General features: G+C 43.8%; 1 protein-coding gene across 1 annotated transcript; it reads left to right on the top strand.

The window, feature by feature from the left end:
* The first annotated feature begins 29,137 nt into the window (after positions 1-29,137).
* LOC123127196 (probable serine/threonine protein phosphatase 2A regulatory subunit B''delta) lies at positions 29,138-33,938 on the top strand. Its single transcript, XM_044546776.1, has 12 exons — positions 29,138-29,239; positions 29,525-30,115; positions 30,209-30,314; positions 30,614-30,713; positions 30,789-30,894; positions 30,990-31,080; positions 31,172-31,313; positions 31,426-31,573; positions 31,700-31,809; positions 32,604-32,760; positions 32,840-32,965; positions 33,066-33,938. Exons 2-12 carry the CDS (start codon positions 29,729-29,731, stop codon positions 33,204-33,206), a joined length of 1,614 nt encoding a protein of 537 aa, XP_044402711.1. The 5' UTR covers positions 29,138-29,239; positions 29,525-29,728; the 3' UTR covers positions 33,207-33,938.
* The last annotated feature ends 38,151 nt before the right edge of the window (positions 33,939-72,089 follow it).

Consider the following 72,089-nt stretch of genomic DNA (forward strand, 5'->3'; position numbering starts at 1 on the left):
ACCGTGTCTCCCATATGTTGTCTTGTCACACGGTTTGGTGCGGAAATCATGTGTGAAGTTGTAATACCTAACACAAACGATGTGTATAAACAGTGTGCCGTATACAACATATAGTGCCATAAGTAGTTCCCGACCGCTAGCTTATCCCCACAGTTTCCCCATTTCCCCCAAATACCTAAATAGCCTCCAAATTCCCTCGCGTGGTGCTGACATTGAGGGAATGCGGATGAGTGCTGCTGATGGTTTCGGTGCGGCTGCTCCTGCTCGTATCGCTGCTCTTGGCAGCGCCGCCATGACGGCAGTCACTGCCGAGCACTTGGCTAAGGTCATCAGAAGGCAGGTGTACTACGGATCCAAATCATCCTGTCAGGTTCCAATCTATCCCGATCTTTTTTAGCATGTCCAAAGTAGCTCCTTGTTGAATCTGTCCTGAATGAACCCCCCGGAAAGCGACCTGCCGCCGGATCCGGAGCAAGACTCCAGACTCCCGCAACATGAGTTCGACTCTGAGTTTTGCGCTGCCAAGAAGTACCAAAAGCTGAGTTGTGTGCGCGGGCACACCCCACTCGATGTGTATGCACAGAGGGATTCGACATTGGCAGGCGGTTTCTCAGTTGCCCCTTAGAGATTAGTGTTAAGTTCATCATTTTACTTGAGTTAATGCCACCGCTCATCTTGAATACTTTTTAACATTGGCAGGGATATGAGGCTTGTGCCATTGTTAACTGGCTGGATGAAGAATGGCCTGGCAGGGCTCAGAGTGTTATCACCAAGCTCGCAGAAGATAACGTAAAGCTGAAGAAGAAACTGGCTAATCTGGAATGTACAATCAGTACGATGAGGTAAGAAAGAATAAATCACAGGCAACAATGAAAGCAAAAGACAAGAAGGAACTAGCATGTGTAGTTGTGGTTACCGCATTAGCCATGTTCTCTGCGCTGTTTGCAATGATGATTAGGGGTTTTGTTTGATAGTATTGCTAAAGCACATCTAGGTGTGCTCTAAGTAATGCACATCTAGGTCCTATGCCATTGATATTACGCGAAGATTCATGCAGATAGTTTCCTTTGTATTTTTTACTTTTCCTTTGTAGTTTGATTATTAATGGCTTCATCAATAAGAAGAGCTCAATGTATTGCTTGCCAACTATCCTAATCCGTTCGTACTGGTACTGGTGCATAATCCCAAAACTCGTTCCTTGTTTTTGTCCCGAAAAAAATCAGCCAATAGGAGTCTTGCGGCTAGTATGCATTCAATGACTTCAGACTACTTAGCATAACATGCATGCAATGTTCAATTCTCTGCATGCAATGGTATTGATTACCAAATACTCCCTCTGTCTCAAAATAAGTTACTCAACTTTGTACTAAAGTTAGTGCAATGTCGAGTCATTTTTTGGGGATGGAGGGAGTGATCATCAAGTTCTCTCGTTTTCCCCCCACCTAGGTCGCCGGTATGGAGGGAGTAGAAGTACTACGAAAAATGCTTGTTTCATATTTGGACGCTCCAACGCGTGTGCGCATTAATTATCACACTGAGAACTGCGCAACCCCGGGAATTTGGAGCGATTAGGTACAAATAATTGCGGTCGATTATATCAGCGGTTAGATAATACGTCAACCCCCACTTCAATTGGCATTCCTATTCTCTGCATACCCCGTTTAAGTGTCCACCATCTTCGTCGTCCCCGACAGGCCACGCTACACACTTGCACACACTCTACAATCTCGCTTTCTCGTGGTTTTTATATGACCGCGACCATGTCGAGCGACAACGAGGATGACAGTTCATCCAGCAGTCTAGTGCCCGATGACAGGCCAACATCGAAATCATCTCGCTCGTCTTCCATGAGTCTAGCGTCGAGCCCAGACCTCGATTATATCCGGGTCATGGAAGGGACGCCGCCTCTGGAGTAGTAAAACGACAACCAAATGGACGAGGAGCCGTCGGAGGATGAAGAAGAGGACGACGATGATGATGGGGAGGAATGGTCGAACAAGAAGGAGGAGGACGACTACAACGACGATGACAACGACGATGAAAAGCCAACGTTCAGCGGCAAAAAGTGTCATTGCCAAGACGATGTCACGGGGCCATCCAACAACAACAACAAGAAGGACTAAATTAAGCAAACTGTATATATCTCTGTTTCCGCTCGCTCATATTAATTCGTTATCTCTATTTATCCTATCAATCTCATCGCATACGGTTAGTAATATGTATTCGACAGAGATCTTCTACATTATCGCCCACAGGTTGGTTTCTTCAACTATGTGCCCTGATGAGCACACGGTTCACAAAAAAATTGTATGGGTTGTCTATAATGATCGCACACAATTCTGATTACTGACCTGTTTGCCAGGTATCACACACATCTTGTTATGCTGAATCATTTGTGTTCAACTCGATCATCACAAATGGTTCATGGGAACGAACTGTATGTTGTATATCGCACACACCTTGATCTGGCTTCCCATTTCTGTTGTTCTGTCTCATCACAAACATTTCGTATGGATCAATCGTATGCCCCGCATCACACGCGCAACTAAAATCGAAACCGTGTTCGATGTATCCTTCATCGCAAATGTTTTGCATCTTTTTTGACGGTTATCTATATCACCGTTTGCGATTAATGCACCGCACACAGTTTCATCAAAGGGTCTCTCATCGTAGTGTCGCGTTAGCAGCATCCTGCAGTAGTGGCTATTCAATATGCATCTAGAGTACTAAGTTCATAAAGAATGGAGTAATGCCTTAAGAAAGATGACATGATGTAGACAAAGTAAACTAAATCAATATAAATAAATCCCATCATTTTATCCTTAATGGCAACAATGCAAATACGTGCCATGTCCCTTTCTTTCACTGGGATTGAGCACCGCAAGATCGAACCCATCACAAAGCACCTCTCCCATTGCAAGATAAATCAATCTAGTTGGCCAAACCAAACGGATAGATTAAAGAGAAATAAAAAGCTATAATAATCATGCATAAAAGAGTTCACAGAAGACTCAAATAATATTCATGGATAATCTGATCATAAACCCACAATTCATTGGATCCCAACAAACACACTTCAAAAAAGGATTACATCGAATAGGTCTCCAAGAACATCGAGGAGAACATTGTATTGAAGATCAAAGAGAGAAAAGAAGCCATCTAGATACTACCTATGGACTCGTAGGTCTGTGGTAAACTACTCACACATCATCAGACGGGCAGCAAGGTTGATGTAGATGTAGGGTTTCGTAGTAATTTCAAAAAAATTCCTACGCACATGCAAGATCATGTGATGCATAGCAACGAGAGGGGAGAGTGATGTCTATGTACCCACGCAGACCGACTGCGGAAGCATTGACACAACGTAGAGGAAGTAGTCGTACGTCTTCACGATCCAACCGATCAAGCACCGAAACTACGTCACCTCCGAGTTCGAGCACACGTTCAGCTCGATGACGATCCCCAGACTCCCATCGAGCAAAGTGTCGGGGAAGAGTTCCGTCAGCACGACGGCGTGGTGACGATCTTGATGTACTACAGCAGCAGGGCTTCGCCTAAACTCCGCTACAGTATTATCAAGGACTATGGTGGCTGGGGGCACCGCACACGGCTAAGGAATAGATCACGTGGATCAACTTGTGTGTTTCTGGGGTGCCCCTGCCTCCGTATATAAAGGACTAGAGGGGGGAGGCTGGCCGGCCATAGGAGGCGCGCCAGGAGAGTCCTACTCCCTCTGGGAGTAGGATTCCCCCCCCCCCCCAATCCTAGTTGGAATAGGATTCACGGAGGGGGAAAAGAGAGAGGGGGGCCGGCCACCTCTCCTAGTCCTATTAGGGGGGCGCGCAGCCCATCTTGGGCAACCCCTTCTCTTTTCCACTAAGGCCCACTATGGCCCATATAGCTCCCGGGGGGGTTCCGGTAACCTCCCGGTACTCCGGTAAAATCCCGATTTCACCCAGAACACTTCTGATTTCCAAACATAGGCTTCCAATATATCAATCCTTACGTCCCGTCCATTTCGAGACTCCTCGTCATGTCTGTGATCACATCCGGGACTCCGAACAACCTTCGGTACATCAAAATGCATAAACTCATAATATAACTGTCATCGTAACCTTAAGCGTGCGGACCCTACGGGTTCGAGAACAATGTAGACATGACCGAGACACGTCTCCGGTCAATAACCAATAGCGGGACCTGGATGCCCATATTGGCTCCTACATATTCTACGAAGATCTTTATCGGTCAGACCGCATAACAACATACGTTGTTCCCTTTGTCATCGGTATGTTACTTGCCCGAGATTCGATCATCGGTATTCCAATACCTAGTTCAATCTCGTTACCGGCAAGTCTCTTTACTCGTTCTGTAATACATCATCCCACAACTAACTCATTTAGTTGCAATGCTTGCAAGGCTTAAGTGATGTGCATTACCGAGAGGGCCCAGAGATACCTCTCCGACAATCGGAGTGACAAATCCTAATCTCGAAATACGCCAACCCAACATCTACCTTTGGAGACACCTGTAATGCTCCTTTATAATCACCCAGTTACGTTGTGACGTTTGGTAGCACCCAAAGTGTTCCTCCGGCAAACGGGAGTTGCATAATCTCATAGTTATAGGAACATGTATAAGTCATGAAGAAAGCAATAGCAACATACTAAACGATCGGGTGCTAAGCTAATGGAATGGGTCATGTCAATCACATCATTCTCCTAATGATGTGATCCCGTCAATCAAATAACAACTCTTTTGTTTATGGTTAGGAAACATAACCATCTTCGATTAACGAGCTAGTCAAGTAGAGGCATACTAGTGACACTTTGTTTGTCTATGTATTCACACAAGTATTATGTTTCTGGTTAATACAATTCTAGCATGAATAATAAACATTTATCATGATATAAGGAAATAAATAATAACTTTATTATTGCCTCTAGGGCATATTTCCTTCAGTCTCCCACTTGCACTAGAGTCAATAATCTAGTTCACATCGCCATGTGATTTAACAGCAATAGTTCACATCACCATGTGATTAACACCCATAGTTCACATCGATATGTGATCAACACCCAAAGGGTTTTACTAGAGTCAGTAATCTAGGTCACATCGCTTATGTGATTAACACCCGAAGAGTACTAAGGTGTGATCATGTTTTGCTTGTGAGATAATTTTAGTCAACGGGTCTGTCACATTCAGATCCGTAAGTATTTTGCAAATATTTATGTCAACAATGCTCTGCTCGGAGCTACTCTAGCTAATTGCTCCCACTTTCAATATGTATCTAGATCGAGACATAGAGTCATCCAGATCTGTGTCAAAACTTGCATCGACGTAACTTTTTACGACGAACCTTTTTGTTCACCTCCATATACGAGAAACATATCCTTAGTCCTTTTCAGGTATTTCAGGATGTTCTTGACCGCTGTCCAGTGATCCATTCCTGGATTACTTTGGTACCTCCCTGCTAAACTTATAGCAAGGCATACATCAGGTCTGGTACATAGCATTGCATACATGATAGAGCCTATGGCTGAAGCATAGGGAACATCTTTCATTTTATCTCTATCTTCTGCAGTGGTTGGGCATTGAGTCTGACTCAACTTTACACCTTGTAACACAGGCAAGAACCCTTTCTTTGCTTGATCCATTTTGAACTTCTTCAAAATCTTGTCAAGGTATGTGCTTTGTGAAAGTCCAATTAAGCGTCTTGATCTATCTCTATAGATTTTTATGCCTAATATGTAAGCAGCTTCACCGAGGTCTTTCATTGAAAAACTCTTATTCAAGTATCCCTTTATGCTATCCAGAAATTCTATATCATTTCCAATCAGTAATATGTCATCCACATATAATATCAGAAATGCTACAGAGCTCCCACTCACTTTCTTGTAAATACAGGCTTCTCTAAAAGTCTGTATAAAACCAAATGCTTTGATCATACTATCAAAGCGTTTATTCCAACTCCGAGAGGCTTGCACCAGTCCATAAATGGATCGCTGGAGTTTGCACACTTTGTTAGCTCCCTTTGGATCGACAAAACCTTCCGGTTGCATCATATACAACTCTTCTTCCAGAAATCCATTCAGGAATGCAGTTTTGACATCCATATGCCAAATTTCATAATCATAAAATGCGGCTATTGCTAACATGATTCGGACAGACTTAAGCATCGCTACGGGTGAGAAGCTCTCATCGTAGTCAACCCCTTGAACTTGTCGAAAAACTTTTGCGACAAGTCGAGCTTTGTAGACAGTAACATTACCATCAATGTCAGTCTTCTTCTTGAAGATCCATTTATTCTCAATTGCTTGCCGATCATCGGGCAAGTCAACCAAAGTCCATACTTTGTTCTCATACATGGATCCCATCTCAGATTTCATGGCTTCAAGCCATTTCGTGGAATCTGGGCTCATCATCGCTTCCTCATAGTTCGCAAGTTCGTCATGGTCTAGTAACACGACTTCCAGAACAGGATTACCGTACCACTCTGGTGCGGATCTCACTCTGGATTACCTATGAGATTCGGTAGTAACTTGATCTGAAGTTACATGATCATCATCATTAGCTTCCTCACTAATTGGTGTAGTAGTCACAAGAACAGATTTCTGTGATGAACTACTTTCCAATAAGGGAGAAGGTACAATTACCTTATCAAGTTTTCTACTTTCCTCCCACTCACTTCTTTCGAGAGAAACTCCTTCTCTAGAAAGTTTCCAAATTTAGCAACAAAAGTCTTGCCTTCGGATCTGTGATAGAAGGTGTATCCAATAGTTTCCTTTGGATATCCTATGAAGACACATTTCTCCGATTTGGGTTCGAGCTTATCATGTTAAAACTTTTTCACATAAGCATCGCAGTCCCAAACTTTAAGAAACGACAACTTTGGTTTCTTGCCAAACCACAGTTCATAAGGCATCGTCTCAACGGATTTTGATGGTGCCCTATTTAACGTGAATGTGGCCGTCTCTAGAGCGTATCCCCAAAACGATAGCGGTAAATCAGTAAGAGACATCATAGATCGCACCATATCTAGTAAAGTACGATTACGACGTTCGGACACACCATTACGCTGTGGTGTTCAACTATTCCACAATTTTTCAAATGTACACCAAACTCGTAACTCAAATATTCTCCTCCACGATCAGATCGTAGAAACTTTATTTTCTTGTTACGATGATTTTCAACTTCACTCTGAAATTCCTTGAACTTTTCAAATGTTTCAGACTTGTGTTTCATTAAGCAGATATATCCATATCTGCTTAAGTCATCTGTGAAGGTGAGAAAATAACGATATTCGCCACGTGCCTCAATATTCATCGGACCACATACATCTGTATGTATGATTTCCAACAAATCTGTTGCTTGCTCCATTGTTCCGAAGAACGGAGTCTTAGTCATCTTGCCCATGAGGCATGGTTCACAAGCATCAACTGATTCATAATCAAGTGATTCCAAAAGCCCATCAACATGGAGTTTCTTCATGCGCTTTACACCAATATGACCTAAACGGCAGTGCCACAAATAAGTTTGCACTATCATTATTAACTTTGCATCAATATTATGTTTATGTGTATCACTACGATCAAGATCCAACGAACTATTTTCATTGGGTGTGTAACCATATAAGGTTTTATTCATGTAAAGAGAACAACAATTTATTATCTTACTTAAATGAATAACCGTATTACAATCAACATGATCAAATCATATTCATGCTCAACGCAAACACCAAATAACACTTATTTAGGTTCAACACTAATCCCGAAAGTATAGGGAGTGTGCGATGATGATCATATCAATTTTGGAACCACTTCCAACACACATTGTCACTTTACCCTTAACTCGTCTCTGTTTATTCTGCAACTCCCGTTTCGAGTTACTAATCTTAGCAACTGAACTAGTATCAAATACTGAGGGGTTGCTATAAACACTAGTAAAGTACACATCAATAACATGTATATCAAATATACTTATGTTCACTTTGCCATCCTTCTTATCTGCCAATCACTTGGGGTAGTTCCGCTTCCAGTGACCAGTCCCTTTGCAGTAGAAACACTTAGTCTCAGGCTTAGGACCAGACTTGGGCTTCTTCACTTGAGCAGCTACTTGCTTGTTGTTCTTCTTGAAGTTCCCATTCTTCCCTCTGCCCTTTTCTTGAAACTAGTGGTCTTGTCTACCATCAACACTTGATGTTTTTCTCGATTTCTACCTTCGTCAATTTCAGCATTACAAAGAGCTTGGGAATCGTTTCCGTTATCCCTTGCATATCATAGTTCATCACAAAGTTCTACTAACTTGGTGATGGTGACTAGAGAATTCTGTCAATCACTATCTTATCTGGAAGATTAACTCCCACTTGATTCAAGCGATTGTGGTACTCAGACAATCTGGGCACATGCTCACTAGTTGAGCGATTCTCCTCCATCTTTTAGCTATAGAACTTGTTGGAGACTTTCATATCTCTCAACTCGGGTATTTGCTTGAAATATTAACTTCAACTCCTGGAACATCTCATATGCTCCATGACGTTCAAAACGTCTTTGAAGTCCCGATTCTAAGCTGTTAAGCATGGTGCACTAAACTATCAAGTAGTCATCATATTGAGCTAGCCAAACGTTCATAACATCTGCATCTGCTCCTGCAATAGGCCCTTCACCTAGCGGTGCATCAAGGACATAATTCTTCTATGCAGCAATGAGGATAAACCTCACATCACGGATCCAATCCGCATCTTTGCTACTAACATTTTTCAACACAATTTTCTCTAGGAACATATCAAAATAAACATATGAAAGCAACAACGCGAGCTATTGATCCACAACATAGATATGCTAATACTACCAGGACTAAGTTCATGACAAATTAAAGTTCAATTAATCATATTACTTAAGAACTCCCACTTAGATAGACATCCCTCTAATCCTCTAAGTGATTACGTGATCCAAATCAACTAAACCATAACCGATCATCACGTGAGATGGAGTAGTTTTCAATGGTGAACATCGTTATGTTGATCATATCTACTATATGATTCACGCTCGACCTTTCGGTCTCCGTGTTCCGAGGCCATATCTGTATATGCTTGGCTCGTCAAGTATAACCTGAGTATTCTGCGTGTGCAAAACTGGCTTGCACCCGTTGTAGATGGACGTAGAGCTTATCACACCCGATCATCACGTGGTGTCTGGGCACGACGAACTTTGGCAACGGTGCATACTCAGGGAGAACACTTCTTGATAATTTAGTGAGAAATCATCTTATAATGCTACCGTCAATCAAAGCAAGATAAGATGCATAAAAGGATAAACATCACATGCAATCAATATAAGTGATATGATATGGCCATCATCATCTTGTGCTTGTGATCTCCATCTTCGAAGCACCGTCATGAACACCATCGTCACCGGCGCGACACCTTGATCTCCATCGCAGCATCGTTGTCGTCTCGCCAATCTTATGCTTCCACGACTATCACTACCGCTTAGTAATAAAGTAAAGCATTACATCGCGATTTCATTGCATACAATAAAACGACAACCATAAGGCTCCTGCCAGTTGCCGATAACTCGGTTACAAAACATGATCATCTCATACAATAAAATTCAGCATCATGTCTTGACCATATCACATCACAACATGCCCTGCAAAAACAAGTTAGACGTCCTCTACTTTGTTGTTGCAAGTTTTACGTGGCTGCTACGGGCTTAAGCAAGAACCAATCTCACCTACGCATCAAAACCACAACGATAGTTTGTCAAATAGACTCCGTTTTAACCTTCGCAAGGACAGGGCGTAGCCATACTCGGTTCAACTAAAGTTGGAGAGACAGTCGCCCGCAAGCCACCTATGTGCAAAGCACGTCGGGGGAACCGGTCTCGCGTAAGCGTACGCGTAATGTTGGTCCGGGTCGTCTCGTCCAACAATGCCGCCAAACCAAAGTATGACATACTGGTAGGCAGTATGACTTATATCGCCCACAACTCACTTGTGTTCTACTCGTGCATATAACATCAACATAAATAACCTAGGCTCGGATGCCACTGTAGGGTTTCATAGTAATTTCAAAAAAAATCCTACGCACACGCAAGATCATGTGATGCATAGCAACGAGAGGGGAGAGTGCTGTCTACGTACCCACGCAGACCGACTGCGGAAGCGTTGACACAACGTAGAGGAAGTAGTCGTACGTCTTCACGATCCAACCGATCAAGCACCGAAACTACGGCACCTCCGAGTTCGAGCACACGTTCAGCTCGATGATGATCCCCGGACTCCGATCCAGCAAAGTGTCGGGGAAGAGTTCCATCAGCACGACGGTGTGGTGACGATCTTGATGTACTACAGCAGCAGGGCTTCGCCTAAACTCCGCTACAGTATTATCGAGGACTAGGGTGGCTGGGGGCACCGCACACGGCTAAGGAATAGATCACGTGGATCAACTTGTGTGTTTCTGGGGTGCCCCTGCCTCCATATATAAAGGACTAGAGGGGGGAGGCTGGCCGGCCATAGAAGGCGCGCCAGGAGAGTCCTACTCCCTCTGGGAGTAGGATTCCCCCCCCCCCAATCCTAGTTGGAATAGGATTCACGGAGGGGGAAAAGAGAGAGGGGGGCCGGCCACCTCTCCTAGTCCTGTTAGGGGGGCGCGCAGCCCATCTTGGGTAGCCCCTTCTCTTTTGCACTAAGGCCCACTATGGCCCATATAGCTCCCGGGGGGGTTCCGGTAACCTCCCGGTACTCCGGTAAAATCCCGATTTCACCCGGAACACTTCCGATTTCCAAACATAGGCTTCCAATATATCAATCTTTACGTCTCGTCCATTTTGAGACTCCTCGTCATGTCCGTGATCACATCCGGGACTCCGAACAACCTTCGGTACATCAAAATGCATAAACTCATAATATAACTGTCATCGTAACCTTAAGCGTGCGGACCCTACGGGTTCGAGAACAATGTAGACATGACCGAGACACGTCTTCGGTCAATAACCAATAGCGGGACCTGGATGCCCATATTGGCTCCTACATATTCTACGAAGATCTTTATCGGTCAGATCACACAACAACATACGTTGTTCCCTTTGTCATCGGTATGTTACTTGCCCGAGATTCGATCGTCGGTATTCCAATACCTAGTTCAATATCGTTATCGGCAAGTCTCTTTACTCGTTCTGTAATACATCATCCCGCAACTAACTCATTTAGTTGCAATGCTTGCAAGGCTTAAGTAATGTGCATTACCGAGAGGGCCCAGAGATACCTCTCTGACAATCGGAGTGACAAATCCTAATCTCGAAATACGCCAACCCAACATCTACCTTTGGAGACACCTGTAATGCTCCTTTATAATCACCCAGTTACGTTGTGACGTTTGGTAGCACCCAAAGTGTTCCTCCGGCAAACGGGAGTTGCATAATCTCATAGTTATAGGAACATGTATAAGTCATGAAGAAAGCAATAGCAACATACTAAACGATCGGGTGCTAAGCTAATGGAATGGGTCATGTCAATCACATCATTCTCCTAATGATGTGATCCCGTCAATCAAATAACAACTCTTTTGTTTATGGTTAGGAAACATAACCATCTTCGATTAACGAGCTAGTCAAGTAGAGGCATACTAGTGACACTTTGTTTGTCTATGTATTCACACAAGTATTATGTTTCCGGTTAATACAATTCTAGGATGAATAATAAACATTTATCATGATATAAGGAAATAAATAATAACTTTATTATTGCCTCTAGGGCATATTTCCTTCAGTAGAATCCCTCAGTGATCGATCCCCCCTTCGGCAGAGTACTGGAATAGGCCTCCAGATGGGATCTCGTGAGAACAGAAGCTTGTGACAGCAGAAAAAGTGTGTTGGGTGGCTCTCTGTTGGTTTCCTGATTTTAGAGAATTTATAAAGGCGGAATTAGGTCAAGCGAAGCAACGAGGGGCCCTTGAGGCACCAAGGCGCTCCTACCCCCTGGGCGCGCCCTGGTGGCTCGTGGCCACCCCCTTCGTCTTTTGATTTCCTCCCGAAGCTTCTAATGTCTCTTATGTCCAGAAAAAAATGTCAAAAAGTTTCATGGCATTTGGACTTCGTTTGGTATTGATTTCCTGGAAAACTGAAAACAGGCAAATGATAGCAACAGGCACTTGGCACTAAGTTAATAGGTTAGTCCCAAAACACAATATATACTTGCATATAAAACATCCAAGATTGGTACTATAATAGCATGGAACAATAAAAAATTACAGATATGTTGGAGATGTATCATAGCTACCCCACGGGGTAGGCGTACCTCATCGGGGCGCAAAGTCAGAAGGTGGACGCGTCTCATCTCATTCGGTAACTAACGCCGGTCACTGTAGCGTGGTGGTGCACATTTAATGCCTTTGTCAGACAGATTCTCTAGTTTCCTTCGCGGAGAAGGAAATCTTTGCGAGAGGTATTGCTTCTCAGGCGTCGCTCCGAGTAGCACTTGCTGGGTCCCAGAGCCCCGCCAAGCAAGAAATGGTCCTTCACGAAGCAAGCTAGCGCGACGTAACTTATCGGGTGCTACTGTCTTGACCCGGTCTCCATCGGCCCATGGTACAGTGGTTTCCATTGGGCCGACAACCTCTATTGTTTGCAGTGCCAGGAATTGGAGCCCTTATTTAGACCCCCCCCCCATGAGGATGTCTGTATCACGTTGATGAAGAGGAACTGCATGGCGAATCTAGGTCACCTGCGCGCATCGTGCGAGGAAAGGAGACAACACTAAGGCAGCCGTCATGGTTGATCTTATCGGCGTCGAAGTCGATGGCCTCCTTCAACAACATGAGTTTGTCACCCCATGCACCCATCTTGCAATGACTACCATGACCAGGTCGAGTGACTTCCTGTAATTCATGCCAACGGAGTCAGGAGCCCTGGCACGCGACAAAGCATTCGCATGGTCCATCCACGGGCAATGCACGGGCGCTCTCAACGCATCGTGTTGTCATCAGCTGATTTGAACGACGACAACAAAGGAAATAAGACTGGGAAGGAGTTCATCATAGACAAACTGAAAGACTCTATGGTGCAGTCAAGAGGTTTAGGTTCCAATGGAGAGACGGCGAAGGGGCTCATGCATGCGGCTGTTGGGGAACGTTGCATGGATAACAAAAAAATTCTACGCACACGCAAGATCTATCCATGGAGATGCATAACTACGAGAGGTGGAGAGCATCTTCATACCCTTGAAGATCACTAAGCGGAAGCGTTTATCAACGCGTTTGATGTAGTTGTACACCTTCACGGTCCATCCCGATCAAGTACCGAACGTACGTCACCTCCGCGTTCAGCACACGTTTAGCTCGATGACGTTCTCGCCTTCTTGATCCAGCAAGAGGGGCGAAGTAGTAGATGAGTTTTGGCAGCATGTCGGCGTGGTGATGGTGGTGGTGAAGAACAATCTCCATGGGGCTTCGCCAAGCACAACGAAAACTATGACGGAGGATAAACTAGAAGGGGCGGGGTTGCTGGCACACGGCTTGGTGAATCTTGATCTGTTCCGGGTGCTAGCCATGTGTAGGATCGAAAGTATGTCTAGAGGGAGGGTGATTAGACTACTTGACCAAATAAAAACTTAACCTTTTCCCAATTTTAGTTCTTGGCAGATTTTAGCTAATTTAGGACAAGTCAAGCAATCATCACATAATTCAAGCAAGCATGCAAAGAGTATATAGGCAGCGGAAAGTAAAGCATGCAACTTGCAAGAATGTAAACGGAAGGGTTTGGAGAATTCAAACGCTATTGGAGACACGGATGTTTTTCCCGTGGTTCGGATAGGTGGTGCTATCCTACATCCACGTTGCTGGAGACTTCAACCCACGAAGGGTAACGGTTGCGCGAGTCCACACAGGGCTCCACCCAAGGGTAACGGTTGCGCGAGTCCACACAGGGCTCCACCCACGAAGGGTCCACGAAGAAGCAACCACCCACAAAGGGTCCACGAAGAAGCAACCTTGCCTATCCCACCATGGCCAACGCCCACACAGGACTTGCCTCACTAGCGGTAGATCTTCACGAAGTAGGCGATCTCCTTGCCCTTACAAACTCCTTGGTTCAACTCCACAATCTTTTTGGAGGCTCCCAAGTGTCACCTAGCCAATCTAGGAGACACCACTCTCCAAGAAGTAACAAATGGTGTGTAGGTAATGAACTCCTTGCTCTTGTGCTTCAAATGATAGTCTCCCCAACACTCAACTCTCTCTCATAGGATTTGGATTTGGTGGAAAGAGGGTTTGAGTGGAAAGCAACTTGGGAAGGCTAGAGATCAAGATTCATATGGTAGGAATGGAATGTCTTGGTCTCAACACATGAGTAGGTGGTTCTCTCTCAGAACATATGAGTTGGAATGGTGTGTGTGTTCTAATGCCTCTCTCCTTGAATGAGAAGAAGGTGGAGGGGTATATATAGCCTCCACACAAAATCCAACCGTTACACAGTTTTCCAATCTCGGTGGGACCGAATCAATAAGCTCGGTCGGACCGAAAATGTAAACCTAGTGACCGTTAGTGATTTTCGGTGGGACTGATATGCAACTCGGTAGGACCGATACGGTTAGGGTTTGGGCATAACGTAATCTCGGTGAGACCGATTACACAAACTCGGTGAGACCAAATTTGGTAATTAGCTAACCAGAGAGTTGGTCAGGCAAACTCGGTGGGACCGATTTGCTCTTTCGGTGAGACCGAGTGGAACTCGGTGAGACCGAAAAGTTACAAAGGGGAAACACTGAGTTTACATTGCAATCTCGGTGGGACCGATTCGCTCTTTCGGTGGGACCGAAAAGTTACGAAAGGGAAACAGAGAGTTTGCAACCCCATCTCGGTGAGACCGAGATCCCTATCGGTAGGACCGAATTGCTAGGGTTTGGCAGTGGCTAATGACAAGTGAAACTCGGTGGCGCCGGATAGGAAGAATCGGTAGGACCGAGTTTGGCTTAGGGTTTAGGTCATATGTGGATATGGGAAAGTAGTTGAGGGTTTTGGAGCATATCACTAAGCACATGAAGCAAGAGGCTCATTAAGCAACACCTCATCCCTCCTTGATAGTATTGGCTTTTCCTAAAGACTCAATGTGATCTTGGATCACTAAAATATAAAATGAAGAGTCTTGAGCTTTTGAGCTTGAGCCAATCCTTTGTCCTTAGCATTTTGAGGGTTCCACTTTCACATCCATGCCATGCCAATCATTGAGCTTTCCTGAAATAATCATCTTGGAATAGTATTAGCTCAATGAGCTATATGTTGTTATGAATTACCAAAACCACCTAGGGATAGTTGCACTTTCAATCTCCCCCTTTTTGGTAATTGATGACAACATATAGATCAAAGCTTCGACAAATGATAATAAGCATGAAATATATCGTCGCTTTGAGAAGTATGTGATAAGTAAGAGCTCCCCCTAAATTTGTGCATATTTAAAATTTGCTTTGGACTGCAAATGCACAAAGAGTTAGAGTCATGGGTTACTCTTCCATGTCACATACATCTTGGTGGAGCGCTTAAAATGATAAGAATGAAATACATGCACTCATCACCAAGAAAAGTGAATGATCACACAAGATAGATAAGATGATAATATTAAGCAAACATTAAGTGTAGCTTATGATCAAACACATGATCATCAATGTCTCAAAAATAATGACGTAGTATCTCAGGCACTCAAAAGCAAACAAGTTCGAAAAAAACACCAAATAAAGCAAGAGAGAAAAGCAACACTCTCTCTCTCGAAGCCTATGATCTATACATCTTCTCCCCCTTTGGCAACAAGTTACCAAAAAGTTCCTAGAAAATGCATAGCACTAGATCGACGCTCAGGCTTGATCTTCAGGTGGTGGTGGAGTCCGGATCACTCCAAGGACGAAGGCTTCTGTAGATGCTGAAGTAGTCGCTGGAGTTGGAGCTGAAGTAGATGCTGGAGCTGGTGCTGAGGTGGTGGTTCTTGTGTCAGCAACTGGCACGGCAGATGACCTCGGGCCTCGTGGCACTCTGGCAAAGGTATGAGTGGTAGTCCTGCCTCTCCTCTCCTGCATGTCCTCCTGGAGCTGCTCCACTGCAGACTGAACTTCCGTTACCTTGACATCCAGGTCATAGAACTTCTGTTCCATGATTCTCTCTAGGCTCTGCTGATTCTGAGTGAGGGTGGCCAGACTTTGCTCAATCCTCAACGTGGATGCAATCAAGTAACCAAGCTGCTCTTGTTTGGTCTTCAAGAAGTATTCAGATGCCTCCTCTTGGGTAGGCATCTTGGCAGCTTTCTCCTTCCTCGCCTTCTCCTTCTTTGCAAATGCTTGGGCAGATGATGGCTCGTTCTCAGTCATGACAACTTGATTGTCCTCGAAATCTGGACGGATGGGCAGGTGTTCCTTGTCCAACAGATATATGCCCGTGCCCATCTTGGAGTTGATGAGCTCCTGAATTTGAGGGGCATATCCGCAGCTCCTCTTCTGATCTGCTGCAGTCCTCTTATTGTTTCCACTATGAGGCTCATCACCTTGAACTTCTGAGGCACATCAAACACATGTAGCAAGTTGATAGCATGACCTCTGATCATCTTGTGATCTCCAGACTTAGGCAATAAGGTGTGCCTTAGTATCCAATTGATCGTCGGGAGCCCTGACAGAAGGTAATGCACAGAGCCAAACTTGAAGGTGTCAAGAGCTTCATTGGGAATTTCCTTGTACATATTGGACATGGAGTTATGGTCCATCTTCTTCTTGGCATAGATATCCAAGTCATCATCTTGCTCCTCTGGGGCATTAATGATCTGTGCCCACTCAGCCACTGTGGATTGGTACCTTGTACCCTCAGACATCCATGTGATCCTCCCATCTGGATAAAAGTGTGCCGTGGAGTAGAACTGCATGATAAGTTCCTCATTCCACTTTGTGAGCTTCTGCCCAACAAAGTCAGCTACTCCACAAGCATGAAAGCTGTCATATACTCCTGGGTAGTGTTCCTCCTTCTCCCTCATGTAGGTCCAGTCAACCCATCTCATGTCACAGACAATTGGCTTCTTATCTAGCAAAACAGTCTCATAGAAATCCTGCTGCTCCTTGGTGTGAAACCTGTAGTCCACGGCAGTCCTTCTCCTTGAAGCATACGGGTCTGCTTCTCTCCATTTCCTCAGCCCTGAATCTCTCCTGAGCTTCATATCCTCAGCCACAGGATGAGCATCGTTGTGGTCTGGGATCTTGGGCTTTAGCTTTCTCAGGACATTCTCCTCCTCATCCTCAGCAACAGTCTCAGGCACTGGGGCCTTGTTCTTCTCAGCTGCAGGAATGCTCCTTGTATTTCTCTTAGGTTTTGGCTTGGAGGCAGCTTTGGGCTTAGATGCAGTAGCCCCTGACCTTATGGCATCACCCATCAGCTTGGGTGCCTTGGGTGCTGGTGCAGCTACCTCTTCTTCCTCTTCTTCTTCCATGATGGAAGCTTTTCCAAGCACTCTAGCCACAGTCTTCTTCACCCTCTCCTTCCTTTTCTTGCCCTCAGCTGCAACTGGCTCTTGGGGAGTGGGCTTCTCAGTTGAGGCTCTTGCCTTTGACATGGGCTGCCTGCCTGCTGGCCTTTTGATTTTCAGACCTGGCTTAGTGCCTTGAGCTGGCTCAATTCTCTTGGAAGTGGCCTCTTCCTCTGCCACATAGTCCTCATCTTCGGAATCTGAAGTCCTCTTCTTCCTTTGTCTCGTGGCAGCCTTTGGCAAATTGCTAGGAGTGCTCCTGCTGCCTTCATCAGATGAACTGGAGGGACTAGTGCCCTCACTCATCACCACTTGCTGCTCTGACATATTTTGGCTATCACTTTGATCAGACATGCTGCAAACTGACTGCTGACCCTGTGAATAGATTATAGATGAGATAGAAAAGATGAGCATCACAAAATGCAGAGTATTTTTGCAAAAGAATGATCCAAAAACTTAGTTTTAGTTTCCCACTGAAATCATCTCGGATCTACCGATTTTCAAACTCGGTGATACCGAAGCAGTTTTGGAACCTAAACTAGTGAACTCGGTAGGACCGAGTCACAGTTCGGTGGCACCGAGACTGCTAGGGTTTCACTGAGTTCAAAAATCGGTCACACCGATAAGTAATTCTCGGTCAGACCGAGTCTCACTTGTGCAATGGCATAAGCCAAATCGGTGGGACCGAGTTTTTAAACTCGGTGGGTCCGAGATGGTTTCGGCGGAAACCTAAACCTAGAATTTTCGAATCAAACCTAATCTACGGGCGTTTTGACTGGATAGAAGTTTCTCAAACGTGGCAAGAATCAATATGATCACAATGTGCTAGGAATCAGATTGAGGAATAGCACAAAGATCAAGTCCATACCCTAGTTCGGCGGGGACTTGCTACGGCGGCAACGGCGGGGCAGAATTCCCGTTGACGGCGACGGAGACCAGCGACTGGAGGCTGCTGGCGGCGAGAAGACGATCCGGAGACCACGAGGGCAGAGCAGGCTATCGCGCGGGCGAAGGGGTTCGGAGAAATTTCCAAATTTTGCCCGTGACTATATATAGCCCGACCCTGTCGGTGTGACCGAGTGGAACAACTCGGTGGCACCGAGATTCATAACTGCTGTGCAGTTACTGAAACTCGGTGTGACCGAAAGGTTCAAATCGGTTGCACCGAGATCGAAAACCTAGATCAACTTAATGATCTCGGTAGGACCGAAAGTGGAGTATCGGTCAGACCGAGAATCATAAAGAGGTTTTGGAAGTTTAAGTCTATGACGAATCGGGGACTCCGAGCGCTCCTCACACAGAGTGGTTCGAATCTGACTTGATCAAATTTTGTGATGCAGCATGAATAGAGTTTGAGACGAGAAAAGCATAGATAGCTAGAGGAGGTTCTTAGGCATTCTTGTCCATCCACTTGGCAAAAGAAGATAAAACCAAACAATCAAAACAACAAGTGGATGTCCTCGAATGAGTAAAATGTGCAACCAGCATGCTCACACAATAAGATGGCAAATGAAATATGTGACAAGGCATGCACAACCAATTCTAGCATCTATCAAGCAATTTGCGATGACTAGGTCATCTATATATGAGTATATTGACTTAGGAGTCAAGTGAGAGCACTTGATCATAGGTCATACTCATCGTTTAAGCTCAAGTGGGGTTACCACTTTTACATAAAGCATTGTTTTGTTCACATCTTTAGAGTTGCTTTAGCTCAAGTCTTAGAGTAAAGCTCCCCCTAGATGTGATATCCCCCCTAAGAGGGATGAACTAACCTTGGGTTTTGTCGATGATGACTTCATGTAGATATTGAAGATGTGGATGCTCAATGTTGATGTAGATCTCTTGGAGCTATCCATTTGAGTGAATTGCACTTTCAATACCTACATGGGTTAGTCCCACAAGGAACAAGCAAGGATATCCATAGACATAGAGTGATGCACACAAAAGATGATGTCCATGAAAACTTTTAGGTCACCTTGTCCCTTGTCTTACCAACAAGAGGGTTTGTGACTCCTTGAACTAGTGCAAGATGTGGAAGTTGATTGCACTTGTTCTTGCCAAAATGATAAGAGTGAAGTATGTTGGCGGAGTCACCCTCAAGAACTCTCTAGTTCTTCTTCTTTTGGATCCACACCATCTTGATGGGAATCCTTGGAGTTGTAGTCGTACTTGATGAAGTGGAACTTGAAGTAGTCTTGGGAATCCACTTGACTAAGGTCTTTGGAGCTTCTTCAAATGCATCGATTTCCTCTTGAAGCTTGTCCTTGCCTTTTTGCTTGTAGTCTTGTGGTGGAAGATCATCTTGAGCTTGTGTCCCCTTGAAAGAAGTATACTTCTCTTGTTGAGGGACAAACTTTGTCTTGGGGTATTGATCTTCTTCCCACTCAACTCCATTGGCATTGAACTTTCGTTCAAAACCAACACCTTGATTCTTCCGGTGCATTCCTTGCTTGCGCACAATTTCCTCGAATTGCTTACTCCCGGCAAGGCTTTTGTACACTCCTTTCTCTATAATTCCCTTCAATAAGCTATTTTCTTGCTCAAGTGTAACTTGGCTAAGAGAATCATTAGTGGAATCAAGAGAACTACTAGAAGCAACAATATTGGATTTAGCATGATCATTCTTACTGCTAGAGGAAGAATCTTTCTTGTTAGACTTGACTTGAGGCATGTAAGTGGATAAGAGTAAACGCTTGGCAATGTAAGAAGAACTTTTCTTGCGGAGATCATCATTGATTGCTTTTAAGAACTCATGCTCTTGCTCAAGATTGAGCTTTTCAAAGCGTAATTTCTCATGAGCTCTTCAAAGTTCTCGATGATCTTCGAAGATAGTGTCATGAGCTAACTTAAGAGTTTTTAGTTCTTTAGTTAGAGCCTCAATCTTCTCCTTATCATTGTCATTCGTTTTATCTTGATTAGCATGATTAATTTGTCTTTCATCATAGTATTCATCACTAGAGTTGTCAACAAGCAAATCATCACCTAACAAGTCATCTTCATCACTATTGAAATCAACATACTCGGGGTGTGTTACCTTAGGACCTTTGGCCATGAAGCATCTTCCAATTCCCTCATTTGGTGAGTCAAATATGTCGTAGGAGTTGGTTGACACAAGTGCTAGACCGGCAACACCTTCATCTTGAGTATCTTCGGAGCCGGAGTAATAACTTCTCTCGGAGTGGCTGTCGGAGTCGGAGCCGGATACCCATTCACCAACATGAGCTTGATGTCTTCGTCTTGTGTAGCTCCTTGATGATTTTTCCTTCCTTTCCGAATCCTTGCTTCTCCGTGAGTATCTTCGTTCATAACGATCATCTCTACTCCTTCTCTCTCTTGGTGGTGATTCTTTGCTTCTTCTTTTTGGAGAATCTTCTCTTCTCTTGTAGGGAGCCGTACACTCATTGGAATAGTGTCCGGGTCTTCCACAATTGTAGCAGTTTCGCTCTCGACTAGAAGATCTTTTGTCATTGTAGGACCTTGACTTGAAGCTTCTATCTTTGCTTCTACTCTTGTAGAACTTGTTGAAGTTCTTCACCATTAAGCTCAATTCTTCATTGAAGTCTTGTTTCTCACTTGATGATGTAGGGGCTTCACATGAGGCTTTATAGGCACCACTTGATTTGTTGTGAAGTTCCTCTTTATCCTTAAGTGACATCTCATGAGCAACAATTCTTCCAATCACTTCCGTTGGCTTGAGATCTTTGTAATTGGGCATCATTTGGATCAATGTGCACACGGTATCATATTTTCCATCCAAGGCTCTTAGAATCTTCTTGATGATGAATCTATCGGTCATCTCTTCACTTCCTAAGCCGGCAATCTCATTTGTGATGAGAGCAAGCCTAGAGTACATTTCGGCGACACCTTCACCATCCTTCATCTTGAACTTGTCAAGTTGGCTTTGAAGCACATCCAACTTGGATTCCTTGACGGAGTCGGTACCTTCGTGCATATCAATCAAAGTGTCCCAAATTTCCTTTGCATTCTCAAGGCGGCTGATTTTGTTGAATTCTTCGGGGCACAATCCGTTGAAGAGAATATCACAAGCTTGAGCATTGTATTGCAACATCTTCAACTCATCCGCGGTAGCTTCACGGTTCGGTTCTCTCCCATCAAAGAAGTCACCTTGCAAACCAACACACACAATAGCCCAAACGGCAGGGTTATGTCCAAGAATATGCATTTTCATTTTATGCTTCCAACTAGCAAAATTAGTACCATCAAAGTAAGGACCTCTACGGTGATAATTTCCCTCGCTAGACGCCATACTCTCCTAGGTTGTGAAACCAAGGCTATGACCACCAAAAGCTATGGAGATCAAGCAAATGGAGACCAAAGCTCTGATACCACTTGTAGGATCGAAAGTATGTCTAGAGGGGGGGTGATTAGACTACTTGACCAAATAAAAACTTAACCTTTTCCCAATTTTAGTTCTTGGCAGATTTTAGCTAATTTAGGACAAGTCAAGCAATCATCACATAATTCAAGCAAGCATGCAAAGAGTATATAGGCAGCGGAAAGTAAAGCATGCAACTTGCAAGAATGTAAAGGGAAGGGTTTGGAGAATTCAAACGCTATTGGAGACACGGATGTTTTTCCCGTGGTTCGGATAGGTGGTGCTATCCTACATCCACGTTGATGGAGACTTCAACCCACGAAGGGTAACGGTTGCGCGAGTCCACACAGGGCTCCACCCAAGGGTAACGGTTGCGCGAGTCCACACAGGGCTCCACCCACGAAGGGTCCACGAAGAAGCAACCACCCACAAAGGGTCCACGAAGAAGCAACCTTGTCTATCCCACCATGGCCAACGCCCACACAGGACTTGCCTCACTAGCGGTAGATCTTCACGAAGTAGGCGATCTCCTTGCCCTTACAAACTCCTTGGTTCAACTCCACAATCTTGTCGGAGGCTCCCAAGTGACACCTAGCCAATCTAGGAGACACCACTCTCCAAGAAGTAACAAATGGTGTGTAGGTAATGAACTCCTTGCTCTTGTGCTTCAAATGATAGTCTCCCCAACACTCAACTCTCTCTCATAGGATTTGGATTTGGTGGAAAGAGGGTTTGAGTGGAAAGCAACTTGGGAAGGCTAGAGATCAAGATTCATATGGTAGGAATGGAATGTCTTGGTCTCAACACATGAGTAGGTGGTTCTCTCTCAGAACATATGAGTTGGAATGGTGTGTGTGTTCTGATGGCTCTCTCCTCGAATGAGAAGAAGGTGGAGGGGTATATATAGCCTCCACACAAAATCCAACCGTTACACAGTTTTCCAATCTCGGTGGGACCGAATCAATAAGCTCGGTCGGACCGAAAATGTAAACCTAGTGACCGTTAGTGATTTTCGGTGGGACTGATATGCAACTCGGTAGGACCGATACGGTTAGGGTTTGGGCATAACGTAATCTCGGTGAGACCGATTACACAAACTCGGTGAGACCGAATTTGGTAATTAGCTAACCAGAGAGTTGGTCAGGCAAACTCGGTGGGACCGATTTGCTCTTTCGGTGAGACCGAGTGGAACTCGGTGAGACCGAAAAGTTACAAAGGGGAAACACTGAGTTTACATTGCAATCTCGGTGGGACCGATTCGCTCTTTCGGTGGGACCGAAAAGTTACGAAAGGGAAACAGAGAGTTTGCAACCCCATCTCGGTGAGACCGAGATCCCTATCGGTAGGACCGAATTGCTAGGGTTTGGCAGTGGCTAATGATAGGTGAAACTCGGTGGCGCCGGATAGGAAGAATCGGTAGGACCGAGTTTGGCTTAGGGATTAGGTCATATGTGGATATGGGAAAGTAGTTGAGGGTTTTGGAGCATATCACTAAGCACATGAAGCAAGAGGCTCATTAAGCAACACCTCATCCCTCCTTGATAGTATTGGCTTTTCCTAAAGACTCAATGTGATCTTGGATCACTAAAATATAAAATGAAGAGTCTTGAGCTTTTGAGCTTGAGCCAATCCTTTGTCCTTAGCATTTTGAGGGTTCCACTTTCACATCCATGCCATGCCAATCATTGAGCTTTCCTAAAATAATCATCTTGGAATAGTATTAGCTCAATGAGCTATATGTTGTTATGAATTACCAAAACCACCTAGGGATAGTTGCACTTTCACCATGCCGCTCTATTTATATGTTGAGCCCTGGGGTCGTTTCTTGGAGAAAGAGCATCCTCAAAGTCAGTTTAGCCCGCAAGGCAAGAGTCCTTCTCAGACTCCAGGACTTAGATGCCAGGGTTCTTGGCGTCTAGCCCCAAACGCTAGGGTCCCTGGCCTCCACAAAACTTCATTTTGCACCTTCCTAAAGCCCCGTGGCTTTACCCCTTGGCCCAAATAAAGTGTTCTCGCACCAAAACATTTTGAAAAACATCTGAAACCCTTTCCGGTGAATTTCAGAACCCTTCCGGAGACCAAACACTATTATCCCATATATCAATCTTTACCTCCGGACTATTCTGGAGCTCCTCGTCATGTCCCTGATCTCATCCGGGACTCTGAACAACCATTCGGTTACCAACATACATAACTCATATAATACTATATCGCCAACGACCGTTAAGCGTGCGGACCCTACGGGTTCTAGAATGATGTAGACATGACCGAGATGCTTCTTCGGTCAATAACCAATAGCGGGACCAGGATGCTCATATTGGTTCCTACATATTCTACGAAGATCTTTATCGGTCGAACCTTTATGACAACATACATAGTTCCCTTTGTCTGTCAGTATGTTACTTGCCCAAGATTCGATTGTCGGTATCTTCATACCTAGTTCAGTCTCGTTACCGGCAAGTCTCTTTACTCGTTTCGTAATACATCATCTCGTAACTAACTCCTTAGTCACTTTGCTTGCAAGCTTCTTGTGATGTGTATTACCGAGAGGGCCCAGAGATACCTCCCCGTCATACGGAGTGACAAATTCCAGTCTCGATCCATGCCAACTCAACAGACACTTTCGAAGATACCTGTAGAGCACCTTTATGATCACCCAGTGTGACGCCCCCGATTCAATTGTACACTAATCATACATGCAAACGTGTACGATCAAGATCAGGAACTCACGGGAAGATATCACAACACAACTCTATAAATAAAATAAGTCATACAAGCATCATATTACAAGCCAGGGGCCTTGAAGGCTCGAATACAAGAGCTCGATCATAGATGAGTCAGCGGAAGCAACAATATCTGAGTACAGACATAAGTTAAACAAGTTTGCCTTAAGAAGGCTAGCACAAACTGGGATACAGATCGAAAGAGGCGCAGGCCTCCTGCCTGGGATCCTCCTAAACTACTCCTGGTCGTCGTCAGCGGGCTGCACGTAGTAGTAGGCACCTCCCGAGTAGTAGTAGTCGTCATCGACAGTGGCGTCCGACTCCTGGGCTCCATCGTCTGGTCGCAGCAATCGGGTATAGGAAGGGGGAAAAGGGGGAGCAAAGCAATCGTGAGTACTCATCCAAAGTACTCGCAAGCAAGGAGCTACACTACATATGTATGCATTGGTATCAAATGGAATAAGGGTATCATATGTGGACTGAACTGCAGAATGCCGGAATAAGAGGGGGATAGCTAGTCCTGTCGAAGACTACGCTTCTGGTAACCTCCATCTTGCAGCAGAAGAAGGGAGTAGATGGTAAGTTCACCAAGTAGCATCGCATAGCATAAACCTAACCGATGATCCTTCCCTCGTAGCCCTGTGAGAGAGCGACCAGCGATTGTATCTGGCACTTGGAAGGGTGTGTTTTATTAAGTATCCGGTTATAGTTGTCATAAGGTCAAGGTACAACTCCAAGTCGTCTTGTTACCGAAGATCACGGCTATTCGAATAGATTAACTTCCCTGCAGGGGTGCACCACATTTCCCAACACACTCGATCCCCTTTGTTTGGACACACTTTCCTGGGTCATGCCCGGCCTCGGAAGATCAACACGTCGCAACCCTACCTAGGCACAACAGAGAGGTCAGCATGCCGGTCTAAATCCTATGGTGCAGGGGTCTGGGCCCATCGCCCTTTGCACACCTGCACGTTGCGAATGCGACCGGAAGCAGAACTAGCCCCCTTAATACAAGAGCAGGATTGCGGTCCAATCCGGCGCGCGCCGCTCAGTCGCTGACGTCACGAAGGCTTCAGCTGATACCATGACGTTGAGTGCCCATAACTGTTCCCGCGTAGTTGGTTAGTGCGTATAGGCCAGTAGCCAGACTTAGATCAAATACCAAGATCTCGTTAAGCGTGTTAAGTATCCGCGAATGCCGACTAGGGCCAGGCCCACCTCTCTCCTATGTGGACTCAATCTGCCCTGTCGCTCCGCCACAAAGTAACAGTCGGGGGCCGTCAGGAACCCAGGCCCACCTCTACCGGGATGGAGCCACCCGCCCCTTCAGCCGCCATCTCCGAACAGTATCATAAGTAATGTAACAGTATAAAGTATATATCATATGCCCGTGATCACCTCCCGAAGTGATCACGGCCCAGTAGTATAGCATGGTAGACGGACAAGAGTGTAGGGCCACTGATGAAACACTAGCATCCTATACTAAGCATTTAGAATTGCAGGTAAAGGTAACAACTTTAGTAGCAAGGACAGGCTATGCATCAGGATAGGATAACGAAAAACAGTAACATGCTACACTACTCTAATACAAGCAGTAGAGAGAAGAATAGGCGACATCTGGTGATCAAAGGGGGGGCTTGCCTAGTTGCTCTGGCAAGAAGGAGGGGTTGTCGGTGACGTAGTCGTACTGGGTAGCAGCGGCGTCGGTCTCGTAGTCTATCGGAGAGAAGAGGGGGAAGAAACAATAAATATTAAGCAAACAGCTGCATAGAGATGCATGACATGACAAGTATCGGTGCTAGGGGTGCCCCAACGCGGTATGAGGTGGTACCGGTGAAGGGGGAAACATCCGGGAAAATATCCCCGGGGTTTCGCGTTTTCGGACAAATAAACCGGAGGAGGAAAGTTGCGTGTTCGCTATGCTAGGGATGCGTGGCGGATGAACGGGCTGCGTATTTGGATTCGTCTCGTCGTTCTGAGCAACTTTCATGTACAAAGTTTTTTCATCCGAGTTATGGTTTATTTTATATTAATTTTCTAAGTTTTAATCATTTTCTGAAATTACAGTTATATTAATAAATCAAAAATATTTAAACAGAAAAGGCTGGGTGCACCCAGCAGTGCTCAAAGGGACTGACTGGTGGGGCCAGTCCACTGCATAGTCAGCAATTGACTGGTCCATGTTGACTGGTCAACTGTCAGGAGGGGTCCCGCATGTCAGTGTCACATGTATATTAAAGAGTTATTTGTATTAAACTAATTAGTGGTGGGGGTCCAATGTCAGCAGGTAATTAGTCTAGTTAATTAACCAATTAACTAATCACTAATTATTTCGTTAATTATTTCTATTCCTTTTTTTGACTATCAAAACAAGGGGGGTCCCACATGTTAGTGGCCCTGGCCGGCCCCACGGGTGGCTGGGCGAGTGACCGCGCAGGGACGAGACTTGCCTGCTCCCCTCTCGTGTGCCCATCCGTGCTCCCGCATACGTGGCTTGATTTGATTAAAACAAAATAAGACCCGGCCCCACTTCCTTAAAATCAGGGAGGGAGATGATTAGATTAGAAATGAAAAAGGAAAAAAGACAGCCATTGGATGAGGTGGGAGCACGGATGGGAGCATGGAAAGGGAGCAGGCAAGCCGGCGGCCTCGGCCAGGCGCCGCGGGGCCTCGGCGGCCGCAGGCAGTTGAAGGAGGATCGGGCGGGGGCGGTGAGCGCGACGGTGTGGTCGGGGAGGCCGGGGAGTTGTGCTGGTGTAGATCGATGGTGATGATGGCGAGGCAGTGTTGGTCGAGTAGGGGGAGACGGCGATGGCGACGCAGCGGCGGCCTCCCAGCTCCGGTCTGGTGGTGTGGCCGAAGAAGAAGAACCCTCCGGGGCTCCTGGACATACTTCGGTGGCGCGGGGAGCACGGTGGCCGCGGGATCGAGCATGGCCACGGCGATGGTGCTACGGGTGTGTGCTCGGGGAAGAGAAGTGGCGCGATGGAGAAGAGAGGAAGAGGAACTAGGGTTTGTTGCGGGGGCCTGGGGTTCGATCTTATCTTCTCCAAAGCTTGGATGGATGCCCGACGCGTGTGCATCGCCGGCCATGGCGCTGGGGGATGAACGCCACGGCCCCTGCCTTCTGTAGCAGGAGGTGGATGAAAGTGGTGTTGGGCTGGGCCAGTGCATTGTTCTATGGGCCGGTTAAGTGCACATTACATATTTTCGCTTTTTCTGTCAAACCTTTTGTCACAATTTTCTATTTATTTTAGGCACTAAATGATATTAGTTCTACAAGATAGTGCACATATAATTCAAATACAATGTTTTGGGGGCTACACACAAGGTTCCATTTTATTTGGGAAAGTTTATACACTTGTTTACTTTGAAAAGGCCATTATATTTTCTGTTAGACCACTTATTAGTTTTCCTAGGAATTATTTGTGAGTCCAATAAAGTTGGTTTCAACAATAAGATGATCAGGGGAATTTATAGAGTTATTCGAACATTTTTTTTACCATTTGAAGAGATAATTATTCTGATTTTATTTTAAATTTGAATTTTGAATCGGCTTTGAATAAATGCGAGTTTAAAAGAAGTAATCGGGGTGACATGGCATCATTAGCAGGAATTACTGCAGCTTAATTATCCGGGCGTCACACCCAGTTACGTTGTGATGTTTGATGGCACACAAGACATTCCTCCGGAGTCCGGGAGTTGCATGATCTCATGGCCGAAGAACATGTATTTGACATTAAGAAAGCAGTAGCAATAAACTAAACGATCATATGCTATGCTAACGGTTGGGTCTTGTCCATCACATCATTCTCCTAATGATGTGATCCCGCTATCAAATGACAACTCATGTCTATGGTTAGGAAACATTAACCATCTTTGATCAACGAGCTAGTCTAGTAAAGGCTCACAAGGGACACGATATTTGTTTATGTATCCACATGTGTATTTAAGTTTCCGGTTAATACAATTCTAGCATGAATAAAAAACCTTTATCATGATTAAGGAAATATAATAATAACCATTTTATTATTGCCTCTAGGGCATATTTCCATCAACGACATGGCAAGCTGAGCAGGTGGCGCCAACACAGGGTGGTGGTAGGTGAGGCACTAGTTCTCCATTGAAACGATGGATCGATCGACGACTGCTACCAAAGAGAGATCGGTCGAACGTGACTGTGTGATTGTCTGCGGGCGGGTGCACTGCAAACGGCAGGGGCTTATAATTGGCGCTGGCAATGACAGGCCACCTATCGTAATGCACATATGCTATTATTGAAATTTCATGACTTAAGATCATTAGATTTTTTTATGATAAAAATAACATTTCATACAAAAACACAATGCATGAACCAGGATGTGAGTTTGTGTTGAACTCCTACAAGCAAGTTAATTGCCATCCTAGTTCCAAACATGCATGTACCAAAGTAGCATGCATGCATGGTGCGAGTTTATTGGTGGTCTGAGAGGCCTACTTCCCCTCTCGTCCTTTCCCTCCCATCCATCCTCCTCTCCCTCACATCCGGCGCTATTTATGGTTAGGTTCTTGCCATTCTCCACTTCTCCTTTTTTCTCTCACTAGACAGAAATATAGTCACCATTAGGAGATCCCATCCGGTTGGTTGCATCTTTTTTTTCATTCCACAAGTGAGCAATTGTTGCATCCGACCTGGTTTTCAAGTCGAGACGGTATGTCAATCATGTTGTACATTGGTCAAGAATTCTGTATTATGTTTTAGGAACATTGAAAACATGATTTACTCCTTCCTCTGTGGGATAGGTTGTTCATTTGCCAAAGTATTTATTTGTTTTCACATCAGTTCTCTACGAATTTGCACAAATGTGTTGTGTTTGTATGAAATTTGTACGAATATGTCGAACTGTTTAGAGCTGGAGGCATGTGCATCTGTTGCAGATCGCCCGGCATCCATCTATTACGCAAAAAACGTTGACTGGCACCATGTGGCTGTGCAGGGACGCGGCCGATCTATGAGATGGACGGCCAGGATGGCGCCCAGACTGGCGTGAGGCGAGCCGTTAGCTAACCGGTCTTCCCCACCGCCGCCGCCCCACGTCGCGCCACGCGCCTGATTCCCACTCGAACCTGCCGGACGATCGACCTGCTCCGATCGGATCGGCTCGGCGAGCGGCGGCGAGCGATCGAGGCCGGGATTGAGAATGGAGGCGGCGCCGGATCTGAGCGCCGTGTCGGCGCTGGCGCTGCAGGTGGACCTCCTGCAGCTGCCGCCGGAGATCCCCGCGCCGGGGGCGCCCGCGCTGCGCGGTGTCCTCGACCACCTCTTCGCGCACTGGCTCTCCCTCCCCGACACCGTCGCCCTGGTCAGCTGCCTGGCCCAGAAGGCCAAGGCCAACGGCATGGGCGGCTTCACCGGGGGCGCCATGTTGCCGTCCATGATGATGCAGGGGGGCGCCAACGTGCCGCCGCTCTCGCCGAGGTCGCCCCGCCTCTCCAGGAAGCCCAGCGGGGTCGGGGGACACCCCAACCGTTGCGCGTCCCCGCTCCGGCCGGCCACCGCGCGCGCCGTCAAGGAGGTCATTCCACAGGTACACATACGCATGCTCGCCGTCGATCCATCAACCTGCCAGCACCATTCTTTTTCCAGCAAGCTAATCGTAATCGTCCATGTCGCTTGACAGTTCTATTTCCGAGATGGACGCCCGCTGCCATACGAGCAGAAGAGGCAGTGCATATCTATAGTCGAGCAGCTCTTCGCCGGGCACTCCAATGGTCTTCGGATTCAAGGTGCGTAAATGTGAAGTGTCTTCAGGATTATTTTGCCAAATATGAAATGAATGAATCTTTTGGATGCAATTTTAATTATAAATCACTGGTGTAAAGACGAGTGGTTTCATTTGGACCTTGTGGTTTTCATCTGATCAAATCGGTGCTCAAGTTTGAAGTTTGTCATCTGGATTAGCTTTATAAGCATAACCAGCTTAAATTGTCAATTATCATGATCATATCAGATTGTGCGTGAGCATATCAACTAACCATCTATGTTCTGTGCTTTTATTTATTTTTGTCTGTTTTTGCCACAATAGAATTTCGGATGGTTACCAGGGAGCTCTGCAAACTACCGTCGTTCTTTACCACTGTTCTTTTTGGAAAGATTGATAAGGATAACACTGAATTTGTCACAAGGTAGTTGATCACTTGATCACTTGGGATTCACGGAACCCACAAATGTTGAATCTTACATTATGGTGTTTCTTCCAGGGATGCCTTTATGGATTTCTGGGTGAATAGCAATATGATGACTATGGACAGTGCAACCCAAGTATTTACGATTTTGAAGCAACCAGATCATGATTATCTCACAAAGGTATGTGTGCTTTACAGAACAAAAGCATGCAGTTAAAGACTCCATAAATGGATGCTGATTCTGTTTCATGATTGATGCCATTGGAAATAATCTAGGAAGATTTCAAACCAGTTCTTCGAGACCTTTTGGACAACCATCCTGGCCTGGAATTCTTAAAGAGCACGCCGGAATTTCAGGAAAGATATGGTAAGCCTATATATACCCTTCTGTGACCATTTTAATCAAATATTGAATGTCATACGGTATTTTCTTCTACTTATACAACATTGTTTGTCAGCTGAGACTGTCGTATATAGGATATTTTATTGCTTGAATCGAATTGGAAATGGCCTTCTCAGTCTGAGGGAGCTGAAACGTGGAAATCTGCTTGATTCGCTGCAGCATGCTGATGATGAAGAGGATATCAATAAAGTTTTAAGGTGGCACATTTAAACACAAAATTTTACACCGCTTTTTGCTTCTGTCTCTTTGTACGAAAAAAATATTTCCTCTACAACTTGTGAGACACCAATCATTTCTCGTTTTCTGTAGGTATTTCTCGTACGAGCATTTCTATGTGATATACTGCAAGTTCTGGGAACTCGATACGGACCACGATTTCTTTATTGACAAAGAAAATCTTATTAAGTATGGAAACCATGCATTGACATATAGGATTGTAGATAGAATTTTCTCGGAGGTTGGTATTTGTTTCGTTCTACCATTTTCAGATCATTCAAGTTTCTGCACTTATACTTTATCTATTACATGCAGCGATTCTTTACAATTACGTTCATACTGACAGTTTTTAATTGATACACAATAGGTTCCCAGGAAATTTACCAGCAAGATTCCAGGGAAAATGTGTTACGAAGATTTTGTTCATTTTATTTTGTCTGAAGAGGATAAATCATCAGAACCAAGCCAAGATTATTGGTAGGTCCAGCTTTTGTTTTTTCTGACACTTGCTTTATTCTTCAGTTAAGCAATGCTCCAATTATTTTGAGCAGCACTGTAATGTTTCATATTGTCACGTAAATTATTGTGCATTACCTAAAATCTAAGCCTATGCGAGCTTACCAATCACCAATAATGTGATCCCCATGTCTATGCCTCTTCTATAAACAAGTTTCTCTACAGCACTATTAGATCTTTCTTTCAGAGATTAGACTTTTGCAAAGCCGATAAACCGTGGATCAGAGGATGTTTTATTACAGTAGGTCTTTGTAGCTTTGTTCTAAAAAAAAGACCAAAGGGGGAAGGGCCCCTCAGCTTTTTCTCTAAGAACCGAGGAACTCGGATGCATATTTGCCCTTGTGGGTTTCTCCCTTGTATCTAAACCCTTGGTCTGACACTGACTGGTTTCATTCTCAATGTAAGCTAAGCAGAATTCTTTACTTGCTCAGTCTGTCAAATGATTTGTTGGCTACAAATCACACAAGGGATTGAAAAATGATTATGTGGTTTGTGAGACGTTCATTGAAATTTTCTTTAACATGGGTATTCGGAAAAGCAAATCTACTCCTGAGATCATAGGAAGTCTGCCTCAGGAGAAAAATCCTGACTAGGAGATCTTCAAGCGGATTTCTTGCAATAGCCCTCATCATTTGTTTTTTACACACCCTTCATCATGCTAGATTACTTTAAATGGTTGTGTGATCTAATTTGAGATGTTTTCTTGTTGCATATTCTAGAAACTCATATTTATGCTTCCATTATCCTCTTGTCAGGTTTAAATGTATAGATTTGGATGGCAATGGCATACTCACACACATTGAACTACAATACTTTTTTGAGGAGCAACTTCATCGCATGGAATGCATGGCCCAGGAACCTGTACTGTTTGAGGACATATTGTGTCAACTAGTTGATATGATAGGACCAGAGGTCTGCATACCTTTCCTATTTTTGTGCAGTTCATAAGATCCTGTACATTTTTAAGCTGATATGTGTGTTGCTTTTTCAGGATGATACCTTTTTTACCATAAAAGACTTCCGGAGGTGCAAATTGTCCGGGCATTTCTTCAATGTTCTCTTCAACCTCAACAAGTTCATGGCTTTTGAATCTAGAGACCCATTCCTCATTCGCCAAGTGAGTCCAGTTTTCACAAGTATTCTACATCCAACGAGCGCTGATATTTTTGGTCTTCCATGGTGCTAACATTATGTGCTTTCTTCTAATGTAACTGCAGATGCGTGAAGAGCCATCCTTGACCGACTGGGATCGTTTTGCTCGGAGAGAATATATAAGATTGGCAATGGAAGAAGATGGTGAAGATGCTTCCAATGCAAGTGGAGATGTTTGGGACGAGTCACTTGAATCTCCGTTCTAAATTGAAGGCGTGAAGGAACGGTGGCAACACACATCAGAGCATTAACTTACAGCCCTAATAATATCAAAATGAATGTGTTATGGTGTGAAGTATTGTGCAAAAGTTTGATATATTATCTCTAGAGAAACTACAGCTGAGGCAGTTGTTCAATCGTTGGCATTATCTAAAGTTTGACATAGTTTCTAGCAGAGTGCCAACCGAATTCTAAAGACAGATACTTCCATCCAATTTGTCGCAGAGTGCCAGCTTTGATTAGTGACAGTGAGTTTCAGGGGCAACTGCTTTCATGATTAAATGGATTTGGCCAAGTTATTCATGGCAGCGAGCGGTCGCAGGGCACCTTGTGGTTATTCTGAAGCCCCAACCTGTGATCAGGTAGCAAGCAAGGAAGTGCCATATGTTCGAATTGTGCATTGACTCTGGCTGGAACCACAACGTACTTTTATCATAGTGTTGGTCAGACATATGTTCGTCTTTTTTCAATAAGGTCACCCTCATCAAGAACAGTCATGCTCGTGTATTCTGTATCTATGTTTAGTTTGTAGTTACATGAACAAATGAGTTGTATTGCACAGTTTTTTTTTCTTGAAGCAAATATTGCACAGGATTGCTATTTGTTATTCTAATACAGAAGTGCTTAAGAGCTGGCACTTGCCAGACCAGTACTGTACAACTACCAGCTCTGGATCTTTGAGAGGAAATATACAATCAAGGGATAATTTGAACCGGTTTTGTGCTGAATTGCTGTGCATTTATGCAGAAAGATAGGCCAGGAGGCAAACCTATGCTGAATTGATGTGCAGTAAAGATAGGCCAGGAGGCAAATATTTTCTATGGTCTTGGCAAAAGCAGTGTCACCCAGCAGTGGGCAAATCAACAGATGCTTTGACCATTTTTATTTTTTTTGCAGATGAGGGGATTAGCATGAAAGGCTGCTTAACTAGCACCTTCATCTTTTGCTTTAATTGATTAATAGGTTAAGAAAAGCTTTTGCACCAGGCAATCTGCATGTAAAGATATTTGCATCAGTGGTGCATTTTGAAGGAGAGGGACAGAGGAGACAAGGACACTGGCCCTGAGTGGCTGAGCTGCTGAGCTTACCTTGGGTATATGTATGATCATGCCTTTCCTCTCCTTGATGCACCAATTATTGACTCCAGAAAGAAAAACAAAAGGCTGTGCTGTGCTTTGCTCCTGGCCATCTTTTGAAGCAAAACAAAAGAGCAGAAAGAAGCAATCAAGCATTCAATCATCTTTCCTACAACGGTGGAGAGTATTGTAAGCAGCGATGTCATACAAAATCTTGAACAGCAACACACCAGCTAAAGAAAATGAACATAAAGGCTGAGGATTATATCTGTATTACGTGCTTTACAAAAATAATGTGCTAATTAATTGCTTCTTTAGCTGCAATTATCATAATTAAGGATCACGATTACATTCGACTTTGATGGTGCATCACGAGATCATATATAATTAAGCACGTTCATGCAAAGAGAAAACTAACATCAAAACACCGGCTAGAAAAATGGACATAAAGACTGAGGATTAAATATTTATTGTGTGCTTCGATGGTCCATCATTTTATTGACTTCGGTGGTGCGTCACGATCTATTTTTTTGAAAGACTGATCCATCACAATCTTATCAGCGGTTGAGGGCCTCTTTGGTTCAAAGGATTTCCAAAGAAAATTTGGAGGATTTCATTCCTTAGGCATTTTTCCTATAGAGCATGCTTGATTGGTAGGATTGGAGACCATATTTTTTCTCTATGGCCTACTTTGTATGCAATCCCGTAAAGAAATTTCTATGGGTGGTTTTTTTTCGACATTTGTTTCTGTGACAACCACGGCATGTACCTAATTGGTTAATCTTGTAGGAAAATTCATGCATTACTCCCTGGTGCAAGCAAACAATTTCTATTACTTCCTCCGATTCATATTACTAAAGTTGTACTAAATGTGCGTCAATTAATATGGATCGGAAGGAGTACAAATTTATCACTTGTTTTCAATTCCTTTAGAATTCAGTATGCCCAGACATCCTAGTCACATGTTTTTACTGTTCTTATGGTTTTCGGAATCCTACAAACCAAACAACTCTGATTGTTCATTCCATACCCATGGGTTTAAAACGACCCGCTTTCGGCCGATGCATCTATATGCAAGGCCTTACTGTTTTAACAGGAGAAAAAAGGTTTATTCCACCGTTGCTTAGAATCCATAGCGCAACTTGAAATAGGCTTTATAAAACACAACACACATTACAATCCATAAAACCATGCGTTACACAAGGCCATTCTTATCTGCACACCGCAGAACCGCGGCAGAAAGCTTTCTTCTTCGTTGGGACTCTTCCTTGGCGCCACACATCACTTGTTGTTGCCCAAACGTGTTAAATACTACTCAACTTGCAATTGTAGCAAAGGTACAGAGAGATAGGTTCATGTAAAGTCCAAACCACTACTACCTATTATTGTGATTAATCAAAAGGCACTTAGCACACAAATCACATCTCTATCCTCTATTAATCAATTGTATATAGCTAAATGATTGTTCTGATTGCGCGGTAGCATAGACACTGGCGTCATCAAAACAAAAGAAAGCACCTTTCCTCAAGCTTTTATGCCAAAGTTTGCTAATTAATGGTCTCTAGTTTCCTCACGCAAGATACTTAGCCGTGTAGGGGAAGGAGATGTGAACGTGCCGACTAGGACCTGGCCAACGCAAAGGGGTAATTCAGAAGTGCAAGCAGAGGCACGTAAAGAAAATAAGTTTGGGACCTAATATTTTTCGAAAAACACTCTAAATATGTATATGTTCAAGTCCTTTGTATGCTTGTAAATCTGGAGAATGTAATTTGTTTTATTGCCATGCGTGTGTAAGAAAAAACTAATTTAGCGCTCTAAAAACACTCTTCTATTGACTTTATTTTTTGTCGGGGGCGCAAAAGTGATCGTTCTTATATGAACCATATGAATATGAACATACATTCTTTTTTATAATTTTATGATATCTTGTAAGTATATTTAAACAAAAAACTGTTCATGACCGTTGTACTTACACCTAAGAAACATTTACCTATTCTATTCTAGCCGACAAGGCAAGCAAGCAAGTATTGCAGCGTGAGTGAAACCTCCCACTTCCCTTTTCAAGGTGAGCATGCCAAGAATGGATTTGGAACACGCATCGGCCTCCTCACTGATTGAGATCGAGTGACATGCTCAGGAACACAGAAATGCGCTGAGATTGGGAGACACAGTTTGTTTAGTACTCCGGGAAGCGAATTTGTAGCACCCGTGTGCTTCACATCCCTATACGAACATTAAATACAAAAAAGTACCGGGAAATTTGGAAAAATATATGAGATTTTGAGATATCAAACCTGGATTCCCGATCTACTTCCTTGTGAAATTTAGTGAAAAAATACCAGGAAACATATTCGTGGCAAAAAAGACAAAAAATTTCTATATATAGAAAAAAATTGTTTGGATGGATTTTTGTTCGGACGGTATTTCCTTTGCCACGGAAACGTTTCTTGGTATTTTTTACGAAATTTCATGCAGGAGTAGATTGAGAACCCAGGTTTGATATCCCCAAAATTCAGATTTTTTGAAGTTTTTGGTATTTTCTATGTTTAATATTCGTATAGGGGTGTGGAGCACCTAGGAGCTCTTGTGTATTTTTCTAGTACAGTATTGGTCATTACCAGGTATTGCTCTGTGATTTTTTAGCCCATCAATCACGTTTATCCCATGCATGCATGCTTTTCTCATAGCTTGCATGTTTCACCCATATTTTTTCATTTGACTTTCAATGTCGAACCTGCTATATTTTTTGAATTGAAAGTCCAATTTATGTTATGGTTGCATATTTGTGTTCCTTACTACAAGGACTTTCAAAGAAGGCCATCCTTGAATACATTTTGATAAGTTTTTAGACTTTCAAAGTATCCGAAAGTATTTATGTATCTGAGAGTGGTCTTGTTTCAAAGTCCTCATCGCAAGAAACACAAGCATGCACACAAAACATAAATTAGACTTTCAGTTCAAAAGATATAATAGACTCAAAATTGAAAGTCAAATGAAAAGTCATGAAAGAGTAAAACTAGCATGGCATGGCGCAATGGGTGGAGCACATGCATGGGATAAAGGTGGGCTATCGCAGAGAATGCGGCCCTCACGGGCCCGTTCTCTGAGGAGGAGGTCTGGACTACCATCAAGGGCATGAATCCGATGTTCGCGCCGGGCCCTGACGACCTCCTGGTCAAGTTCTTCCATACCTTCTGGAACGTCATTAGGCATGAAGTGATGGCCCTCTTTAAGGAGTTCTATTTTTTTGAAATAAACATGTATTTTATTAATTAGAAATAATAGTTACATCGTCAATAAGTAAATGAACAATATCTCTCATAGGCTCCTCAAACCAGTCTGTAGTGGCTGAAAATTTTGCTAGCCTGGCAATTTCATGAGCCACCTTATTTGCTTCCCCATTAAAATGTTCAAATCTAACAAGCAAAAATCACAAGATATGAAATAGCAATCATCGAATACTACTGCCGCCGCTCCCGCCGAATGTCCTCCATTTTTCATTACTTCAATCACCTCCATATTATCAGAATTAACAAGAAGACGATTGCATCCCGCCTTTTGTGCAAGGGATAGGCCGAATCTTAGAGCCAAAGCTTTTGATGTTAATACGTCAGCACACCAATCAATCCTCCAGTTTCCACCAACAATGAATCTTCCATTATCATCTCTGAGAACAGCCCCAGCCGTGCCCCTAAGTAAATCATGGTCATAAGAGGCGTCGACATTAAGCTTAATAAGACCCATAGGAGGTCTTCTCCATCCTCCTGATTTACTAGTTGCCTTAGGGGAGTGTGCATTAACATAGTTAGCTGTTATAGCCCGTGCACTCATGGAAATTTGGTTTGCATCTTGAAACTTTCCTTCATGAACCAGTTTCGTCTATCCCACCATAAGTACCAGGCTGTAATAGCGATCAGTTCACGTGCTTTTTGAGAACCCACTATCACTAATTCATGTTCTGGCATAAGTAGTAAGAATTCCAAGACCGCCTCTCCCGCACGATCAGTAGCACATGCTTTATTGATCACCTCATGTAGTCCTAACTTGCCCCATACCTTCTTTGCCTTTTGACACATGAATAAAATATGTTTTGTATCTTCTGCCCCCTTCGAGCATGATGGGAAATTGGGTGAAACTTTCATGTGTCTATTAGCAAGTATAACCCAACATGGGAGGGTTGCATGCAAGGTACGCCAGATGAAAATTTTAACCTTTGCCGGACAAGATAATTTCCAAACCTTACCCCAGATAGGATTAGCATTGATTCTTTCCATACCATCAGCATGTTGCAATTTTGTTCCATGTTGCTTGTTCCATTCCTCCAAATAAGCTGATCGTACAGTGAAAACATCATTTTTTGTATAACTCCAAGCAATGAAATCCGACATATTATGCATCGGGAGGGGAATTGCGAGCACCCTTTGAGCATCAATTGGCCACAATGCTTGTCTCACCAAATCTTCATCCCAAGAATTCGTGACTGGATCAATGAGATCAGAAACCCTCGACAAAAGGTGCCCCCTTCTCGGAGTAATGACCCTCCTATTCGCACAATTTGGGATCCATGCATCTCCCCAAATATCAATGTTTTGTCCATTTCCAACCCGCCAGATATAACAATTTCTTAACGAGTTTACTCCCGCCATAACACTTTGCCAAGTAAAGGAGGAGGCTTTTCTTAGGTTTGCATTCATTAAATCCCCATCCGGGAAATATTTAGCTCTTAAGATCGATGCACATAAGGACTCCGGATTATCAACCAGGCGCCATGCCTGTTTGGCTAACAAAGCCAGATTGAAACAATGTATATCTCTAAAACCCATACCTCCTTGATTTTTTGGTACACACATCTTCCACCATGCCATCCAATGCATTTTCTTCTTGTTGTCCTCGTCACCCCACCAAAATTGCGACATCGCGTTGATAATTCCTTTACAATTTTTTTAGAAATTTTAAAGACGGACACGGCATAAGCTGGGATAGCTTGTACAACAGATTTGAGCAATATTTCCTTTCCTCCAGCGGATAACAATTTTTCTTTCCATCCACTTATTTTCATGATAATTCGATCGATCAGGAATTGGAAACAATCACTTTTGTCCATACCCACATTTGCAGGCAATCCCAAATATTTATCATTTAGTGCTTCAGTCATAATATTCAGAATTGTACAAATTTGCGCCTTATCTTCCACCTTTGTATTGGGACTAAAGAAAATACTAGACTTTTCAACACTTACCATTTGCCCCGAGGAGGCACAATATAAATCCAAAACTGATTTCAAAACCTCCACATTCATAGCATTTGCTTTCATAAGGATCAGAGAATCATCTGTAAAGAGAAGGTTTGAAACTGATGGTGCATCTCTACTGACCTTTATTTCAGAAATATTTCCATTCTCCTCTGCATTTGCTAAGAGGGCAGTTAGTCCCTCCGTACATAGTAATAATAAGTATGGAGAGAGAGGATCTCCTTGCCTCAATCCTCTAGTGGGTTTAAAACTCTCAGTTTCTTCCGTATTGAAACAAACACGATATTCCCCAGAGGATACACATTGCATAATAAGATTTACCCAATTCTCTTGAAAACCTAGTTTGAGCATAATTTTTTCCAGAAAAGACCACTCTACTCGGTCATACGCTTTGTGCATGTCCAATTTGATAGTGCATAGGCCCTCTTTACCATTCTTTTTTTCTTAATTGTATGAAAGCACTCATATGCCACTAGAATATTATCAGTAATCATACGTTCGGGCACAAATGCACTCTGGGTCATGCTAATAATTTCTGAAAGGATTATCTTCAAGCGTGCCGCAATCATTTTTTAGATAACTTTATAAACCACATTGCACAGACTTATAGGTCTGAATTGAGTTACCTTTTCTGGAGAATTAACCTTTGGAATCATTACTATTGCAGTATCATTCCAGCCCTCAGGTATAGAACTAGTGTTTACCGCCTAGAGTACCTCTTTTGTTAGGTCATCCCCCAACATAGACCAAAATATTTTATAAAAAATAGCTGAAAGGATCGATATAGTTAACTAGAAGGGGGGTGAATAGGCAACTAACAATTTTTAGCTTTTCTTTACCAATTTAAACTTTGCATCAAAGTAGGTTGTCTAGATATGCAACTAGGTGAGCAACCTATATGATGCAACAACAATAAGTAAACAAGCAAGCAAGGGAAGTAACACAAGATAAGCTTGCATGAGTAAAGGGATGAGATAACCAAGAGTGGAGTCGGTGAAGACGAGGATGTGTTACCGAAGTTCCTTCCCTTTGAGAGGACGTACGTCTCCATTTGAGCGGTGTGGAGGCACAATGATCCCCAAGAAGCCACTAGGGCCACCGTATTCTCTTCACACCCTCACACAATGCGAGATGTCGTGATTCCACTATTGGTGGCCTTGAAGGCGGCGACCGAACCTTTACAAACAAGGTTGGGGCAATCTCCACAACTTAATTGGAGGCTCCCAACAACACCACGAAGCTTCGCCACAATGGAGTATGGCTCCGCGATGACCTCAACCGTCTAGGGTGCTCAAACACCTTAGAGTAACAAGATCCGCGAGGGATTAGTGGGGGAAATCAAATATCTCTTGGTGGATGTGTAGATCTAGGCCTTCTCAACCAATCCTAGGAGGTCAACAAGTTTGATCAGCTAGGGAGAGAGATCGGGCGAAAATGGAGCTTAGAGCAACAATGGAGCTTGGAGGTGGAAGAGGTAGTCAACTCGGAGAAGAAGACACCCCTTATATAGTGAAAGAACAAATCCAACCATTATCCACTTAACCAGCCCGCGACCTGCGGTACTACCGCACCAAACAAGCGGTACTACCGCAAGGGCTCACGGCACTACCGCAGCGAACCGCGGTACTACCACTGCCACGGCAGGGCCTAAGACCAGTCCTGAAGCGCTAAGGCAAGGAGCGGTAGAACCGCTGGTGTGGTACTACCACGCCCTCTTGCGGTACTACCGCAAGGCAGGAATGGACTAGGCCAAGAAGGCACTGACATATAAAAATACATCCATGACTACTTCCGCTGAGTTTTGATCCATGCAAAAATCCGACACGGTACTACCGCAGACCTGGAGCGGTACTACCGCGTAGGGCGCGGATGTAAAAAATTACATCCGCCCCTACTACCGCTCATGCTACTGAGCCTGGCTGGAGCGCATGGTACTACCACGCCCATGGAGCGGTACTACCGCGTACGACGCGGATGTAAAAAATTACATCCGCCCCTACTACCGCACTAGCAACAGCGCCTGGCCTGAGGCCACGGTACTACCGCTCCTGAGGTGTGGTACTACCATGAGCACTTGCGGTACTACCGTGCCACAGGCCGGTACTACCGCAAGGTCCTGCGGTACTACCTCTCCGAGGAGCAGTACTACCGCATGCCCCAGTTCAGCAACACTAGGAGACCTTCATTTTGCATAGACAAGGAGAGATGGATGATGCTCCAAAGAGCCAAAGGAAAGGTGGTGCAAAAGGAGTAGACGTGTACATGATGATTCCACCCAAACCTTTCCAAAGCGGACCCCCTCTTAATAGTATGGCTTTCCTACGACTCAAATCCACCGAAAAGAAACGTAGAGAAACGCCGTCTTCAATAGTCTTCGAGGGGCACCAAATCGTCTTGTGCCTAGTCATGGTATGTCTAAAATACTCCATGCACACGATTAGTCCGCAAAAGCATTATCATCAATCACCAAAACAACTAAGGGGTAAATATGCCCTTACAATCTCCCCCTTTTTGGTAGTTTGATATCAATACGGGATTTGCACAAAGGGAGATAAAAAAGAACATGGGCAAACCCCACATCTATAAAATATAGACGGGCTCCCCCTAGATGTGTTCTAACTAGAGAAGTGCTTTGGACTGCACAGTACACATACTAGGATCAACACTCCCCCTATATTTTATAGACAAGGCAAATCTTGTAATGATCAAGCTAACACTAAGCAAGATAATAACTATGAGCATAAAGTAAAGGGCACAAGATAGCATAGGCTCAATAAGGTACGCAAGAGTGCATATGTCTTACACCGTATGATAGAAAGGTCTCACAAGCACAAACCAAACCAAAGCAAACGAGGTTCAACGAAACGAAAGCAAAGTGACAAGGCGAAACATGACACACGACTCGCAAATCCTACACTCTCTCCCCCTTTGGCATCGAGACACCAAAAAGGCAGAGAGGACACCTACGACATGATACGTCTCCAACGTATCTATAATTTATGAAGTATTCATGCTATTATATTATCTGTTTTGGATGTTTATGGGCTTTACTAAACACTTTTATATTATTTTTGGGACTAACCTATTAACCGGAGGCCCAACCCAAATTGTTGTTTTATTGCCTATATCAGTGTTTCGAAGAAAAGGAATATCAAACGGAGTCCAAACGGAATGAACCCTTCAAGAGAGTTATTTTTGGAACGGAAGCAATCCAGGAGACTTGGAGTAGACGTCAGGGAAGCTATGAGGAAGCCACGAGGTAGGGAGGCGCGCCCCACCCTCGTGGGTGTTGGGTTACGTAGTAATTTCAAAAAAATTCCTACGCACACGCAAGATCATGGTGATGCATAGCAACGAGAGGGGAGAGTGTGATGTACGTACCCTTGTAGATCGACAACGAAAGCGTTAGCACAACATGGTTGATGTAGTCGTACGTCTTCACGGCCCGACCGATCAAGCACCGAAACTATGGCACCTCCGAGTTCTAGCACACGTTCAGCTCGATGATGATCCCCGGACTCTGATCCAGCAAAGTGTCGGGGAAGAGTTCCGTCAGCACGACGGCGTGGTGACGATCTTGATGTACTACCGTCGCAGGGCTTCGCCTAAGCACCGCTACAATATTATCGAGGACTATGGTGGAAGGGGGCACCGCACACGGCTAAGAATATGATCACGTGGATCAACTTGTGTCTCTAGGGGTGCCCCCTGCCTCCGTATATAAAGGATCAAAGGGGGGGGGGAGCAGCCGGCCAGGAGAGGGCGCGCCAGGAGGAGTCCTACTCCCTCCGGGAGTAGGATTCCCCCCTTTCCTAGTTGGAATAGGATTCGGGAGGGGGGAAAGAGGAGAGAGAGAAGGAAGGGGGGGGGGGCGCCGCTTCTTCATAGTTCGTAGGTTCATAGTCAATTGCTTGCCGATCATTGGGCAAGTCAACCAAAGCATACTTTGTTCTCATACATGGATCCCATCTCAGATTTCATGGCTTCAAGCCATTTTGCGGAATCTGGGCTCACCATCGCTTCTTCATAGTTCGTAGGTTCATCATGATCTAGTAGCATGACTTCCAGAACAGGATTACCGTACCACTCTGGCGCGGACCTCACTCTGGTTGATCTACGAGGTTCAGTAGTATCTTGTTCTGAAGTTTCATGATCATTATCATTAGCTTCCTCACTAATTGGTGTAGGTGTCACAGAAACAGATTTCTGTGATGTACTACTTTCCAATAAGGGAGTAGGTATAGTTACCTCGTCAAGTTCTACTTTCCTCCCACTCACTTCTTTCGAGAGAAACTCCTTCTCCAAAAAGTTTCCGAATTTAGCAACAAAAGTCTTGCCTTCGGATCTGTGATAGAAGGTGTATCCAATAGTTTCCTTTGGATATCCTATGAAGACACATTTTTCCGATTTGGGTTCGAGCTTATCAAGTTGAAGCTTTTTCACATAAGCATCGCAGCCCCAAACTTTCAGACGACAACTTTGGTTTCTTGCCAAACCACAGTTCATAAGGCATCGTCTCAACAGATTTTGATGGTGCCCTATTTAACGTGAATGCGGCCGTCTCTAGAGCGTATCCCCAAAACAATAGCGGTAAATCAGTAAGAGACATCATAGATCGTACCATATCTAGTAAAGTACGATTACGACGTTCGGACACACCATTACGCTGTGGTGTTTCGGGTGGCGTGAGTTGCGAAACTATTCCACATTGTTTCAAATGTACACCAAACTCGTAACTCAAATATTCTCCTCCACGATCAGATCGTAGGAATTTTATTTTCTTGTTACGATGATTTTCAACTTCACTCTGAAATTCTTTGAACTTTTCAAACGTTTCAGACTTGTGTTTCATTAAGTAGATATACCCATATCTGCTTAAGTCATCTGTGAAGGTGAGAAAATATCGATATCCACCACGAGCCTCAACATTCATCGGACCACATACATCTGTATGTATGATTTCTAACAAATCTGTTGCTCTCTCCATAGTACCGGAGAACAGTGTTTTTGTCATCTTACCCATAAGGCACGGTTCACAAGTACCAAGTGATTCATAATCAAGTGGTTCCAGAAGCCCATCAGTATGGAGTTTCTTCATGCGCTTTATACCAATATGACCTAAATGGCAGTGCCACAAATAAGTTGCACTACCATTATCAACTTTGCATCTTTTGGTTTCAACACTATGAATATGTGTGTCACTACTATCGAGATTTAATAAGAATAGACCACTCTTTAAGGGTGCATGACCATAAAAGATATTACTCATGTAAATAGAACAACCATTATTCTCTGATTTAAATGAATAACCGTCTCGCATCAAACAAGATCCAGATATAATATTCATGTTTAACGCTGGCACCAAATAACAATTATTTAGGTCTAATATTAATCCCGAAGGTAGATGTAGAGGTAGCATGCCGACTGCGATCACATCGACTTTGGAACCATTTCCCACGCGCATCGTCACCTCGTCCTTAGCCAATCTTCGCTTAATCCGTAGTCCCTGTTTCGAGTTGCAAATATTAGCAACAGAACCAGTATCAAATACCCAGGTGCTACTGCGAGCATTAGTAAGGTACACATCAATAACATGTATATCACATATACCTTTGTTCACCTTGCCATCCTTCTTATCCGCCAAATACTTGAGGCAGTTCCGCTTCCAGTGACCAGTCTGCTTGCAGTAGAAGCACTCAGTTTCAGGCTTAGGTCCAGGTTTGGGTTTCTTCTCTTGAGCAGCAACTTGCTTGCTGTTCTTTTTGAAGTTCCCCTTCTTCTTCCCTTTGCCCTTTTTCTTGAAACTAGTGGTCTTGTTGACCATCAACACTTGATGCTCCTTCTTGATTTCTACCTCCGCAGCTTTCAGCATTGCGAAGAGCTCGGGAATAGTCTTATTCATCCCTTGCATATTATAGTTCATCACGAAGCTCTTGTAGCTTGGTGGCAGTGATTGGAGAATTCTGTCAATGACGCAATCATCTAGAAGATTAACTCCCAATTGAATCAAGTGATTATTATACCCAGACATTTTGAGTATATGCTCACTGACAGAACTGTTCTCCTCCATCTTGCAGCTATAGAACTTATTGGAGACTTCATATCTCTCAATCCGGGCATTTGCTTGAAATATTAACTTCAACTCCTGGAACATCTCATATGCTCCATGATGTTCAAAATGTCGTTGAAGTCCCGATTCTAAGCCGTAAAGCATGGCACACTGAACTATCAAGTAGTCATCAGCTTTGCTCTGCCAGACATTCATAACATCTGGTGTTGCTCCAGCAGCAAGCCTGGCACCCAGCGATGCTTCCAGGACGTAATTCTTCTATGCAGCAATGAGGATAATCCTCAAGTTAAGGACCCAGTCCGTGTAATTGCTACCATCATCTTTCAACTTTACTTTCTCAAGGAACACATTAAAATTCAACGGAACAACAGCACGGGCCATCTATCTACAATCAAACATGAGTAAGCAAGATACTATCAGGTACTAAGTTCATGATAAATTTAGGTTCAATTAATCATATTACTTAAAGAACTCCCACTTAGATAGACATCCCTCTAATCCTCTAAGTGATTACGTGATCCAAATCAACTAAACCATGTCCGATCATCACGTGAGATGGAGTAGCTTCATTGGTGAACATCACTATGTTGATCATATCTACTATATGATTCACGCTCGACCTTTCGGTCTCCGTGTTCCGAGGCCATATCTGTATATGCTTGGCTCGTCAAGTATAACCTGAGTATTCCGCGTGTGCAACTGTTTTGCACCCGTTGTATTTGAACATAGAGCCTATCACACCCGATCATCACGTGGTGTCTCAGCACGAAGAACTTTCGCAACGGTGCATACTCAGGGAGAACACTTCTTGATAATTAGTGAGAGATCATCTTATAATGCTACCGTCAATCAAAGCAAGATAAGATGCATAAAAGATAAACATCACATGCAATCAATATAAGTGATATGATATGGCCATCATCATCTTGTGATTGTGATATCCATCTTCGAAGCACCGTCATGATCACCATCGTCACCGGCGTGACACCTTGATCTCCATCGTAGCATCGTTGTCGTCTCGCCAATCTTATGCTTCCACGACTATCGCTACCGCTTAGTGATAAAGTAAAGCATTACAGCGCGACTGCATTGCATACAATAAAGCGACAACCATATGGCTCCTGCCAGTTGCCGATAACTCGGTTACAAAACATGATCATCTCATACAATAAAATTTAGCATCATGTCTTGACCATATCACATCACAACATGCCCTGCAAAAACAAGTTAGACGTCCTCTACTTTGTTGTTGCAAGTTTTACGTGGCTGCTACGGGCTTAAGCAAGAACCAATCTTACCTACGCATCAAAACCACAACTATAGTTTGTCAAGTTGGTGTTGTTTTAACCTTCGCAAGGATCGGGCGTAGCCACACTCGGTTCAACTAAAGTTGGAGAAACTGTCACCCGCTAGCCACCTTTGTGCAAAGCACGTCGGGAGAACCGGTCTCGCGTAAGCATACGCGTAATGTCGGTCCGGGCCGCTTCGTCCAATAATACCGCCGAACCAAAGTATGACATGCTGGTAAGCAGTATGACTTATATCGCCCACAACTCCCTTGTGTTCTACTCGTGCAAATAACATCAACACATAAAACCTAGGCTCGGATGCCACTGTTGGGTTACGTAGTAATTTCAAAAAATTTCCTACACACACGCAATATCATGGTGATGCATAGCAATGAGAGGGGAGAGTGTGATCTACGTACCCTTGTAGATCGACAACGGAAGTGTTAGCACAACGTGGTTGATGTAGTCGTACGTCTTCATGGCCCGACTGATCGAGCACCGAAACTACGGCACCTCCGTGTTCTAGCACACGTTCAGCTCGATGACGATCCTTGGACTCTGATCCAGCAAAGTGTTGGGGAAGAGTTCCGTCAGCACGACGGCGTGGTGACGATCTTGATGTACTACCGTCTCAGGGCTTCGCCTAAGCACCGCTACAATATTATTGAGGACTATGGTGGAAGGGGGCACCGCACACGGCTAAGAATATGATCACGTGGATCAACTTGTGTCTCTAGGGGTGCCCCCTGCCTCCGTATATAAAGGATCAAAGGGGGGGGTGCGGCCGGCCAGGAGAGGGCGCGCCAGGAGGAGTCCTACTCCCTCCGGGAGTAGGATTCCCCCCCCTTTCCTAGTTGGAATAGGATTCGGGAGGGGGGAAAGAGGAGAGAGAGAAGGAAGGGGGGGCGCCGCCCCCTCTCCTTGTCCTATTCGGACTAGGGGGGAGGGGCGCGCGGCCCAGCCCTGGCCACCTCTCCTCTCTTCCACTAAGGCCCACTAAGGCCCATATACCTCCCGGGGGGTTCCGGTAACCTCCCGGTACTCCGGTAAAATCCCGATTTCACCCGGAACACTTCCGATATCCAAATATAGGCTTCCAATATATCAATCTTTATGTCTCGACCATTTCGAGACTCCTCGTCATGTCCCTGATCCCATCCGGGACTCCGAACTCCTTCGGTACATCAAAACTCATAAACTCATAATATAACTGTCATCGAAACCTTAAGCGTGCGGACCCTACGGGTTCGAGAACAATGTAGACATGACCGAGACACGTCTCCGGTCAATAACCAATAGCGGAACCTGGATGCTCATATTGGCTCCTACATATTCTACGAAGATCTTTATCGGTCAGACCGCATAACAACATACGTTGTTCCCTTTGTCATCGGTATGTTACTTGCCCGAGATTCGATCGTCGGTATCTTAATACCTAGTTCAATCTCATTACCGGCAAGTCTCTTTACTCGTTCCGTAATACATCATCTCACAACTAACTCATTAGTTGCAATGCTTGCAAGGCTTATGTGATCTGTATTACCGAGAGGGCCCAGAGATACCTCTCCGACAATCGGAGTGACAAATCCTAATCTCGAAATACGCCAACCCAACATGTACCTTTGGAGACACCTGTAGAGCACCTTTATAATCACCCAGTTACGTTGTGACGTTTGGTAGCACACAAAGTGTTCCTCCGGTAAACGGGAGTTGCATAATCTCGTAGTCATAGGAACATGTATAAGTCATGAAGAAAGCAATAGCAACATACTAAACGATCGGGTGCTAAGCTAATGGAATGGGTCATGTCAATCAGATCATTCACCTAATGATGTGATCCCGTTAATCAAATAACAACTCTTTGTCCATGGTTAGGAAACATAACCATCTTTGATTAACGAGCTAGTCTAGTAGAGGCATACTAGTGACACTCTGTTTGTCTATGTATTCACACATGTATTATGTTTCCGGTTAATACAATTCTAGCATGAATAATAAACATTTATCATGATATAAGGAAATAAATAATAACTTTATTATTGCCTCTAGGGCATATTTCCTTCAGTCTCCCACTTGCACTAGAGTCAATAATCTAGATTATACAGTAATGATTCTAACACCCATGGAGCCTTGGTGCTGATCATGTTTTGCTCGTGGAAGAGGCTTAGTCAACGGGTCTGCTACATTCAGATCCGTATGTATCTTGCAAATCTCTATGTCTCCCACCTGGACTAGATCCCGGATGGAATTGAAGCGTCTCTTGATGTGCTTGGTTCTCTTGTGAAATCTGGATTCCTTTGCCAAGGCAATTGCACCAGTATTGTCACAAAAGATTTTCATTGGACCCGATGCACTAGGTATGACACCTAGATCGGATATGAACTCCTTCATCCAGACTCCTTCATTTGCTGCTTCCGAAGCAGCTATGTATTCTGCTTCACACGTAGATCCCGCCACGACGCTTTGTTTAGAACTGCACCAACTGACAGCTCCACCGTTTAATGTAAATACGTATCCAGTTTGCGATTTAGAATCGTCCGGATCAGTGTCAAAGCTCGCATCGACGTAACCATTTACGATTAGCTCTTTGTCACCTCCATAAACGAGAAACATATCCTTAGTCCTTTTCAGGTATTTCAGGATGTTCTTGACCGCTGTCCAGTGATCCACTCCTGGATTACTTTGGTACCTCCCTGCTAGACTTATAGCAAGGCACACATCAGGTCTGGTACACAGCATTGCATACATGATAGAGCCTATGGCTGAAGCATAGGGAACATCTTTCATTTTCTCTCTATCTTCTGCAGTGGTCGGGCATTGAGTCTGACTCAACTTCACACCTTGTAACACAGGCAAGAACCCTTTCTTTGCTTGATCCATTTTGAACTTCTTCAAAACTTTGTCAAGGTATGTGCTTTGTGAAAGTCCAATTAAGCGTCTTGATCTATCTCTATAGATCTTAATGCCTAATATGTAAGCAGCTTCACCGAGGTCTTTCATTGAAAAACTCTTATTCAAGTATCCCTTTATGCTATCCAGAAATTCTATATCATTTCCAATTAGTAATATGTCATCCACATATAATATCAGAAATGCTACAGAGCTCCCACTCACTTTCTTGTAAATACAGGCTTCTCCAAAAGTCTGTATAAAACCAAATGCTTTGATCACACTATCAAAGCGTTTATTCCAACTCCGAGAGGCTTGCACCAGTCCATAAATGGATCGCTGGAGCTTGCACACTTTGTTAGCTCCCTTTGGATCGACAAAACCTTCTGGTTGCATCATATACAACTCTTCTTCCAGAAATCCATTCAGGAATGCAGTTTTGACATCCATCTGCCAAATTTCATAATCATAAAATGCGGCAATTGCTAACATGATTCGGACAGACTTAAGCATCGCTACGGGTGAGAAGGTCTCATCGTAGTCAATCCCTTGAACTTGCCGAAAACCTTTTGCGACAAGTCGAGCTTTGTAGACAGTAATATTACCGTCAGCGTCCGTCTTCTTCTTGAAGATCCATTTATTCTCAATTGCTTGCCGATCATTGGGCAAGTCAACCAAAGTCCATACTTTGTTCTCATACATGGATCCCATCTCAGATTTCATGGCTTCAAGCCATTTTGCGGAATCTGGGCTCACCATCGCTTCTTCATAGTTCGTAGGTTCATCATGATCTAGTAGCATGACTTCCAGAACAGGATTACCGTACCACTCTGGCGCGGATCTCACTCTGGTTGATCTACGAGGTTCAGTAGTATCTTGTTCTGAAGTTTCATGATCATTATCATTAGCTTCCTCACTAATTGGTGTAGGTGTCACAGAAACAGGTTTCTGTGATGTACTACTTTCCAATAAGGGAGTAGGTACAGTTACCTCGTCAAGTTCTACTTTCCTCCCACTCACTTCTTTCGAGAGAAACTCCTTCTCCAGAAAGTTTCCGAATTTAGCAACAAAAGTCTTGCCTTCGGATCTGTGATAGAAGGTGTATCCAATAGTTTCCTTTGGATATCCTATGAAGACACATTTTTCCGATTTGGGTTCGAGCTTATCAGGTTGAAGCTTTTTCACATAAGCATCGCAGCCCCAAACTTTCAGAAACGACAACTTTGGTTTCTTGCCAAACCACAGTTCATAAGGCGTCGTCTCAACGGATTTTGATGGTGCCCTATTTAACGTGAATGCGGCCGTCTCTAGAGCGTATCCCCAAAACAATAGCGGTAAATCAGTAAGAGACATCATAGATCGTACCATATCTAGTAAAGTACGATTACGACGTTCGGACACACCATTACGCTGTGGTGTTCCGGGTGGCGTGAGTTGCGAAACTATTCCACATTGTTTCAAATGTACACCAAACTCGTAACTCAAATATTCTCCTCCACGATCAGATCGTAGGAATTTTATTTTCTTGTTACGATGATTTTCAACTTCACTCTGAAATTCTTTGAACTTTTCAAACGTTTCAGACTTGTGTTTCATTAAGTAGATATACCCATATCTGCTTAAGTCATCTGTGAAGGTGAGAAAATAACGATATCCGCCACGAGCCTCAACATTCATCGGACCACATACATCTGTATGTATGATTTCTAACAAATCTGTTGCTCTCTCCATAGTACCGGAGAACGGTGTTTTTGTCATCTTACCCATAAGGCACGGTTCGCAAGTACCAAGTGATTCATAATCAAGTGGTTCCAAAAGCCCATCAGTATGGAGTTTCTTCATGCGCTTTATACCGATATGACCTAAACGGCAGTGCCACAAATAAGTTGCACTATCATTATCAACTCTGCATCTTTTGGTTTCAACACTATGAATATGTGTGTCACTACTATCGAGATTTAATAAGAATAGACCACTCTTTAAGGGTGCATGACCATAAAAGATATTACTCATGTAAATAGAACAACCATTATTCTCTGATTTAAATGAATAACCGTCTCGCATCAAACAAGATCCAGATATAATGTTCATGCTTAACGCTGGCACCAAATAACAATTATTTAGGTCTAATATTAATCCCGAAGGTAGATGTAGAGGTAGCGTGCCGACTGCGATCACATCGACTTTGGAACCATTTCCCACGCGCATCGTCACCTCGTCCTTAGCCAATCTTCGCTTAATCCGTAGTCCCTGTTTCGAGTTGCAAATATTAGCAACAGAACCAGTATCAAATACCCAGGTGCTACTGCGAGCATTAGTAAGGTACACATCAATAACATGTATATCACATATACCTTTGTTCACCTTGCCATCCTTCTTATCCGCCAAATACTTGAGGCAGTTCCGCTTCCAGTGACCAGTCTGCTTGCAGTAGAAGCACTCAGTTTCAGGCTTAGGTCCAGGTTTGGGTTTCTTCTCTTGAGCAGCAACTTGCTTGCTGTTCTTTTTGAAGTTCCCCTTCTTCTTCCCTTTGCCCTTTTTCTTGAAACTAGTGGTCTTGTTGACCATCAACACTTGATGCTCCTTCTTGATTTCTACCTCCGCAGCTTTCAGCATTGCGAAGAGCTCGGGAATAGTCTTATTCATCCCTTGCATATTATAGTTCATCACGAAGCTCTTGTAGCTTGGTGGCAGTGATTGGAGAATTCTGTCAATGACGCAATCATCTGGAAGATTAACTCCCAATTGAATCAAGTGATTATTATACCCAGACATTTTGAGTATATGCTCACTGACAGAACTGTTCTCCTCCATCTTGCAGCTATAGAACTTATTGGAGACTTCATATCTCTCAATCCGGGCATTTGCTTGAAATATTAACTTCAACTCCTGGAACATCTCATATGCTCCATGACGTTCAAAACGTCGTTGAAGTCCCGATTCTAAGCCGTAAAGCATGGCACACTGAACTATCGAGTAGTCATCAGCTTTGCTCTGCCAGACGTTCATAACATCTGGTGTTGCTCCAGCAGCAGGCCTGGCACCCAGCGGTGCTTCCAGGACGTAATTCTTCTGTGCAGCAATGAGGATAATCCTCAAGTTACGGACCCAGTCCGTGTAATTGCTACCATCATCTTTCAACTTTGCTTTCTCAAGGAACGCATTAAAATTCAACGGAACAACAGCACGGGCCATCTATCTACAATCAAACATGAATAAGCAAGATACTATCAGGTACTAAGTTCATGATAAATTTAGGTTCAATTAATCATATTACTTAAAGAACTCCCACTTAGATAGACATCCCTCTAATCCTCTAAGTGATTACGTGATCCAAATCAACTAAACCATGTCCGATCATCACGTGAGATGGAGTAGCTTCATTGGTGAACATCACTATGTTGATCATATCTACTATATGATTCACGCTCGACCTTTCGGTCTCCGTGTTCCGAGGCCATATCTGTATATGCTTGGCTCGTCAAGTATAACCTGAGTATTCCGCGTGTGCAACTGTTTTGCACCCGTTGTATTTGAACGTAGAGCCTATCACACCCGATCATCACGTGGTGTCTCAGCACGAAGAACTTTCGCAACGGTGCATACTCAGGGAGAACACTTCTTGATAATTAGTGAGAGATCATCTTATAATGCTACCGTCAATCAAAGCAAGATAAGATGCATAAAAGATAAACATCACATGCAATCAATATAAGTGATATGATATGGCCATCATCATCTTGTGCTTGTGATCTCCATCTTCGAAGCACCGTCATGATCACCATCGTCACCGGCGCGACACCTTGATCTCCATCGTAGCATCGTTGTCGTCTCGCCAATCTTATGCTTCCACGACTATCGCTACCGCTTAGTGATAAAGTAAAGCATTACAGCGCGATTGCATTGCATACAATAAAGCGACAACCATATGGCTCCTGCCAGTTGCCGATAACTCGGTTACAAAACATGATCATCTCATACAATAAAATTTAGCATCATGTCTTGACCATATCACATCACAACATGCCCTGCAAAAACAAGTTAGACGTCCTCTACTTTGTTGTTGCAAGTTTTACGTGGCTGCTACGGGCTTAAGCAAGAACCAATCTTACCTACGCATCAAAACCACAACGATAGTTTGTCAAGTTGGTGTTGTTTTAACCTTCGCAAGGACCGGGCGTAGCCACACTCGGTTCAACTAAAGTTGGAGAAACTGTCACCCGCTAGCCACCTTTGTGCAAAGCACGTCGGGAGAACCGGTCTCGCGTAAGCATACGCGTAATGTCGGTCCGGGCCGCTTCGTCCAACAATACCGCCGAACCAAAGTATGACATGCTGGTAAGCAGTATGACTTATATCGCCCACAACTCACTTGTGTTCTACTCGTGCAAATAACATCAACACATAAAACCTAGGCTCGGATGCCACTGTTGGGTTACGTAGTAATTTCAAAAAATTTCCTACGCACACGCAAGATCATGGTGATGCATAGCAACGAGAGGGGAGAGTGTGATCTACGTACCCTTGTAGATCGACAACGGAAGTGTTAGCACAACGTGGTTGATGTAGTCGTACGTCTTCATGGCCCGACTGATCGAGCACCGAAACTACGGCACCTCCGTGTTCTAGCACACGTTCAGCTCGATGACGATCCTTGGACTCTGATCCAGCAAAGTGTTGGGGAAGAGTTCCGTCAGCACGACGGCGTGGTGACGATCTTGATGTACTACCGTCTCAGGGCTTCGCCTAAGCACCGCTACAATATTATTGAGGACTATGGTGGAAGGGGGCACCGCACACGGCTAAGAATATGATCACGTGGATCAACTTGTGTCTCTAGGGGTGCCCCCTGCCTCCGTATATAAAGGATCAAAGGGGGGGGGGTGCGGCCGGCCAGGAGAGGGCGCGCCAGGAGGAGTCCTACTCCCTCCGGGAGTAGGATTCCCCCCCCCTTTCCTAGTTGGAATAGGATTCGGGAGGGGGGGAAAGAGGAGAGAGAGAAGGAAGGGGGGGCGCCGCCCCCTCTCCTTGTCCTATTCAGACTAGGGGGGAGGGGCGCGCGGCCCAGCCCTGGCCACCTCTCCTCTCTTCCACTAAGGCCCACTAAGGCCCATATACCTCCCGGGGGGTTCCGGTAACCTCCCGGTACTCCGGTAAAATCCCGATTTCACCCGGAACACTTCCGATATCCAAATATAGGCTTCCAATATATCAATCTTTATGTCTCGACCATTTAGAGATTCCTCGTCATGTCCCTGATCCCATCCGGGACTCCGAACTCCTTCGGTACATCAAAACTCATAAACTCATAATATAACTGTCATCGAAACCTTAAGCGTGCGGACCCTACGGGTTCGAGAACAATGTAGACATGACCGAGACACGTCTCCGGTCAATAACCAATAGCGGAACCTGGATGCTCATATTGGCTCCTACATATTCTACGAAGATCTTTATCGGTCAGACCGCATAACAACATACGTTGTTCCCTTTGTCATCGGTATGTTACTTGCCCGAGATTCGATCGTCGGTATCTTAATACCTAGTTCAATCTCGTTACCGGCAAGTCTCTTTACTCGTTCCGTAATACATCATCTCACAACTAACTCATTAGTTGCAATGCTTGCAAGGCTTATGTGATGTGTATTACCGAGAGGGCCCAGAGATACCTCTCCGACAATCGGAGTGACAAATCCTAATCTCGAAATACGCCAACCCAACATGTACCTTTGGAGACACCTGTAGAGCACCTTTATAATCACCCAGTTACGTTGTGACGTTTGGTAGCACACAAAGTGTTCCTCCGGTAAACGGGAGTTGCATAATCTCATAGTCATAGGAACATGTATAAGTCATGAAGAAAGCAATAGCAACATACTAAACGATCGGGTGCTAAGCTAATGGAATGGGTCATGTCAATCAGATCATTCACCTAATGATGTGATCCCGTTAATCAAATAACAACTCTTTGTCCATGGTTAGGAAACATAACCATCTTTGATTAACAAGCTAGTCTAGTAGAGGCATACTAGTGACACTCTGTTTGTCTATGTATTCACACATGTATTATGTTTCCGGTTAATACAATTCTAGCATGAATAATAAACATTTATCATGATATAAGGAAATAAATAATAACTTTATTATTGCCTCCAGGGCATATTTCCTTCAGTGGGCCCCTCGTGGCTCCCCTGACCTACTTCTTTCGCCTATATATATCCATATACCCTAAAACCATTGGAGAGCAGAATAGATCGGGAGTTCCGCCGCCAGAAGCCTCCGTAGCCACCGAAAACCAATCTATACCCGTTCCGGCACCCTGCCGGAGGGGGGACCCCTCTATGGTGGCCATCTTCATCATCCCAACGCTCTCCATGACGAGGAGGGAGTAGTTCACCCTCGGGGCTGAGGGTATGTACCAGTAGCTATGTGTTTGATCTCTCTCTCTCTCTCTCGTGTTCTTGAGTTGGCACGATCTTGATGTATCGCGAGTTTTGCTATTATAGTTGGATCTTATGATGTTTCTCCCCCTCTACTCTCTTGTAATGGATTGAGTTTTCCCTTTGAAGTTATCTTCTCGGATTGAGTCTTTAAGGATTTGAGAACACTTGATGTATGTCTTGCACGTGCTTATCTGTGGTGACAATGGGATATCATGTGATCCACTTGATGTATGTTTTGGTGATCAACTTGCGAGTACCGTGACCTTGTGAACTTATGCATAGGGGTTGGCACACATTTTCGTTTTGACTCTCCGGTAGAAACTTTGGGGCACTCTTTGAAGTTCTTTGTGTTGGTTGAATAGATGAATATGAGATTGTGTGGTGCATATCGTATAATCATACCCATGGATACTTGAGGTGACATTGGAGTATCTAGGTGACATTAGGGTTTTGGTTGATTTGTGTCTTAAGGTGTTATTCTAGTATGGACTCTTGAATAGATCGATCCGAAAGAATAACTTTGAGGTGGTTTCGTACCCTATAATAATCTCTTCGTTTGTTTTCCGCTATTAGTGACTTTAGAGTGACTCTTTGTTGCATGTCGAGGGATAGTTATATGATCCAATTATGTTATTATTGTTGAGAGAACTTGCACTAGTGAAAGTATGAACCCTAGGCCTTGTTTCAACGCATTGCAATACCGTTTGTGCTCACTTTTATCATTAGTTACCTTGCTGTTTTTATATTTTCAGATTACAAAAACCTTTATCTACTATCCATATTGCACTTGTATCACCATCTCTTCGCCGAACTAGTGCACCTATACAATTTACCATTGTATTGGGTGTGTTGGGGACACAAGAGACTCTTTGTTATTTGGTTGCAGGGTTGCTTGAGAGAGACCATCTTCATCCTACGCCTCCCACAGATTGATAAACCTTAGGTCATCCACTTGAGGGAAATTTGCTACTGTCCTACAAACCTCTGCACCTGGAGGCCCAACAACGTCTACAAGAAGAAGGTTGTGTAGTAGACATCAAGCTCTTTTTTGGCACCGTTGCCGGGGAGGTTAGTGCTTGAAGGTATATATTTAGATCTTGCAATCGAATATTTTAGTTTCTTGTTTTATCACTACTTTAGTCTATAAAAGAAAACTACAAAAAATGGAATTAAGGGTACCTCATATGCTTCATCTTTTCAATATCTTTCATGAAAAGAAGGATTCCGATAATTGTGCCTAAATGCTAGAAGAAGAATGTATTAAAATGTTTGGCACTAAATCTTTGTATGATGAGCATGATTTCAATGTTTTTAGTATGAATTCTTTGAATATCCATGATGCTAATGATATGCAAAGCCACAAGCTTGGGGATGCTATGTTTGATGAAGATGATATTTTTTGTCTCCCAAGTTTTGATGAGCAAATTATTATGATGATAGCATGCCTCCTATTTATGATGATTATATTTATGAAAATGGATTTGGAGAGGTCATGACTTTATTTAGTGATGAATCCACTATTTTGGAAGAGGTTCCAAATGATTATGAGAACAAAGTTGCTATCTATGATGATTATTGTGATGACATGTCTGCTATAAATATTAATGATAACCATGAAACTTGTCATCATGATTTTAATTTTCAATTGGATTATGCCTCACATGATAGTTATTTTGTTGAGTTTTCTCCCACTATTCTGAATGAGAAGAATTTTGCTTATGTGGAGAGTAGTAAAATTTATATGCTTGTGCATCATGAGAATAATGTTTTATGTGATGTTTATATTGTTGAATTCATTCATGATGCTACTGAAAATTATTATGAGGGAGTAATATATGCTTGTAGGAATTGCAATAATATCAAGTTTCCTCTCTATGTGCTTAAAGTTTTAAAGTTATGCTTGTTTTGCCTTCATATGCTAGTTGATTATTGTTCGCATAAGTTGTTTAATCACAAAATCCCTATGCATAGAAAGAGGGTTAGACTTAAATGTACTAGTCATATTCTTCATGATGCTCTCTTTATGTTTCAATTCTTATCTTTTATGTGAGCATCATTGAAATCATCATGCCTAGCTAGGGGCGTTAAACGTTAGCGCTTGTTGGGAGGCAACCCAATTTTATTTTTGTTCCTTGCTTTTTGCTCCTGTTTAGAAATAAATAATCTATCTAGCCTCTTGTTAGATGTGGTTTTATGTTTTAATTAGTGTTTGTGCCAAGTAGAACCTTTGAAAAGACTTGGGTGAAGTCTTTGCGATCTTGCTGTAAAAACAGAAACTTTAGCGCTCACGAGATTTGCTGCCATTTTTCACTGGAGAGTGCTATTTAGTTAATTATTTTTGAAGATGATTAATAGACAAATTCCTCACGTCCATAAATTTATTTTAGAATTTTTTGGTTTCCATAAGTATTCTAAACCTACAGATTACTACAGACTGTTCTGTTTTTGACAGATTCTGTTTTTCGTGTGTTGTTTGCTTATTTTGATGAATCTATGGCTAGTAATAGAGTTTATGAACCATAGAAAAGTTGGAATACAGTAGGTTTAACACTAATATAAATTAAGAATGAGTTCATTACAGTACCTTGAAGTGGTGGTTTGTTTTATTTTACTAACGGAGCTCACGAGTTTTCTGCTAAGTTTTGTGTTGTGGAGTTTTCAAGTTTTGGGTAAAGATTCGATGGACTATGGAATAAGGAGTGGCAAGAGCCTAATCTTGGGGATTCCCAAGGCACCCCAAGGTAATATTCAAGGACAAACAAGAGCCTAAGCTTGGGGATGCCCCGGAAGGCATCCCCTCTTTCGTCTACGTTCATCGGTAACTTTACTTGGAGCTATATTTTTATTCACCACATGATATGTGTTTTGCTTGGAGCATCAATTTATTTTGTTAGTATTTGCTTGATGTTATTTATAACAATGTTTTTCATCTTTTATTTTAATAAAAGTGGCATTGATAGCCTTTACTATGCCTATTTTACAAGCCTGCATGTTGCTGTTTGAAAACAGAAAGTTTACCACTGTTGCAAAAATTCCCTAGAAAATTCAGAATGCGATAAAATGTTGAAACCTTTTGCATAATAAGATCTGACAAATTTAATACAGTGGGAATTTTCTTTCATAATTTTTGGAGCTAAGTAAGTATGGTTCTTGGTGCATTCTTTACAGACTGTCCTGTTTAGGCAGATTGCTGATATGTTTGCATTGTTTGCATATGTTTGCTTATTTAATGATTCTATTTGAGGATAGGACTATTAAATATGCAGAGGCATTTAGTATGCAATGTTTAATAATAATTTTAGTGATTTGCTACAGTATAGTATGATAAGGTTTTTGCATTGGTTTATACTAACTTATCTCACGAGTCCTTGTTGAGTTTTGTGTGGATGAAGCTTTTGAGATTTACGGAGACCGTGATATGAGAGGAATTAAGGAGACACAAAAGCTCAAGCTTGGGGGTGCCCAAGGCATCCCAAGATAATATTTCAAGAAGTCTCAAGCGTCTAAGCTTAGGGATGCCCCGGTTGGCATCCCACCTTTCTTCTTCAACAACTATCGGTTAGTATCAGTTGATCCTAAGTTTTTGCTTCTTCACATGATGTTTTCTATTCTTAGTTGTCATTTTTTTGCTTGCTGTTTGAATTAAGTATCAAGATCTGAAATTATTAAATGGGAGAGTCTTCACATAGCTAAATAATTATTTAACTACTCATTGATCTTTACTTATATCTTTCGGAGTAATTTGTTATTCATTCATGTGCTTCACATATATCCTGTGAGTAAATGGTTGAATGAATTGAATATAATAAATCTGAAATTATATATGTTTCATATGCTTATCCCATGGAGAGTAATGACTTCAGATATAAGAAGTAGAGGTGGTAAATTAATTGAAGGTTAGCAAACATTGTATTGGTCACTTGAACAATTCATGAAAGAATATTGAGGGAAAAGAGATTTCACATATAAATATACTATCTGGGACATCTTTTGTAATTGTGAGCACTCAATAAAATATGACATGTTAAAAGGTTGGTGTTGGACAAGGAAGACAATGTAATGGGTTATGTTTTCTTATATCTGAAATAAAGTATATTGTCATGGATCATTCAACATGTTGAGCTTGCCTTTCCCCCTCATGCTAGCCAAATTCTTTGCACCAATTAGAGATACTACTTGTGCTTCCAAACATCCCTTAAACCAGTACTGCCATGAGAGTCCACTATACCTACCTATGGATTGAGTAAGATCCTTCAAGTAAGTTGTCATTGGTGCATGCAATAAAAATTGCTCTCTAAATATGTATGATCTATTAGTGTGGAGAAAATAAGCTTTATACGATCTTGTGATGTGGAAGCAATAAAAGCGACAGACTGCATAATAAAGGTCCCTATCACAAGTGGCAATATAAAGTGACGTTCTTTCGTATTAAGATTTTGTGCATCCAACTATAAAAGCGCATGACAACCTCTGCTTCCCTCTGCGAAGGGCCTATCTTTTATTCTTGTCTTATATCTTATGCAAGAGTCATGGTGATCTTCACCTTTCCTTTTTACATTTTATCCTTTGGCAAGCACATTGTGTTGGAAAGATCATGTGATATATATATATATATATATATATATATATATATATATATATATATATATATATATACAGACGGTCTATTCTGCTAATATTAGCAGAATAACTATTCTGCACACCACTTCGGCACTGCACGCTCAACAGAAGCGCACTGCATCATTTTGACGACGAGCACTGCAATAGAGACTAGTGAACTTCTCGTCGGAAAAAACTGCACGCGTTATTTTTTCGGTACTGTTTTCGCTCTAATTTTTTAACCGTTTATCGGAATGAGGCGTGTAATATACCATTGAAAAGCTATGGATTAGGCGCAACTTCGACATGTTGAACACTTTTCGAGATTCCACACGGTTTAAGAGCAGTTTTGAAAATAGTGCGGCGGATGACGAGTGGCAGCGAGCGTTTTTTCGTGTTTTTTTCTAAACCGCTTGTTGGAATGAAGCAAATACGCCGTTGGATAGATATCGTCGAGGCGCATCTTTTTCATATATAAATCTTTCTCTAATTCATTACGGTTTAAGAGCAGTTTCAAATTTACTAAATCGCGGAACTCTGTTTTTCAATTTTTTTGAAATTTTCGGTACTGTTTTTGCTCCAGTTTTCTAACCATTTGTCGAAACGAGACATATGATACGCCGTTGGAAAGCTATGGACAAGGCGCAACTTTCATATGTTGAAATGGTTTTGAGATTCCTTACGGATTTTAGTTAATTTTGAAAATCGTGCGGCTGACTTCGAGAGGCAGCGGCTGTTTTTTCACGAAATTTTTACGAACGGCTGGTCAGAATAATTCAAATCATATGCTGCTGGAAAGATATCGACGAGACGCAACTTTTTCGTGTAGAACACTCTCTGTAATTCTTTACGGTTTAAGAGGAATTTCGAATTTACCGAAATGCGGACACTCTGTTTTTCGCGACACCCAAATCGACGTGGGTACTTCATCCGACTGAAAACCGCACTACATCGGACGAAAAACCACACTGCATCAGACGTGATAGAGAACTGCATGGTTTATTTTATTCAAACATACTTTTTCCAAGGATGAGAAAGTAGAGTGCACTTCACATCAGGTGTAAATGAACCACAACACTATCAAGAAGTGAACCGCATTACTTTTTTGTGGTATGTAAATCTCCTAAGCGAGGTGGAGTGCACTTCATGTCAAGTGTTGGTGAACCGCAAGACTATGAAAAGTGAATCTCGAGACTACCGTAAACGGGCCGTACTGCATCAGACAGAAAACCGCACTTATTTAGACTAAAAACCGCACTTCATTGGACAGACAAGTGCACTACATGATTTCTTTTTTGTGGGACGTAATTTTTCCCAAACGAGGTGGAGTGCACTTATTTAGACTAAAACCGCACTTCATCGGACTGACAAGTGCACTACATGATTTGTTTTTTGTGGTACGTAAATTTTCTCAAGCGAGGTGGAGTGCACTTCATGTCGAGCGTTAGTGAAACGCAATACTATGAAAAGTGAACCACATTCTTTTTCTTTTATCGTCTCCGTAACTTTTTTTATAAATGAGTATGCACTACAGGGACGAGGTGAGTGTACTGAATCAATTTTTCTTTACCGATTTTCTTTTTACTGCACACAACAATAGAGTGAGCTACGTTCAAAAAAACTGAGTGAGCTACATTAAAAAAACCAACTTCTTCCAATATGAATATGTCAAAAAAGTGATTGTTGGGCGTGAGTGAACAACATCACCGATGAAAGCGAACGACTTTACTTTTTTTGTTGTTTCTCTACCTTTTTTTCATTTAACACGTCTTTGCACTGCATTTCCTTCTTTCTATTATCTATTTGGAGTTTTGGGTTTCCCCATGGCGAATTGTATACGTTCAAAGAAGCAAACTGCATGATCAAGGAAAATGAGCCGCAACACAATTTCAAAATGTTCTTTTATAAACAAAATCTTTTATATACACGGCTGAAAAAGAGCACAATCATATTCTTTCGCACACATTCATGTTTTCTTTACATAGCCATGGCATCTTTTTGTCTCACACATGAATGGCTAAACCCATCCCCACAAGCTGCGCACAAGAGCACTGCATAGTCAATGGCGTGGGCCGTCGAACTCCTCGTGCACTGCACATCAACACAAGAATGTCGCTATAGTTTTTGCTAACTGAACTGCACAGTGCAGTGTACTTAACATCTTGCCGAAAACAAAAAGGCGAATGCCGCAAAATCAATTAGGGGCGGTAAGAACTGTAGATGGGAAGTCAGCCAACTACATCACCACGCCCACGCCGTGCTGCACTGCATCAACGCCAGAGCCGAACTGCACTCCTAAGAAGATCCACACGGCCGGATCTCGCCCGCCGGCGGCTCGTGCTGGCAGATGGTTGGGAGAGGGGGGCTCATCGGTGAGGGGAGGTGTACAGATTGAGGTGGAGGGGACTAGGGTCACCGAATTGGTGGGTGCACCTTTTTTGCCTTGCTGGTACGCCATGGGAAGACAACCGATGGAGGTTGAGGTGAGCTTGACGGAGGAGGAGGAGGGCGGGGTTGCTGGCTATCTGCAGATTGGGGAGGAGAGAGCTGCGGGGGTTGCTGTGGCGAACTGCATCGTGTTGCAGGGAAGCTAAAGCAGAGGAGAGGGTGCTGGAGCAGCAGCAGGCATCCAACCCCCAACCACCGCAGGTCACCACAGCCATACCTCCGCCACCAAGCCACGCGCAAAGTCTCGCTGCAGTTCCTGCCGTCGCACAAGCTCCCTGCTCACGGGAGCCTTGACCAGAAACGACACCAGATCCGATGATCAAGCGGTGGTGGTCGTGATTTGCCAGATCCGAGCGGGGGGTGGGGGAAGGGAGGTGGTGATCGTGATCTACCGGATCCGAGCAGGGGGGAGGCAGGTGGTGAGGGGGCGGGAAGGTGGTTCTCCTGGGAGGGAGAAAATAGCACCGCTGGAAGGTGGTCAAGGGGCGGGGCGGGGCGGCAGGTGCCTAGGGTGGGGCCACCGGGGCCTGGGGTCACGGGATCTACCAGATAGAGGGGGTTTGAGCTGCGCCGATCACCGAGAGCACATCCTTGATCCAACGGAGAGAGCGTCTTTGTGGATCTTGACGACGAGGAAGGAAGAAGTGGAGGGGGGTGCAGCGCAGGGTAGGAGGTGGTGGGGCGGCGGCTCGGGTGGTGGTTGCACTAGCCGGCGCCGGAGGTAGGTGGCGGGGCACCGGGTGGTGGGTGGTGGCAGGGCACTGGCTAGGGTGGTGCTTGCGTTGGCCGACGCTGGAGGGAGGTGGCTCGGCGTGGTGGGGCGCGGGAGGTGGGTGGTGGCGGGGCGTGCTGGTGCGCCGGATGGGGTGGGTGGTGGTGGGCGCGCTGTAGGTGGGGGATGCGGGCACCGCTGCGAGTGGGAGGTTGGGGGTGGGGTGGGGGAGGCTTTTTTCTTCCGTGTGTGTTCCTTCGAATCTGTGTCGCGGGTTTTGCTTCGGGTGTTATCAGAATAAGCGAGGTGTTAGCAGAATAAGGTCTTAAGGGGTGTTATTAGAATAGACCCACCCTATATATATAGTGATACTATTCATCACCCAGAGTGCAGAATAAGTTATTCTTCACCCGAGGTAATCTTACGATCATTTCATAATTAAATTACGTTTGGAATTCAAATAGTTACATTCCTATTGATTCATTACGTAAAATTTCGCATAAAAAAATAAAAATATAGATCATAAGATAAGAAAATTTGCAGTTTCTGTGTATTTTACACTATGTTTTTATGTTTGTAATTTTACATAACATAAATTTTTTTACGACGATTATATATTTTCTTACAGTCTCTTTTTACGTCAGAAATAAGACATAACTTACGGAACATAAAATTATGGTGCATTGATGTCAAAATAGAGAGGGGGTGAAGAATAACTATTCCTCACATAGGGTGACGAATAGTGCGACCCTATATATATCCAATTGGATGTAAGGTATCATGAACTATTATTGTTGACATTACCCTTGAGGTAAAAGGTTGGGAGGCGAATCTATAAGCCCCTATCTTTCTTTGTGTCTGATTAAAACTTCGAACCCATAAATATCATGTGAGTGTTAGCAATTGTGAAAGACTAAATGATAGTTGAGTATGTGAAGTTTGCTGAGTCAAAGCTCTGACATAGACCCTTCCTGAAAATAAGATGAATTGTAATTGTTTGATGACTAATAACACGGTTTGTTAGTTTTCAAGAAAATTTATGATCTATACTTTAACATGTGAATAGCTTGTTACTTGATCATGAGAAGTCCTATGAGTTGAGCTACTGTTATGATATATAATGATGCTAGAAAAGGTGATTGAAATTACCATTGATCAAACTTGTGCACCTGATAGCATTCACACTTCATAAATTCTTTCTTTCATCATTTACCTACTCGAGGACGAGCAGGAATTAAGCTTGGGGATGCTGATACGTCTCCAACGTATCTATAATTTAGGAAGTATTCATGCTATTATATTATCTGTTTTGGATGTTTATGGGCTTTACTAAACACTTCTATATTATTTTTGGGACTAACCTATTAACCGGAGGCCAAGCCCAAATTGATGTTTTCTTGCCTATTTCAGTGTTTTGAAGAAAAGGAATATCAAACGGAGTCCAAGCGGAATGAAACCTTCGGGAGAGTTATTTTTGAAACGGAAGCAATCCAGGAGACTTGGAGTAGATGTCAGGGAAGCTTCGAGGAAAGCCACGAGGCAGGGAGGCGCGGCCTACTCCCCTGGGCGCGCGCTCACCCTCATGGGCCCCTCGTGGCTCCCCTGACCGACTTCTTTCGCCTATATATATGTCCATATACCCTAAAAACATTGGAGAGCAGAATAGATCGGGAGTTCCGCTGCCAGAAGCCTCTGTAGCCACTGAAAACCAATCTAGACCCGTTCCGGCACCCTGCCGGAGGGGGGGATCCCTCTCCGGTGGCCATCTTCATCATCCCGGCGCTCTCCATGATGAGGAAGGAGTAGTTCACCCTCGGGGCTGAGGGTATGTACCAGTAGCTATGTGTTTGATCTCTCTCTCTCTCTCTCTCTCTCGTGTTCTTGAGTTGGCACGATCTTGATGTATCGTGAGCTTTGCTATTATAGTTGGATCTTATGATGTTGGTCCCTCTCTACTCTCTTGTAATGGATTGAGTTTTCCCTTTGAAGTTATCTTATCGGATTGAGTCTTTAGGGATTTGAGAACACTTGATGTATGTCTTGCACGTGCTTATCTGTGGTGACAATGGGATATCATGTGATCCACTTGATGTATGTTTTGGTGATCAACTTGCGGTTCCATGACCTCGTGAACTTATGCATAGGGGTTGGCACACGTTTTCGTCTTGACTCTCCGGTAGAAACTTTGGGGCACTCTTTGAAGTTCTTTGTGTTGGTTGAATAGATGAATATGAGATTGTGTGGTGCATATCGTATAATCATACCCATGGATACTTGAGGTGACATTGGAGTATCTAGGTGACATTAGGGTTTTGGTTGATTTGTGTCTTAAGGTGTTATTCTAGTATGAACTCTTGAATAGATCGATCCGAAAGAATAACTTTGAGGTGGTTTCGTACCCTATAATAATCTCTTCGTTTGTTCTCCGCTATTAGTGACTTTGGAGTGACTCTTTGTTGCATGTTGAGGGATAGTTATATGATCCAATTATGTTATTATTGTTGAGAGAACTTGCACTAGTGAAAGTATGAACCCTAGGCCTTGTTTCAACGCATTGCAATACCGTTTGTGCTCACTTTTATCATTAGTTACCTTGCTGTTTTTATATTTTCAGATTACAAAAACCTTTATCTACTATCCATATTGCACTTGTATCACCATCTCTTCGCCGAACTAGTGCACCTATACAATTTACCATTGTATTGGGTGTGTTGGGGACACAAGAGACTCTTTGTTATTTGGTTGCAGGGTTGCTTGAGAGAGACCATCTTCATCCTACGCCTCCCACGGATTGATAAACCTTAGGTCATCCACTTGAGGGAAATTTGCTACTATCCTACAAACCCTTGGAGGCCCAACAACGTCTACAAGAAGAAGGTTGTGTAGTATACATCACGACACAAGTGGTGGCTCAAGCTGAAACGATTACTCATCATGCTCCTCGTCGGTCTCAGCAGTGGGGATGGGCTCCTCCTTAGAATCAGTCCACTTGTAACCCTGCTTCGCCATCCATTCGGCCTCTGGAGTGATGTGCTTCTTGGACCCACCGGATATGTCCTCGCCAAACGTCCTCAAGATCCTCTTGTCACGGCAGCGACTCTCCTTGGAAGCAACATGAGTCTTGTATTGCCCCTTGGCTTGCATGTAGAACAAGGCCTTCATCTTGGCCTTCAGCTTCTTAGCCCATGAGGGCTTAGTAGAGGGAGGAGCTTACCCAGCAGAGCTGTCCTCATCCGCTTCCTCCTCCTCAATCTCGTCCTCATCGATGTCCATCTGAGCAGCCGCTGCCTCAGCACGGGTAGTGGTGTTAGCCCACTTAGGCTTGACGTGGAGCTTGATGGGATCGTGACGGGTCCAGTCGGGGGCCTCAAACTCAACATTGGGATAGAGCTACTCCCAAGTCTTCGAGATCAGGTGAAAAAGGTAAGGACCATAGATGGGTACCTTACAGTTGAACACTGCAAACCGAAGCTCACACCATATGATATGTGAGACATCAAGTGGTTGCATCTGAGCACGACGCGCCTCCTCACAAATGAGCATCATATCCACAAGATAAGCATGTACCTTATCCTTGTCACCAATACATGGGAAGATGGTGTTGCAGAAGATCCGATACATGATGTCAAGGAATGGATTCAGTACCCAAGTCTTCTTGCCACTGGGAAGCTTCTTCTCAACATAGTATGGCTGGAGCTTGTTTTTGTTAGCAGACTCGGAGTTGGCATGAGGGCGAACACCAACAGGCTTGTCGAGCCCCTCATCACAAACATGTAGCAGATCCACGAAGTCCTTCCACTTGGCGGTCAGCTGTTGTCCATTTGTCATCCATGTCAAAGTCCGTTCCTCATCAAAGTGGAAGTGGACCGAGGCAAAGAACTGAGCCACAATCTCAGGGTCAAAGTCTAGGTGGAACGTGATCAAGTCCTCAATCCCAAACTGCTCCACCAGGTCCAAAGCCTCACCAAAATAGGCGCGGTGCTTATCATCCATCATATGATGCATGTTAATCTAGTGCGTGTCCACATAGAGGTTCTTCCTGGCCTTGATCACATCTAGATAGATAAGATACTGCTGCTTGGTCCAGAACAACTCATTCCTTCTGAAGTTTGCACGGGGATTCACATAGGGGTTGATCTTCCTTCGATTGACAAACTCAGCTAGTGGCATCTCATCCATGATCATTGCTGGCTCCTTCTGCTTGGTTGCGGTTGACTAGGTTCTGTGTTGGGGGGCATTGGAGCCCTCTGGAGCTTCATCTTGGTTGCGCAGACGCTTTGTGCCCGTGTCGCGAACGGGGTTCGAATGACGGACATTGGAACCGGAGCCACCACCTATGACACTGTAGGATCGAAAGTATGTCTAGAGGGGGGGGTGATTAGACTACTTGACCAAATAAAAGCTTAACCTTTTCCCAATTTTAGTTCTTGGCAGATTTTAGCTATTTTAGGACAAGTCAAGCAATCATCACACAATTCAAGCAAGCATGCAAAGAGTATATTGGCAGCGGAAAGTAAAGCATGCAACTTGCAAGAATGTAAAGGGAAGGGTTTGGAGAATTCAAACGCAATTGGAGACACGGATGTTTTTCCCGTGGTTCGGATAGGTGGTGCTATCCTACATCCATGTTGATGGAGACTTCAACCCACAAAGGGTAACGGTTGCGAGAGTCCACGGAGGGATCTACCCACAAAGGGTAACGGTTGCGCGAGTCCACACAGGGCTCCACTCACGAAGGGTCCACGAATAAGCAACCACCCACAAAGGGTCCACGAAGAAGCAACCTTGTCTATCCCACCATGGCTATCGCCCACACAGGACTTGCCTCACTAGCGGTAGATCTTCACGAAGTAGGCGATCTCCTTGCCCTTACAAACTCCTTGGTTCAACTCCACAATCTTGTCGGAGGCTCCCAAGTGACACCTAGCCAATCTAGGAGACACCACTGTCCAAGAAGTAACAAATGGTGTGTAGGTAATGAACTCCTTGCTCTTGTGCTTCAAATGATAGTCTCCCCAACACTCAACTCTCTCTCATAGGATTTGGATTTTGTGGAAAGAAGATTTGAGTGGAAAGCAACTTGGAGAGGCTAGAGATCAAGATTCATATGGTAGGAATGGAATATCTTGGTCTCAACACATGAGTAGGTGGTTCTCTCTCAGAACATATGAGTTGGAATGGTGTATGTGTTCTGATGGCTCTCTCCTCGAATGAAGAGGAGGCGGAGGGGTATATATAGCCTCCACACAAAATCCAACCGTTACACACAGTTTTCCAATCTCGGTGGGACCGAATCAACAAACTCGGTCGGACCAAAAATGTAAACCTAGTGACCGTTAGAGATTTTCGGTGGGACTGACATGCAACTCGGTAGGACCGATATGGTTAGGGTTTGGGCATAACGTAATCTCGGTGAGACCGATTACACAAACTCGGTGAGACCGAATTTGGTAATTAGCTAACCAGAGAGTTGGTCAGGCAAACTCGGTGGGACCGATTTGCTCTTTCGGTGAGACCGAAAAGTTACAAAGGGGAAACACTGAATTTACATTGCAATCTCGGTGGGACCGATTCGCTCTTTCGGTGAGACCGAAAAGTTACAAAAGGGAAATAGAGAGTTTGCAATCCCATCTCGGTGAGACCGAGATCCCTATCGGTAGAACCGAATTGCTAGGGTTTGGCAGTGGCTTATGACAAGTGAAACTCGGTGGCGCCGGATAGAAAGAATCGGTAGGACTGAGTTTGGCTTAGGGTTTAGGTCATATGTGGATATGGGAAAGTAGTTGAGGGTTTTGGAGCATATCACTAAGCACATGAAGCAAGAGGCTCATTAAGCAACACCTCATCCCTCCTTGATAGTATTGGCTTTTCCTAAAGACTCAATGTGATCTTGGATCACTAAAATATAAAATGAAGAGTCTTGAGCTTTTGAGCTTCAGCCAATCCTTTGTCCTTAGCATTTTGAGGGTTCCACTTTCACATCCATGCCATGCCAATCATTGAGCTTTCTTGAAATAATCATCTTGGAATAGCATTAGCTCAATGAGCTATATGTTGTTATGAATTACCAAAACCACCTAGGGATAGTTGCACTTTCAATCTCCCCCTTTTTGGTAATTGATGACAACATATAGATCAAAGCTTCGACAAATGAAATAAGCATGAAATATATCTTCGCTTTGAGAAGTATGTGATAAGTAAGAGCTCCCCCTAAGTTTGTGCATATCTAAAATTTGCTTTGGACTGCAAATGCACAAGGAGTTAGAGTCATGGGTTACTCTTCCATGTCACATACATCTTGGTGGAGCGCTTAAAATGATAAGAATGAAATACATGCACTCATCACCAAGAATAGTGAATGATCACATAAGATAGATAAGATAATAGCATTAAGAAAGCATTAGGTGTAGCTTATGATCAAACACATGATCATCAATGTCTCACAAGCAATGACATAGTATCTCAAGCACTCAAAAGCAAACAAGTTCGAAAAACCACCAAATAAAGCAAGAGAGAAAAATAACACACTCTCTCTCGAAGCCTATGATCTATACATCTTCTCCCCCTTTGGCAACAAGTTACCAAAAAGTTCCTAGAAAATGCATAGTGCTAGATAGACGCTCAGGCTTGATCTTCTGGTGGTGGTGGAGTCCGGATCACTCCAAGGACGAAGGCTTCTGTAGACGCTGGAGTTGGAGCTGAGGTAGATGCTGGAGCTGGTGGAACTGAAGCTGTAGCTGGTGCTGAGGTGGTGGCTCTTGTGTCAGCAACTGGTACGGCAGACGACCTCGGACCTCGTGGCACTCTGGCAAAGGCATGAGTGGTAGTCCTGCCTCTCCTCTCCTGCATGTCATCCTGGAGCTGCTCCACCGCAGTCTGAATCTCTGTCACCTTGACATCCAAGTCATAGAACTTTTGTTCCATGATTCTCTCTAGGCTTGCCTGGTTTTGAGTTAGGGTGGCTAGTCCTTTCTCAATCCGCAGGGTGGATGCAATTAGGTAACCAAGCTGCTCTTGTTTGGTCTTCAAGAAATACTCAGATGCCTCCTCTTGAGTTGGCATCTTGGCAGCTTTCTCCTTCCTTGCCTTCTCCTTCTTTGCTTGTGCTTGGGCAGACGATGGCTCATTCTCAGTCATGACAACTTGATTGTCCTCAAAATCTGGATGGATGTGCACGTGTTCCTTGTCCAATAAATATATGCCCGTGCCCATCTTAGAGTTGATGAGCTCCTGAATTTGAGGTGCATATCCACAACTCCTCTTCTGATCTGCTGCAGTCCTCTTGATAGTCTCTACTATGAGGCTCATGACCTTGAACTTCTATGGCACATCAAAGACGTGAAGCAAGTTGATTGCATGGCCTCTGATCAGCTTGTGATCTCCAGACTTGGGCAAGAGAGTGTGCCTCAATATCCAATTGATTGTTGGCAGCCCTGACAGAAGATAGTGCACTGAGCCAAATTTGAAAGTGTCAAGAGCTTCATTTGGAATTTCCTTGTACATGTTGGACATTGAGTTGTGGTCCATCTTCTTCTTGGCATAAATGTCCAAGTCATCTGCTTGCTCCTCTGGGGCATTGATCAACTTTGCCCATTCCTCAACAGTTGATTGGTACCTCGTACCTTCAGACATCCATGTGATCCTTCCATCTGGGTAGAAGTGTGCTGTGGAGTAGAATTGCATGATAAGCTCCTCGTTCCACTTTGTGAGCTTCTGCCCAACAAAGTCTGCAACTCCACACGCACTAAAGTTGTCATACACTCCAGGGTAGTGTTCCTCATTTTCCTTCATGTAGGTCCAGTCGACCCATCTCATGTCACAAACAATGGGCTTCTTATCTAGCAGCACTGTCTCATAGAAGTCCTGCTGTTCCTTGGTGTGAAATCTGTAATCCACAGCAGTCCTTCTCCTTGAAGCATATGGGTCTGCTTCTCTCCACTTCCTCAGCCCCGAATCTCTCCTGAGCTTCATGTCCTCAGCCACAGGATGAGCATCGTTGTGGTCTGGGATCTTGGGCTTGAGCTTTCTAAGAACTTGCTCTTCATCCTCTTCTTCGGCATCAGTCTCAGGCACTGGGGCCTTGTTCTTCTCAG

This window comes from Triticum aestivum, chromosome 6A, assembly GCF_018294505.1.
Source record: "Triticum aestivum cultivar Chinese Spring chromosome 6A, IWGSC CS RefSeq v2.1, whole genome shotgun sequence".
In the NCBI taxonomy this organism is placed as follows: domain Eukaryota; kingdom Viridiplantae; phylum Streptophyta; class Magnoliopsida; order Poales; family Poaceae; genus Triticum; species Triticum aestivum.

Excerpts from the sequence above, each read along its gene's own strand:
- LOC123127196 (XM_044546776.1), top strand. The coding sequence starts at position 29,729 with ATGGAGGCGGCGCCGGATCTGAGCGCCGTGTCGGCGCTGGCGCTGCAG. Across the intron at positions 31,314-31,425 it reads GATATCAATAAAGTTTTAAG|GTATTTCTCGTACGAGCATT; the intron begins GTGGCACATTTA and ends CGTTTTCTGTAG. Across the intron at positions 32,761-32,839 it reads TTGATATGATAGGACCAGAG|GATGATACCTTTTTTACCAT; the intron begins GTCTGCATACCT and ends TTGCTTTTTCAG.